The sequence below is a fragment of the Lonchura striata genome, chromosome 24, assembly GCF_050655825.1.
Source record: "Lonchura striata isolate lonStrDom1 chromosome 24, ASM5065582v1, whole genome shotgun sequence".
NCBI lineage: Eukaryota > Metazoa > Chordata > Aves > Passeriformes > Estrildidae > Lonchura > Lonchura striata.
In genome coordinates this window covers 1,694,293-1,765,645 of record NC_140726.1, presented here as the reverse complement: position 1 = coordinate 1,765,645, position 71,353 = coordinate 1,694,293, and the positions used below count along the sequence as shown (strand labels likewise).

The 71,353-nt window shown below is 48.9% G+C and overlaps 1 long non-coding RNA gene across 1 annotated transcript; it reads left to right on the top strand.

The window, feature by feature from the left end:
• The first annotated feature begins 12,498 nt into the window (after positions 1–12,498).
• On the top strand, positions 12,499–38,432 carry LOC146765452 (uncharacterized). Its single transcript, XR_014949970.1, has 4 exons — positions 12,499–20,817; positions 21,207–21,439; positions 22,164–23,218; positions 24,998–38,432. It is a non-coding gene; the product is annotated as an uncharacterized LOC146765452 (long non-coding RNA).
• Positions 38,433–71,353: the final 32,921 nt, after the last annotated feature.

Below are 71,353 nucleotides of genomic sequence, written 5' to 3'. Positions count from 1 at the left end.
CCAGCAGGGAACGGACAATTTCATTTGGAGCAGTCAGCTGGATGCTCCCCGCAATGGGAGCCAATCCCTTGAGGTGCCATAAAAACAGTGGAAGCATCACAGGGCCCCCCGATTCCCCTGGAAAATCCAGAGGGGTTTAACCCCTGTCTTGCCATCACCTTGGTGTGAGGTGAGTGGACTGCCCCACATTCCTCCTCTGCATGACCATTTTTCTAAAGCAGTCAGTTTATTCTTATTATTTTTATCCGGGACTAGAACTTTTTCCTGCTTTGACCAGTGGGAAAATATTTCCCTCTAGGTCCATGGGATTTGTCCCCCCTAAAAACGCCTGAGCAAAGCTTTCCTTGAGCTTTCCTGCAGTGCTGAGCACTCCCCCTGTGCCTGTGCCATGTGATCTTGGGATTGATCTGAGGGTAAAGTGATGCAATCCAATTCCCCTGCACGCATTCTGTTTTTTCCAGCGGTGATATCATTTTTCCCTTTTATTAAGTTGCATAAAAATGGCATCTTAGTGCTCGAACATCTCATCCTGCACTTAAGGGAATGTTTTAGAAGAGCAGTAGCATTGAAAGCTTTCCTTCTTTATTAATCTGGGACATTGCCCTGTGTTTTATGGCAAACAGGGAAGCAGAGCAGGTTGGAATGGTCATGTAGCGCTGCTCAGATCTCCTGTTTTGGGGTATCTCCTTTGTGCTGGGTCTCCTCTTTTGGGGTATCTCTTTTTTGCTGGGTGTCACCTCCCCCAGACGCCAGGGACGGGGTCACAGTGGTGATAATCTGGCACTGGGGGGACTCCTGGCTGCTGAGGTTTAAGCAGGGGATGATTTGTGCCTCCTGAGCATCGGGCGAGCAGAGCATTGCTCAAAAATCACATTGGGAGCCATCTCCTGCTTGGCCCCTTCCCCAGACTACTCTGAGGGTCTCAGGCCGAGCCTAAAATAGCTAAAAAGAGGAAGGTTTTAGAAGGCTTCCCAAGCCATCCTTTCTGTCTCATTGAAGCTGAAATTCCTTCCCCGCCGGCCGGGCCGTTCAGCGCATATTCAGCGCAATATGAAATTCCTGCTCAGAACCCCCCAGAGAGGCTCCTATCGACTGTCCTTTAAATAGAATTAAAATTGACTCGAGACAGATCTGCAAACCTATTGAATTACTCAGTCCAGCACCGAGCCCGGGCTGGCCCTGCAGGAAGAGATAAAACCGCCCGGAGCAGAAATGAGTGGACATGATGGACACGAGGACATTTCACTGGGGACCTCCCGAGATGGACTTGCAAAAATGCGTGACCTGGGCAGGAAGTAGAAGCCAGAGTCCTGAGGTGTGGCTGCAGGAATTTTGGGGGGGCAATGGGCAGGAAGAGGGGTGAGATGCCTATGGCAAAGGGGTGACTTAAGAAAAAATGCAGGATCTGCATTTTTCCCAGGATCTGCCTCCCAGGTTCTCCCTCCCAGCATCAAAGAACAGAATCAGAATGATTTGGGTTGGAAAGGAGCTGACTTTCTCCTCACCCAGGTGTTGGGTGGCTGAACAGATTCCTCACATTTGCTTCCAGTGGATGGAATTAGTGAGTGGAAATGGAAGAGGATGGAACGTGTGACCCACTGCATCTGCTTGGGGCTGCCAGGGAGGTTTCACTGCCCAAGAGTTTGGGGTAAAATGCCAATTAGCAAATCCACATTTACATTTGCAAATCACAGAATCCCAGAATGGTTTGTGTTGGAGGGACCTTAGAAATCACTCAATTTCAATGTCCTGCCATGGCAAGGACACCTTCCACTGCCCCAGGCTGCTCCAAGCCCTGTCCAGACTGGCCTTGGGCACTGCCAGGGATCCAGGGGCAGCCACAGCTGTGCCAGGGCCTGCCCACCCTCCCAGGGAACAATTCCCAGTTCCCAATCTCCCATCCAGCCCTGCCCTCTGGCACTGGGAGCCATTCCCTGTGTCCTGTCCCTCCATCCCTTGTCCCCAGTCCCTCTCCAGTTCTCCTGGAGCCCCTTCAGGCCCTGGAGGGGCTCTGAGCTCTCCCTGGAGCTTCTCCTCTCCAGGTGAGCACCCCCAGCTCTCCCAGCCTGGCTTTGTAGGAAAGCATCACACTTTGAGCTCCACACTAAAATAATCACAGAATCACAGAATTGTGGAATATCCTGAGCTGGAAGAGACCCACAAGGATCATCCAGTCCAACTCCTGGCCCTGCCCAGGACACTCCAACAATGCCACCCTGTGCCCAGGAGTGATGTCCTGGCAGCCTCGGGGCCATGCCCATTTTCTGAGGAGCCTGGGCAGTGCTCAGCACTCTCTGGGGGAAGAACCTTTCCCTGAAATCCAAAACATCCTCCCCCCAACACAACTCTGGGCCATTCCCTCGGATCCCGTCCCTGAACACCAGAGGGAACAGATCAGTGTCTGCCCCTCCTCTTCCCCAGTGTGGCACGAAGAGAAAAAGGCAGGAGCTGTTCCCAAAGCTTCCCCCTGCCTCAGCCATGTGCAGGAGCTGGGAAGGGCCCGGGATTGCTCAGGAATGCTTTTCAGCTCTGCCTGCTGTGGATGCACATGGTGGCTCTGCAGCCAGGGCCTTTCTCTGGGCCACCTAATGGGCTCCACTGGGAGCCTGGCCCACGGTCCACAAATCAGCAAACCTGGAAACTCACCAGTGCTCCAGGCACCAGTGGCATTTTAAAGACCTTTATCATGAGTGGAATTAACAGGATACATCCCTCTGAAACCTGTTAGCTACTTTATTCAGACCCCCATTGACAAAAAAACCAAAATACTGTGCATTTATTTTGTTTGGAAAAACATTCTCTTTAGGGCATTGGTGTTGTTCAAGGCTGTGGGATTCCAGGTGACAACAGGAAACATTTCATCGACTTCTCTCACTGGTGGAGGACAAGATGTGTGGGTCACTTGGTGTTGGATTAGGTTTTTTTGGACTTAGAGATGGGGTAACTGAGAGGTGTTTTAAAAACTTTTATTTTATTTTTAGTTTCATTAGAAGGATGAGATAATACAGGTGTTATAATTCACACCATTAAAATCAGAAGCCAATTATTTCCTAATTACAACACACTTTAAGTGTTTCTTGGCCGCGCCATGCTGTAAATGCCTTAAAGCCAATCATGCCTTAAAGCCACAACTTGGTAGGCTGAAAATGAATAATTCCAAGCATGGATAACCTGTTCTTCCCAGGCTACCCCAGCCCTGGGAAGCAACATCAGGTCTGTAGGAAGATCCCATTGATTTGGGGCTGGATGCTGTGGCAGGGAAGCACAAGGGGAGCACTGGGATATTTGAGAGAGTGTTTTGGTCTCCTGGCTGGGACATTTCCTGTTCTCTCTCTTTGGTGCACAGGTTTGCTCAGGATATGATCTCCTTGGTGTCCAAAGGTGAGGAAATGCTGGCAGGGCTTGGGAGCACCCCTGATTTATACCTGTGTGTGAGCCCAGCTCACCCCAGCCCAGCCACGGCTATTATTAGCTGACACATTTTAAAGAAAAGCTCTATAAATCTCTCCTTGTGCCATAAGTACATTCCTGCCTTGGGAGACCACAGAGAAGCTCATTATCCCACATCCTGAGAGAGAGGCATGTGTCATCCACAGTGACACTCTGAGCATCCTCAGGTTACCTCTCCGGCCGGGGCTGGGGAGCTTCTGCTGCAGTTAAGCAGAGTTGGATGCTTGCTCAGGGCACAGGAAGGGAGAATGTGCTCTTTTGGCAAGGCAGGAGCCCAGGAAATAAAATCCCTGGCTTTCGTTCCCTTCTGCCTGGCCACAGTAGGGAAATACAAACAATAATTAGAGGGAAAAAGGTCTGGGGGGTTGGATTTGAGGGCTGCTCTGAGCTGGTGTCAGGTGGGACTCTGGTCTGAAGGACAGTTTTCTCCCAGGGCTTTCCAACAATGAAAAAAACAAGGAAAAAAAAAGGGAGAGTTTTTTTGTCTGAAGATGGGTCTGGTGCAGTGTCTAATGATGCTCCATGGACCTGGGAACTTCATTCACCGCCGGTGCAAGTGCCTCTGGCTTTTTCTCATGGATGGGAACAGCTGGAAGAGCAGGACTCCCTCAGCTCAACAATTCCAAACCACCGCACCTGAGGTGGGTTTTTCAATTCGAACTGACCCCAGACCTCCCCAGAGTTTCCCAGTGTGGTTTTTTGGTACCAAAGCTTTCAGACCTTCTCCTCCAGGTGCCAGGCACAGCTGTGGCTCTCTGTGACGATGCGCTGTGGAGCGGCAACCGCCGGAATCCAAACCAGTTCTCCAGACTGAGAACTTGCCAAGTGCTGGATAAGCTGTAACAGTCTCTTGTAAGAGCACCCTGCTGACACAGGCTCTGATCTGAAAGGAGTAGGAGCAGAATTAAATTCCTTTGGTTGAAACATGTCCATTATTCTCAGGCATTGGATTGCAGGAGCAGAAAAAAACCCGCTCTGGAAGCAATGAAGTGCTCACTGTGGAGAGCCCTGAAGGGTGGTGTGCTGAGTGTTTGGAGAAATCACACGAGGCAGCTTCGAAACCACAGCAGCTCTGGTGCCTGGGGCTTACGAGAGGGCTTTTTCCCCAAGGAAAGACACAATCCTGGGAAAAAGTGTGGGGGCTGGAGGGCAGGGAGGGAGCACTGAATTGGATGCACGTTGCCTAAAGCTCTCCTGATGCCAGTCCCACAGTTCTTGGCTCAGGGAAGTCACTTCAGGACACGTTTTTAATATAGTTGGAAGCCTAAGGGTTCAGCCAGGTGTCTCGTGGGATTTGCAATAGCATCTAAGAGCTGCAATTCCTTGAAATCCTGCAAAGTGCGTGAAGAATGAGCTGAAGTTGAGGGAGAAGGGCAGAGTGGAAGTGGAGCAGGGTGTTGTATGGCTTTTGCAGGGGAGAACCAAAGCAGCTCTGCTCCAAAATACCCTGGAGTTTCTACCTTTCCATACCAAAAAGATTGAAAAGAGGATTTTCTGTCTGAAAAGAGGGTTTTCTTCTAGGAATCACCATCTCTAGATATGTTTAAAAAAAGACTGGACTTGGTGCTGTAGTCTGGTTGTGGTGTTAGGGCATAGGTTGGACTTTATGATCTTAGAGGTCTCTTCCAACCTCATTATTCTGTGATTCTGTGATTCTGGGATTCTGTGAAAAGCATGGAGATGCTCCAGGGCTGGAGCCCCTCTGCTCTGGAGCCGGGCTGGGAGAGCTGGGGGTGCTCACCTGGAGAGGAGAAGCTCCAGGGAGAGCTCAGAGCTCTGCCAGGGCCTGAAGGGGCTCCAGGAGAGCTGGAGAGGGACTGGGGACAAGGGATGGAGGGACAGGACACAGGGAATGGCTCCCACTGCCAGAGGGCAGGGATGGGTGGGATTTTGGGAAGGAATTTCTCCCTGTGGTGAGGGGGGAGGAATGGGATGATCTCTTGGGTTCCTTCCAACCCACACCATTCTGGGATTCCACGATTCTTTTCTGTCCTCATCCTCTCATCCTTGCCCAGCTGCCCATCAGCCCCTTGCCCATCCCTGCTGCCAAGGGAAGACTCTCCCTTCTCCAGAGCTGCTGAATCCCTTTATTAAGATGCCTCTGGAATCGATTCCTTTGCTCTCCTCCTCTGCCACTGCCCTGATCTCGGTGTCAGCTGCAGACTCTATTGGGGTGATGGGATGTTTTCTTCCAGGTCATTGATAGAAATGTCAGCTGGAGCCAGCCAGCCCTGGCACGCAGCAGGAGCACAAGGCTCTGTGATTCCCACTCCAAGAGGTGCCTTTTGGAAGTTGTCAACCAGGCAGTTTTTAATCCATCTAATTTCTGCCACGGTGATTTCCTGCCCTCCCAGTTTCTTAATCAAGATGACACCAGGACCCAACCTTGCCGGAGCTCGAGTACGTTGTGCTGACAACGTCACCTTTATCAGCCCAAATTTATAACCTCATCAAAAAAAGATATCAACTTAGCTGGGCAAGATTTATTTTCCATAAATCCTTGTTGATTGTCATCTTTTATGTTATTCCCTTTAATTCCTTATTAAACAAGTCCCGTAGCCGACATCCCATTATTTCACCCAAAATCAATGTCAGGCTGACAGGGCTGTAATTACACAGGTCATCTTGTTTATCCTTCCCACATATTGGCACAACACTCGTTTTCCTTCGGCTTTCTGGATCTCTCCCAGTGCTCAAGGGTTTATTGGAGATCAGTATCACAGGCAGACCTGTGTCTGACTGGGTGGCACAGGCAGGGATGGGATGATTCTGCAGCCCATATGGAGATCTCATGATTAATCAAAATTCTGAGGTGTTTCAACTCTATCCTGATGGTATTTAAACCTCTTTCAACTCTATCCTGATGGCATTTAAACCTCTTTTTTTATAAGTGGAGAAAAGTGTTCACAGCCAGGTTGGAGTGTTGTAGTGGAAGGTGTCCCTGCCCACAGCTGGGGGGCAGAACACAATGAGATTTAAGGTCCCTTTCAATCAAAAGAGTTCTATTATTCCATGAAAATGGGCAGAAAACAGCTAAACCAAAAACTCATGCTCAGCACAAACTCCCCAAAACGCATTGGTGCTCTGAAATCTCAAGGGTCTTATATAAATTATGCATTTATGGATGTGTGTAGGAATCACTCTCTAGATGTTTTTATTTTCTCCTCAATCCTGGTTTTCTGTCCCAGGAATATTAAGTTTGTGCCTGGATGAGCAATTGCTACTTACACTGATGGGTCTCTCACGTTTCAATCTCTATTTCTCACTTGGGCTATAGACACTTCCCAGCATTGGCTGCCTCAGAACCTATAAATTAAAACTTCCACGTTCCCTCTCCTCACTCCCAGTTCAGCAGAGGACCGAATATCCATCTGGGCATGTTTTTCCTTGCCTCCACCTCGGGTGAGAGCCGTGCTATCAGCCTGGCTCCTCGCACTGTTTGCACAGGAGCATCAAAGGCAAGGGAAGGCATTTTTCATCAAAGCTGATGGATTTCTGAGCCAATTTTAAGTGGAAGTGGCTCAGCTGGGGCATCTTGTTCCAGCCCCACTCCTTTGCCCTGGGGAATTTCAAAGGAGCCTCCAGTTCTGATGTGCACATGGAGCATCCCCTGCCCTTGGAGCAGCTCCTGCCATGCTCAGCAGCAGGACAGAGCTCGGCCCATGGGGAGTGGAGAGATGGGGTAAAGGGAGAGGTAGGAAACGCTTATAAAAAAATCCTGGGAGCAAGGATTGGATCTCAGCTGGTGCTAAACACATGGGACTGCAAAATAATTAGGAAGGAGGATTGCAATTCTGTATTTTTTGTCATTAGGATGTTTTTCCCCCAGGGCAGCATTACACCTGCCTCATGCTGGGAGGTTTCTTTTCTTTATTTTTGTGTGCTGATATTGGGATTTACCTCTCTTTTCTCCTTCTGAAATTCAGTTTTTACTGCACCATTCCTGCAGGGTACAGGAATGATTTTTCCTTGATGTGGGAGGGAAACTCAGGCAAAGAAAGTGAACCAAGATGGGTGCAGCAGGTAGGGAGAACTTTTTGGCTTTTTTGGTGTTTAACCTCCAGTGCTACCCATGGCTGAGCAACTTGGAGTTCAGGGTTACTTCTCTTCCCAAATGTGCTGCTCCTAGGCTGACGAAGTTCCCATCTCATGCATTCTTGGGGAATCTACTGATTTTGAGCCACTTTTTAGCCAAGGTCAAAGTCTTTGCAGCCAAGCCAGCTGAAATCCTGGCCTGGTTCCTCACCCATCCCTGGCATGGGGAACCACAGCTGAGGCTGGCCAGGTATAAAAAGGCTCCCTGGTGTCACCAGCCTTGCATGGTCTGGCTTTTCCCAGTCCCTCTGCCAGGTTTGAGGAGGTTCATGGCTGTGAGCTTCAAGCTGGGTGCTGCCTGCAGCTCCAGGCGTCCCCCAGGATATGACAAGCCAGAATGCATTGCAGAAGGAGTTCAAAATTATCTATTGCCAGCATCCACTTAATCCATCGTCAGGAGAAGGGAAAAGCTCTCCAGGCCTGCAGGAGCTCGGAACAAGCCGCCGTTTCTTATGCTGAGCCTGTGTTCCCACTTGTCAGTTTGATTTCTCAATGCTTTGCAATCTCTGGTACTCTCGGGCAGGAGATGGCGGCACGTCCATCACCCGTTATCGCTCGGGCCCCGTGTCTCCCTTTCTTCTTTCTCAGCCTCTTTGCAATCTTGAACCACTGAAGAAAAAAAAAAGGAAAGAAAAGAAAAAAGAAAAAAAAAAAAAAAGGAAAAGGAAAAGAGGCAGAAGCAGAAGCGGCTTTTCAGTTCCTTATCTGCTGCAGCCTGGATTACATCCAGGCCTCTTGCTATGATCTTTCAAGTTCCTGCTAAACATGCCCTGCATCTCCTGATAACATTAAATCTGCATCTCGGGTGGGTTTATTGGCACTCCTGGGCTCAGGAGGGGCGGGGCTGAGGGAAAGGAGCAGCAGTGGTACAGGTTGTGGTGTGCAAGGAAAGGGCAGAGGAGCAGGGACACTCCTGCTCTGGTTTGCTCCCAGCTGAGTCTGCTCTGGGTTGGACTAAAGCAGGACTAGCCCGGGACACCTGTGTAATGGGTTGAGTTTTCCAGAAGGTGATGAATTTGCAGGGTCAGGGAGGTCCTGAGGCAGTGCAGGCCACAGTTTCTCGGGATAAATAATTTGATTTTATATCCCATTACTTGGGATGAGTTTAAGAATCCAGTATCCCATTGTAGCACTGCAGCCACTGGGGAGTGAAAATTGTTGGTGCAAAGAAATCAACCTCCAAATTCATGCAGGAAGTTAATGAAGAGAAAGAGAGTCTTATTTTGGACTCATTACAGTCAGCAGTGATGTCCAATTAAGAGAAATCCACAGTGTATCCCCAGCAGTGATTTAAAAATAGCAGCTGTAGTCTCCGAGTCATCCCGGGCTCCAAAGGAAGGGAAGTGGGGGTTTAACTCTTTTCCTGCACTCCCTGCTTCATGAGGGCAAGGCAGGAAATCCCGTATGAGCAAGGCTGGCTTGGCAAACCCTGACTTGTTGGTCACTGCTCTGCTGGTCATTGGCATTTTTAGCTAGCAGAGCTGTTGGCCATTGGGGTTGTTGGCCCTGGGGACTGTTGGTCACTCAGGCTGTTGGCCATTGGATCTATTGGCCATTGGGTCTGTTGGCCACTGGGTCTGTTGGCCATTGGGTCTATTGGCCATTGGGTCTGTTGGCCACTGGGTCTGTTGGCCATTGGGTCTATTGGCCATTGGGTCTGTTGGCCATTGGGTCTATTGGCCATTGGGTCTATTGGCCATTGGGTCTGTTGGCCATTGGATCTATTGGCCATTGGGTCTGTTGGCCATTGGGTCTGTTGGCCATTGGGTCTATTGGCCATCAGTGCCGTTGGCCATTGGAGCTGTTGATCACTGAGTCTGTTGGCCATGGGGACTATTGGCCATTGGGTCTGTTGGCCATCAGGGCTGCTGGCCATTGGAACCACTGACCATTGGGGCTGCTGGACATTTTGGCTGCTGGCCATTACATCTATTGGCCATCAAGGCTGTTGGTCATCATGTCAACAGACCATCAGGGCCAATAGGCCATGAGGGTTGTTGGCCATTGGGTCTTTTGGCCATCAGGGCTGTTGGTCATCGGGGTTGTTGACTGTTTAGGCTGTTGGCCACTGGCTCTGTTGGCACAGACCTAACCTGGTCTCTACAGAACCAGTGGAGCTGCTGCTAAAACCCCTCAGGGTTCAGAGCCCTGTGTGAGCCTGGTTCGAAGAAAGGCTGAGTTTCCTCTTTTTTGTTTCCTGGAATCCCCAGGGAGGTGTGGGGGAATGAAGGTGCCTGGACCTGGGCACGGATGATTTCTCTGGCACATCTGAACCGAGCGTTCCCAAGACTTATGGCTTGTTTTGGTCCTAACCCCAGCGCAGCGGGTGCAGCGCTGATGTTATTGATACAGGCAGTAATTACATTTTCACACGGGCATTTTTTCTGTCTCTACACCGTGTTTATTACAGACTTTCAATTATTCATTTTTTTTCCCCTCCCTTGTTATCCCTCCCTCTTCCTCTTTGCCTATTTTTTCTGGCCTCCTTGTCTTATTTTTCATCTGCCCTTTGGCTTTTTCTTCACCTCCAATTTCTATGTTTCTAGACTGTCTCTCTTGACCTGGACAAGGACCCTGAAGACCAGACCTTATCCCCATCCCTGGACTATTTTAGGATATCTCCTCTGCATTCAATTTTCTAGCCACCCTTTGCCCCAGCTGATTTTTCCGCACCGCCGAGCTCCTTCCACAGAGCTCCCTGGTGCCTTTTCTGTTACAGAATGAGAAATAAAAATGTGGTGCCTTTGTTGCTGCTCATCTATCTGCCGTGCCCAGGTGAATAATGCAGGGAAACATGTATGTATTTATACAGCAAATGGGAAAATACATTTCTTAAGATGAATGAGGTTGTTTTCAGCCTTGATGCACCCAATAAAATAACCCGGTATCAAGAGGGAGGTTTATTTTGAAGTCTGGACGTGTCATAATATCAGCTCCCAAGCAGGACTTCAAATTATATAAATCAGAGAAAGGAGGAGAGGGGAAAGGCCGGGAGAGCAGCGAGCACAGAGGTAATGTGGCCATAAAAAGCTGGAAGCAGGCGTGGGATGCACAAATACAGGGACACGTCAGTGGGACATGCTGGATGGAGACTTGAGCTGAGCTCTGACACCAGCTTTTGTGTCTCCTCTTTCTTTTGGTTCATGGTTTTTCCTCTCCGTGCCTATCTTGGCAGGAAACCTCCCAGGAAAAATTGTGGAGGTTGGGGAAACCACGGTGTTGAGATGCCTGCTGAGGGACACCAACCGTGAGCTTGTCCCCAAGCCCAAGCACAACAACCCCTCCCTAAGGGAATTCTGCTGCCTCCTTCTAGATCTGCTTCAAATCCACCTTCAAAATCCCATGGATTTCAATGATTCCACAAAAAACACACCAAGAGCCTCATACTGCCCACAAATTGCTGCCAAATGAGTAAAAATGTAGCAGTAGGTTTATGAGCAGCCAGCAAGTTGGTTTTTTTTGTGGGAAAGGAGCGTTTTCTCTGTGGAAACCATGGATTTTTAATACTTCTCCCCCCTAATAAAAGAGGGCTGCCAAGCTTCCTTGTGTTGGTGCACAGATTTCTGCTTTCCCAGTGGAAATTTGGGGGCGTGTCTGGCATGCCACATGCTCTTCCCAGCTGAAAACTCCTTTGCTGTGCCAAAGCAAAGTGGGGGAGATGTGGAAAAAAAAAAAAAAAAACCAACCCAGCCTGTAACAAGCTGTAGGCTTTATGTCACAGCTTTGCCTGGCACAGAGGGAAAAAAAAAATTCCCATGCTGTTTTTGTGCAGCCTGGAGAGAGCTTTCCCTGCTCCAAGTGCAAGGCAGAAGTGTAAAGCATGTTGTGATCTCGATTTAGGATCACTGCTGTTATTTATCCGTGAGGTGTCATCCAGACAGGGAGCAGGAGAGGAGCCTGAGGGGAAAAAAGCTGCTGGTCTTCAGAAGTCATGAGGATGAAGAGCTCCCCTCCTGCTCCTCCGCACAGTCCTGGTGTCTGTGGGGGATTTGATGGCTTTGGGGCATGTTTAGCAACTGGGTTTTTGGTCTTTTTTGGGGGGTGGGGGAGAGGAAGCTGTAGAATGGAGTATTTATGCTAAAAGCCTTCAGCAAAAAGGGTTGGATCCATCTCCCAACCTGGGATTTGAAAACTGTTTGGATGTGGCATTTGGGGACGTGGTTTAGTGTCACAGCCTTGGCAGTGCTGGGGGAATGGTTGGACTTACCTTAAGGGTCTTTTCCCACCTAGATAATCACTGGCATATATATATTATAATATATAATATAAATAATATTACTCTATGGTCTCATGGTTGAAACCTTCTCTAGAGGAGGGAGCTGCAGCCTCAGAACACTTTCCCCACGTTTTTGCCCTTTATTTTTGAAGAGTTTCTGATGTTTTGGAAACACATCTCCCTCTGCAAAAACACCTGTTCCCTTTATTGTTTTTCTCTCAAATTTTTCTCTTTGGGGAAGGTGCTGCTAAAGCTTCTCAGGAGGAGCCTCCTGAAACCCAAACCTGGGAACAAGGCTGCAGAAATCCCTCAGGAGAAACAATTTTTCCATTCCCCTCCAGTTCTGGCTTTGTCACCAGAGCTGTGTTTGCTGCTCACAGCAGATCTGTCTTGCAGGGGATGTCTCACTTGCTGGGAAGGCTTCATTCCCAATAATTTTCAGACATTGCTGCCCTCTTGATTTATCCCCCTTCGGTTTAGATCTCATTTTTCCCAATTTTACCTTTGTCTCCAGGAAAGCTCGTCTATTTTAGTGCCATTTCCTCTCTCTCTCTCTGGCTCACATGCTCCCTGTAGCCCAAACTTGTCTTCTTTTCATATTTATTTCAGTATTTGTCTTCTCCTCCCCATGCCAGCTGCACTCTCAGGATTTATCTCCTCTCTTTCCATGATCTGTCTTGGAGTCCAGTGACTTTGTTTTTCTTTCTTCAGCCGTTTCCTCGGGCAAGGTTTAACCGTGGTTAAACCTTCGCTGAGGGCTGAGGGATGTGGGGAGGGAGAGGAGAAGAGGGTGGGGAGGGGTTGGGAATCTTGTCCCTATTTTCATACTGATCTCCAGGGATCAGCACTTGGTTGGACACAATATTTTCCAGTGTTTAATTCATATATCCATGGCTCCCCTTGGCTCCCCACAGATGTTATATCCCAAAAAAGGAGAATTTTGGATTGCTTTGAAACTGCTTGAGCATTATGTGCTTCTCACTCTGCTGGCTTTTGGTGCAGCACAGGTTTCTCAGCCTCTGCAAAGGTTGGTAGAGAAACCTTGCCTCAGTTTCCACTTCTGTAGGGAAAAATAACAGTGTTCATGCCCACATTTCACATCCAAAACCTTTTCTGGCAGAGGATTTATTTTAACAGTGTTAAAACAAAGATTTGAAAAAAAAAAAAAAACCACCACAAACTGATTTTTCATAAGGAAAACTTAATAGAAAATTATTTTCATTTTTTACAAAATATTTGGGTTTTTTTTTCACTGCAATACTGTAAAGATAAAAAAATCCAACAAGTTCTTTCAACAAGTTCTTGCTGAAAAGTGATTTTTTCCTCCTCCCTGTGTGGCTCTGGGGGATTTTCAGTGATACTTTCCAGCTTTGGGTTGGGATCCAAAGTTTCAATCACTGGCACTGAAGGAGGATGAAATCCCCAGGGGAAATTGTGTGTGGGAAAAGATCCCTGGGGATCACCTGATTCCAGCATTTTGGGTTAATTTATTAATTGGAGAATCTGGGAGCAGCATCCTCAGGACTCCTGCTGCTTCCCACCCTCTACTGCCCAACCAGCCACACCAAGTCCATCCCTTCCCCTGCTCGTTGCCTGGTCACTGGGACATGAGGAGGGGTGTAATTTCCAAAAAAAGTTCCTTTTCCCCTACCCTGGCAAGCAGTGGGAGGGCTGGGAATGAAAACAAAATCCTCCCGTGCAGCCAAGTCTTGTGCCCTGGGCAGGGCAATGCTTCATCCCCTGGTTTCCCATCAGCATCTCCAGATCTCCAGGGGGTGCAATGGGAATTAAGGAATCTTCCTTATCCTCCATGGAGGCTCTTTCCAGCCTGGAATTGCAAACCCCCACACCTGGGAAGATCCCAATGCTCCCCTTACAGTCCTCCCCAACAATTCCAGCTGCTTGTTAATGTCTCACAACCCTTGAGGGGTTTTTTTCAAGGCTTCCCTTTTGTTTTGATCCTTAAGCTTTGTGCCTTCATTCATTTAAAACTCAGCTTCTCCCTATTTCTGTAGATATTGAGATTGGGCATGACCAACCTTATTCATTTTTCCAGACTTTCATTTTCAGGGAAGAAGGAAATCTCTTCCAGAAATACCAATGTTTTTATCTGTTGGCTTGGGATACCCAGGATCTTTCCAGCCTGGCTGGAGCAGATGTTTCTCCTTCCACTGAGCTGCTGACTAAACAGAACCCCCAGCAAAGCCTTTGGTTTGGATTCACCCCAGGAACATCTTCCAGGGATGGGATGATCTAAACTTTTAAATGAAAATTAACAACTCAGAGCCTTCCATCCCTTCCCTCTGTCCTGGCAACCTCGTGGCACATCCGTTTTTGGAGGAAGAAGGGAACTGAAAGAACAAGGTGTCAGATGCTTGCTTTATCAAAAACTTGGAAGCGGCTGATGTGCAGATGTTGCACTCCCAATTTATTGCTACAACAAAGCCGTGGGAGCGATGAAATGGAAATTTGGGAAAAGAGAAGGGGATATTTATGGACATGCTGCTGCCTGTGCTGTGGGGGTGTCTCCCCTTCCTGAATATCAGAGGGAGGGGGGAAGGAGGAAGTAGGGAGAGCTCCAATTTTACAGAGAACAGGAGTAGGTCTGGAAGGGAAAATATGCAGAAAAAAGTGAATTTCTCCATATCTTAAGAATTAACTGAACATCATGAGAATACAGGAAGTGTCTTCTTCCAAAGGCTGGAGGTTGGAGATTTAATAGGGGCCTTTCTAGGCTCCAAGGACAATTTTTGCCTCATCCATGGCAGTTTTTTGCTGGATTTCGAGGGGTTTGAAGGGACAGAGCTGATGTTCTGTCCCTCAAGCACGTTTCCACAGTGGAGCAGTGGAGCCTTGGCGCCAGCTCGGTCTGCCTGAGGAGCAGCTGAGGAGTCAGGGACTATTATTGTGTCTGTCCCCTCTCTGAGCCACTTCTCTCCAAGCAGCAATGCAGTCCCAGCTCCTGAGAGCAGCTTTCATCACATCAGTCACTCATGCAACCAGCAGGACTTGCACAGAGGGCTTCTTCAACAGGGCAGAGGCAGAGACCTTGTGCCAACCTTGGGATGCTCCTCTGAACCTCTGTGCTTGTTTTGGATCATCCAGCCCAGTCTGTGATTATTGGGAATTTCTCAACAAAAGGGTTCAGCTCCTTGTGAAGCCCGAAGAACCTCCAAGCATCCTCCCTCAGCATCCTTTACCTCCCTTCCCCTGTGGCAGAGCAAGATTCCTCTCCCACACCTTCCCTCTGGCTCACAAGTGTAGGTGAGGAGAACACCTCATCCCTCTTCCCCGTGTCTTCTTGGAGCAGACCCAGCTCTGAGGTGGGATTTATTGGGCAGGGAGCATATGCCTGTGTTCCCACAGCAGATGAACCACGAGGTGTTTGTGTGGATGTAATTGTCGCCTGTGTTTGCTGTGAATCCGTAATGAGGGGCCGGAGCAGATGGCAAAGGCTGGCTGCCAGTCATGCTTCCCAGTGCTGCACTTCTCTCAGGAGACTGGGTGTGGGATTGGTACAGGGAAGGTCCCATAGGTCAGGTTTTTGGGTTGGGAAATCAATTTCTTCCTTGTGCAAAAGCCCCTCACCCATGGCATCAATCACGTTAAAAACAACCCCAAATCTGGCACTTAAAGCTGATGGTTTCCCCACCTAACTCCAACGTGGAACCTGCTTTTCAACACAAAGCCAGGGTGCAAAGCCCATATCCCATCCCACATCCAAATCACTCAAAGCTGATGCTTTTCCCACCTGATTCCAAAGTGGAACCTAATTTTTAACACAAAGCCAGCATGAAAAGCTCATATCCCATCCGACATCCAAATCACCCCACAAAAGCAGCACATGGGAGGTTCAGACTGGGGGGAAAGTGGGGAAAATCCTCTCCCAAAGGACATGGTTGCATTCTCACAGCCTCCCTGAGCTAAATTTGAATTTCCCAGCTACCTGAACCGTCTGGGAGCCTCACACTGGCACCGTGCTATGAATATAGCTGAGAAGACACTTCTATTATAAGTCACCAATTTCTGGAAGCAGAATTGGGCAAATTAGAGAAGAAAAAATGAAATAAAATAAAAGGAGAGCGGAGAAGGAGAGGCCTCAGAGGTTTGCAAAGATTTAGTTATCCGTGCTTAGCAGATCATCCCGGGCATGGCTCAGAGAAAACGCCGACCTGAGGAGGAGCCTGGAGAACAACAGCAAACCCAGCAGCAGAGCAGAAAGTGAATGGAGCCGCCACGTTTGGAAGTTAATTAGCACTGGGCAGATCATTAGCTACAGCAGCCCTTTTAATTAGAGCTGCAGGGCTCCGTTTCGCTCTGGATTGGCACCGTAAGGTTGTCCCCGCGCCGGCGCTGAGGCTTCGTCGGGCTGAGATCCCTCTTGGGCAGCTGCTGCCGTCCCGTTGTTCTGCCACTGAAAGCTTTGTTAGCAACCTCATCCCTGCTTCCCTGAGTGCTTTGGGAGGCAGAGGCCTCTCCCTTGGTCTTGGAACTAAACCCAGCTCCAGAGGCCAAACTCAGAGCATCAAACTGCTTTTGTAATTAAGCTTGAGGTGGCTTTGCTTTGCTTTGACCTCATTTAGGCTCCGTTTGGGCTCTCCCAGAAGTGAAACGGCCCCTTAATTGCTCAAACAAAGACGGGCATAATTAATAGCCATTTTATCAAACTGCTTCTTTGAAACGCTGTGAAAAAAAACAACTCTCAAACCAAGCAAGGAGCCCTCCTCCATCTCTCCAGAGTCACTGCTTCTGTTTTCAGCCCATGTGCCCTCTGCATTCCTGGCGCTCCCACACAATTCCCCTCAACTTCTCCACTGAAAAGGGCTAGAAGAAGGGTTTTGAACTAAAAGAGGAGAGATTTGGACTGGATATTGGGAAGGAATTGTTCCCTGTGAGGATTCTCTGTGTGCTCAGGGTGCCCAGAGCAGCTGTGGCTGCCCCTGGATCCCTGGCAGTGCCCAAGGCCAGGCTGGACAGGGCTGGAGCAGCCTGGGACACTGGAAGGTGGCCCTGCCCATGGAAGGAGATGAGCTTTAAACTCCCTTTCAACCCAAACCTTTCCATTATTCTGTGATTTTCTCTCCTTAAAGACTGATTTCTCTCACCCAGCAATTACTTTTCTTTGCCCTTGGGTAAAGGACCAGCTTTGCCATCCTCGAAGGGGGAAGAAATGGAAAAGGATGAGGCTGCTCTTGGCTCCTGATGGGAATACAGTGGCAAATTTATTTTATTAGGATCTGATAAGAGAAGGGTTTTTCTCCTGCTTTCTGCCTCACCTTGACGGCAGCGTCTGCCTCTCTCACGTGCGACCTTGGAAGTGTTTCTTGGGCCAGGCAAAGCCCTCCCGTTTTCCTGCAATGTCATCCATTACTCAGCTCAACACTCCTGGCAGGAGGAGATGAACACACGAGTAAAGGAAAAAAGGAGAAGCCTCAAAGAGAGCACAAATTAAAGCGACTGAGATCAGATAACGAGGAAATACAGTTAAATTGTTTCCTTCCTTTCTTCCTCCGGGCTGGCCCTGGGGAAAATCCAGCTCATTTACCATTCTGGGCCACTGGATGTGATTTTTCTGCAGGTTTGGGGGGGAGTGAGGATGGAGCTGAAGATGGTGAAACTTTTTTCCCTCCTCTTTTCTCTTTTCCCAGCTGTTCCTTGACCTCTGCAGTTATCTCCAGCCTTATCAGCAACACGAGATGGCTTTTTTCACATCAGTAAGCACCATCCAAAACACAACAGTCAGAAAGAATAAGTGAAAAACAAATCAATGCCCAAACAATGGGCCAAAAATGCATAAAGACTAGTTTTGATGAGAAAAAATTTATAAAAAAGCCCTAAACCATAAAATCTTTGAATCTTTCCAGCATTAATTGCTTAGTTTTCCCCTGGGGAGAATATACTTTGCATCCTGAGCTGAAGATGGTTTGTTTTGGCCTCTTGGGATTTTTTTTTTTTTTAATTTCTTCTGTTTTAAATGAGCTTTTGGTTTAATAAATGAGATTTTTTTTTCTTTCCTTGGGGTGCTGAGCCTGTGCTGAGGCCACCTTGGGGTGCAGGACACCCGTGGGTGCTTGGGCACCGATGCTGCCTCCAGGAGCAGCAAACCTCCCCCTGCCCATCCATCCATGGGGATGTAACAAACATTCCGCTTGGTGAGGGGATCATTGGGCCAAGACCTCACCCAGCTCTCAGTGAGGTCAGATGTGACCTGGATCAGGCCTTTTTACCCATTTTGCCTCATTTTTGAGGATGGGAAGAGACGGAGACATGAGGATGGGCCCACACATGGAGCTTGGTCTGGGATCTGCTCCTTACCCCCCGGGCAGTTTGCTGGAAGCAATAATTAAAAGTCATGTTTAAACACTTTTAAAACATCATTCCTATATTTCTTCCGGCCAGAGAGGGAAGGAGGAGGGGCGGTTTGGCTACACGCAGCTCGTGCCCATGGCTGAGGTAAAATGGCAGCAGTTTGGTGCTCTGGGAAGGAGCTCAGGTACCCCTGGGTGTGGTTTGGCACATCGAGCCGGGATCTCTGCGGCCTCTCCCAGCACAGCCCCGTCCTCCTGCTGCCTCTGCTCCGTCTCCGTTTGAAGCTGCAGCAGGTCTGGAGTTCAGCAGAGCCCCCCGCTAGATGTATTATTCATTTCTGTGCTTTAATGATGTGATAAAGTTGCTGGAAATAGGGAAAGGCTCATTAAACTTCCATTTGAATATAGAGCACAACTACGTTTGAAGGGAGAGGGAACCAGTCCTGCACCTTCTCCCCTCCCTTCCCTTCACCCAGATCCGTGCTGCTGATGAGGTTTGTGCTGCTGAGGGGTTGGCAGGAGGGAACGGGGTGCTGGGACATCCTGGAGCATCCACAGGAGCGGCAGGGCTGGGGTCTGCTGCTGGGGGCTTTCCCTCCTCCCTGCGTCAAAGTGCCGAAATCAAAGGAGGAGTGAATGCTGGAAATTGCTTCGGCTTTTCTGCCAGAGGCAACAGCATCTATAAAAGATGATCTGGGTCTTCTTGGTCCCTTTGCATTTCCAAAAAATTCCCTCGAAGGCTCGGTTGCCCAAGCCGAGGTGAGGTGGGCTGTGGGTGCTGCAGGACCAGGGGGTGGCCAGCCCGACCTGTCCCACCCAGAGCCCCGGGGCTGTCACAGCCCAGCCACACCTGGACCCAGTCACTGGAGGTGAGCCTTTGACTCCAGCGGGGCTTGTTGAGGCTTTATCCAGCCCACTAATGGAAAACTTCCCCTTGCTGCCGGCCATCCCCGGGTTCTTTATGTTTTTCCTCTCCTCCCCGTTCTCCCTCCCCGTGCAGGGATCTGGCTCAGCTCTCCTGATCAGAGGTTGGCTTTGATCTTCCCCAGAGAAGCCGGCTCGGTGGAGATGCTCAGCAGCCCTTGGAAAATAATTGCACCTCTCTGCAGCTGAGGAGAGAGAGACGTGTCTGAACAGGGATCCTGGCGTGGGCTCCACGGGGCCGGGGTGCTGGGGTGGGATCCTGAGCAGGGATCCTGAGCAGGGATCCTGAACAGGGAATCTGAGCAGGGATCTGAACAGGGAATCTGAGCAGGGATCCTGAACAGGGAATATGAAAAGGGATATGAGTGGGAATCTGAGCAGGGATCCTGAGCAGGGATCCTGAACAGGGATCTGAGTGGGAATCTGAAAAGGGATCCTGAACAGGTATCCTGAACAGGGAATATGAGAAGGTATCCTGAGCAGGGAATATGAAAAGGGATATGAGTGGGAATCTGAGCAGGGATCCTGAACTGGGAATCTGAACAGGGATCTGAGTGGGAATCTGAGCAGGGATCTGAGTGGGAATCTGAGCAGGGATCCTGAGCAGGGATCTTGAACAGGGAATATGAACAGGGAATTTGAGTGGGAATCTCAACAGGGATCCTGAACAGGCAATCTGAGCAGAGATCCTGAGCAGAGATCTGAGCGGGAATCTGAGAAGGGAATCTGAGCAGGGATCTGAGCAGGGATCTGAGCAGGGATCTGAGCAGGGATTCTGAACCGGGAATATGAGAAGGGGTCCTGAGCAGGGATCTGAGCAGGGATCCTCACCCACTGTCTCCCCACTCAGCTCACCCTGGTTAATCAGACCCTGTGGATGGGCAGGTACAATCTCGCTGTGCCCTTAGGGAAGTATTTGGGAAAAAAGCGTTTGCTGCTAAGTCTGAGGGTGCTGAAATGATCTTCTATTTAACAAGCTGATGATTCACCCCAAAATCTGGTCCTGAGTGTCCCCTGGCATGGTGGCTCTGGCACGGTGAGCACGAGATGGGAATGATCAGAGTAGGAGCAGCCTGGAGAAGTGGAGATGTCCAGAGAGGTTGTGGGCTCCTCATCCCTGGAAGTGTCCAAGGCCAGGCTGGATGGGGCTCAGAGCACCCTGGGATAGAGGAAGGTGTCCCTGCCTGTGGCAGGGGTGGAACAGGATGAGCTGTAAGGTCCCTTCCCACCCAAACCATTTCATAATTTTGTGGGGTTCATCAGCTCTGCCATTGCTTTCCCTGCAAACATCCCTGTGCCCATGGCTGAGGATTTCTTAGGGCACAGGATCATTTTGCAGGGAATAATTGGCCCATTCACCTTTTCTAACACTTCTGTCCTCTCCCTGCAGCTGGATTTAGGGATGCATCTTGCAGTGGGATTTAGGAATGCAATAATAAATCCCAGTGGCCTCAAGGCAGGAGGACAAAACCTCCCAAAGCTTCCACAGCTCCAGAGTTTTGTTTGAGTGGTAAAACTGGGTTGCTGTGGGTTGGGAAACTCCAGGCAGTGGTGGCAGAGCCACCACATCCTCAGCTCAGTTGTTGTGGTGCTTCATGGGCTGGGATTTGGAGCCCCCTGACCTGCTGCACCTCCGTGTGCTCAGACCCGACACAGCCCCGTGGGGAGAGAGCTCATTAAGAGCCCGGCTGTGCTGACCATCCCCAGCTAATTATGAGCTGCCTCCTTAAATTTCCCTTGGCTTGTTTCTATTGGAGACGGGATTTGTCTCCAGTTGAGGCTGTCATTGCATTTCAATTCTCCTCTCTGCACACCGGGCTTTGGGTAGCAGTTTACATTTATTTTTTATTTTTGTTCTCTCTTTTTTCCTTTTCTGTTTTTCTTTTTTTTTTTCCTTTTTTTTTTTTTTTGTTAAGTGCTTTGAGAGAAAAGTGTGATGGAAATATGGTGTCATTGTTATGATGATGAGGGGACTATTTGTGATGTGCCAGCACCCTTCTCGCTGGGATCGAACCATTTGAGACATCCCCCAGGTGGCATTTTGCTTCCACAAAGCCAAGCACTTATGCAAATCCACACACATGGAAAGTGCCTGTGAGCGTGTGTGTGAGTGTGTGGGGATACATAGATCATGTGGGCGTGATTGGAAAGCAAATGCTATAAATAAATCCCATTATCTTATTACACTGTAATTTTCTATCATTATCTTGCAGTGTGGATCAGATGCATCTGTGGGTTGCGAGGAGAGCGAGGGGCTGGGAAGTGGCAAACTTTTCTGTCTAGCACAGAGATCCAAGGGTGGAGGAGATGGGAAGGGCTTGGGGATATCTGCAGCTCTTCCCTGCCTTGCAGAGAATTTGAGACCCCAAATCCACCGGGATAAACCCCAATATTTTCCTGTGCTGCTCTCCACTGAGCCATGTCTGAGCAGGATGCTGTTTCACAGGTGAGTTGTTTTAATGTTGAACCCATCTTGCTGATGGGGAAAAAAAATTAAAACAAAATAAAAATCCACTGTCTGATTTTTAGTTTGAATGGATTTGGCTTGTGCTTCCAGCTTTTACTTCGCGTCCTGCCTTTGGCTGATGGATTAAAAAGGTGTTTTCTCCCCAAGAAGGTGCTCGTGTGCAGTAATCAAATCACTCTCATTCTTCTTCCTGATAAGATAAAGAGGTGAAGCTCTTTGAGCCTCCCGCTGTAATGCATTTTTCCTGGCCCTTGGGTTATTTCTGGGCCTTTCTCTGCACTCTGGTCAATTTTCCAGCATCCTTTCTTTTTGCCAGGTGCATCCCTTGGGACTGACAGGAGCAGCTCAGTGGTGTCCCCAAACCCTGCTGTGCTCAAACTGCCTCTCCAGCCCCTGGGATGCTTTTCCTGGGTGTTGTGATTGAAAACCATGGAATTTTCTGACCCCAAACCCCCACTTTTTCCAAACAATCTGGCTCTGAGCTGCCTAAAACCCCCAAAGAGCTTTGGGACTCTGACTTGGAGTCACCATTCAGCAGAAAGATCAAAAAAAAAGCTTCACCAGAAAGCCTCAGCCTCATTTGAAAACCAGCACCAAGCTTTGGGATTTTGATTTTAAACATTTTTGTCTAATCCTATTAGCCAAGAGAGGAGACAAGGCTTCTGAAATGACAGTTTTATGTTTTTTTCCCTGTTAACTCCAGGCCTGCAGTCAATTAAACAGTAGATGGAGTGGATCATCCTCGTGCTGCCTTTTGTCATAGGGTGATTTGGCCACTCTCACCCTGGATCTGGGATAAATGTGAATAATTTCCTATGGATTCTGCACTGGGCCGATGCTTTGACCAGGTACAAATAACCTGTGAGAAGAGAAATGTTTTTTTCTATAACCAGAGAAATGCTGGAATAGTGGGTCCTGGGATGCAGATCCTGGGATCCTCAACATTGGATCATTATTTCACCAACTTAATCATATTTGGAGCTGTAGCCATAGGGAATCTTTGCAATTGAAATTTTATTTGGCTGCATTTTGGTCTTCAATGAGTGAAAACCTGTTGGACACCCTGCAAAAATGAACTTTTGGGAGGAAACAGCTCAGTGGCATCAGGATATTTGGTATTCAGAAGATCAAAGTTCTGTTCCACAACCCCTGGAAATGAACATTTGAACAGCAGCAAATGCTGTGCCTGGAATGGCTGAGGTTCACTCCCAGGTCAATGGCTGCATTTTCTCTCCATGAAGTGATCATTAATTTCAAGTTTACAGTTTATTGCCATAAAGGACTTTAAAAAAAAGGAGAACTGTGCCATCCATTGGGTTGGGCACGTGCTGCTGCCTCGTCTGGGTAAGCAGCGCTTTCCTGGCAGGCTCTGAGCCTCACCAGCCACTTTGGGAGGTCTGGAAATGCTGTTCCAGGGCAGCCTAAGGGATTTTTTATGACTCCGTGTGTTTATTGCATTCAGAGTCCGATGCTGGAAGTACCTGGTTTAACAGGAAAGGGGACACAAAGAAACAGCTGCTATAAAACTGTTTAAAGCTCTCTGAAATGTGCTTCAGACACTGCCCTGCTGCTGCACACGGGGGTTTAGCTCCCAGCAAAGAGGCTGCTCCTACTGCAAAGCTGCTGGGGGCTGAGCTGGAGCGGGTGGAGCGCCCAGGAGAATGGGAGGTGTGAAAATCCACCTGACTCCCACCTTCCTGCCCTCCCGGATTCCTGCAGCTGCCGGCCAGCCTCGCCCAGGCCACCTCGGGAATGCAGGTGAAACCATCATTTCCAAGTTCTTTTGAGCAGATCAAGACAGAGCCAAAGAGGCTCTTGAAGTGTTGTCCCAGCCCCAGTTGCATCTTCCCAAAAAGCTGGAGCTGTGGATGGGCTGGGAGTGAACCCTGGAGCTGTTGCAGGGTTCGTTGAACCACTTTGATTTGGTGGTGGCAGCCCAAAGGCCCAAATTTGACACTAAAACCTTTCCCTTTCCCACTGCTGAGTTCTGTGTTTCTCTGATTCTATCATTCCATGATTTTCCCACGCCCCTCTCAGGGTCTGCAGAGCCCCAGGGAAGTGCCAACATCAGGGGGCAGCAAGGTCGATGTCTTTGGGGTGAAAACTCTCGAAAAAGAGAAGGAACACAATGATTTATCCATGGGGACCTGATGGATGGCCACAAACCCAGTGGCTCCTGTCCCCTTTGGGATGATGAGTGGCAATGATGCTCCTCAGCATCCATCACCTGCCCTGTCCCTTCCCAGTGCCAAACACTTTGTACCTCACCTGGTGAAAAGATTTCGGAATTTGGCAGAACCCTCAGCTGCTATTGGAAAGCTGCTCATAAATTAAATCCTCATTGTTTTCCCTCTCTGGAAAGAAACCCTGGATAGTAAGGGTCTATTGCAAACCATCGGTCCCCCCAACATCTCCAGCCAGAAGGAGCTGAGGAGGGGTGGTGTCTTATGGAGTGCAATGGCCCAAACTCCTCCTGATTCCCCCCAGTCCCTGGCAGTCACTCATCACTCAGGAATCTCCTCTGGAGAAGCTAAAAAGGGGAAAAAGCCATAAAACCAACGCACGGGCTGGAAAATTTATTCTTTTCGTGAGAACGCAGTGTTGGATGATCCTACAGGCTGTGAGTTGTTACTTGGATATATTGATTTAAAGTATCTGTCGGGCTTGATTTTTAAAAGTGTGCTTGATTGCTGGCAGGTTTATAGGATTATGGGTTTAATTGGATGCCTGGATTTTACTGGCTATAAGTGGAATTTATGGCTGTAGTCTCTGCTGTGACAAAAGCATCCCTCTGTCACCCTCCCTTCTGCCAGCCAGTGGGTGGCAGAGAGGGCTCGGGGCAGGAACAGAAAGTGAAAATCCATCCCAAAAAGGCTGCCAGGGAATTGAAAATGCCATTATTAAGGTTGCAGAGCCAATCCAGAACGAAGAGTCTCAGGAACTGAGCCTACCTGTGAGCTAAAGACAAGGCACTTGTTAATTGCCTGATTGCACATTATTTTCGGAAGGGCTGATCTGCATATGCCAAATTTGCATAATGCAAATGTTCTGTGGGAATTGTAGCAGGACCTGAGCCGGGTGAGATGTCGGGGCTGGATGTGGTCGGGCTGTGCCCTTCCAGGGGAGCCTCTGAGTGTCTTCCCTGCAGTGCAGCTGGGTGGGAGCAGAGCCAATTAATCCCAGGAATTGATTAATCCAGAGAAAACCAGAATAGAATAGGAGAGTGATGGAAAGGGCTGGTAACAAATCTCACTGTCCTTGCAGGGCATGTCCTTGTCTTCAAATTCAGCCTCACTCCATCAGCTTTGCTCTGCTTTCCTGGCTGCTAACAAATTCTGCAAGGTCTCCTCTGGGATCCTGGCAGAGCTCTGCCTCTCCATGTCTGCTGGGCCTTTGCAGTGCTGTCTGCCATGGCACAGCTTCCCTTGCCCCAAACCCTTCCAGCTCCACCTTTTGTGGGCCCCCTCAGGCGGGACTGATCAAAAAGAGGTGGTGGGACCCCAGCCTTGAGCTAAAATGAGTTTATTTCCCTTGCAGCCTCCCAAGGTGGTTACTCCCAGGGCAGAGGCAGACCCACTGAGCTGACAGCAACATTTCCCAAGCTGGAAGCGACCAAAAAATCTTCAATGAGCCTCTGAGCCAGACATCTCTCCCAATTCTGAGCCCGGCCTCGCCTCTGGCACCGCTCCCACATCCTCTCCTTTCATCCTGCATGAGAACATTTCTCTTCCCGAAATGCTCCAGGGGACCTCTTTCCTTCCATCTCCCCCCTACCTGTTTCATGTCCTTTTAGAACTCTTAAGTTCTTTTTGCCTTCCTCGAGGCCTTGCCCAAGTCTCCTGCCCTGCTGAGTCCTTCCCAAAAGGACTCTGTTGGCTTCTGAGGAGAGTTTGCTGCTCTCCTTGCAGACTTCTTGTTTTTTCCCAGGTGCAATTTTTCTTGCTCACTTTTTGATGGAAAGTCTTTTCCTGATGGATAGAGCTAAGTCAATCCTTCCCCAGTTCCTGCTGTCTTCAGCAGGGGAGAGGAGGGGAAAAAAAAACTTTTCCTTTTGGTCTTCCATCACCTGCGTTTCCGATCACTCATGTCAGGATTTCTCCTCTCACCAGGATCTTTAATGAGCGCAGCCAATAAAGACAAACTCGTTTCTCCCAAGAACATCCAAACTGCAAATGCTTTTCATTCCTTGCCTTTTTTAATTGGAATCCCAGAATGGTTTCAGTTGGAAGGGAATTTAAAGTTCATCTAATTCCAGCTCTGTGCCATGGGCAGGGACACCTTCCTCTATCCCAGGGTGCTCCAAGCCCTGACCTTGGACATTTCCAGGGATCCAGGGGCAGCCACAGCTGCTCTGGGCACAGAGAATTCCTTCCTCACATAGAGGAATTCCTTCCCAATATCCCATCTAACCCTGCCCTCCTTCATCTTCAGTCCTTTCCCCCTCATCCCATCACTCCAGGTCCTTATGAAAAGTCCCTCTCCAAAGCTGTCTGCAGTGTGAGGAGTCAGCAGAACACAACACGAGCTTTTCCTCCGTGGCATCACCTCTGTAAATCCCTCTTCATCCCCACCCTCCTGCTTTTCACCCTCTGCCCCTCCCCACCCCTGCTGTTGTCATGGAGGCTCCATCTCTACTCCAAAAGGTGCAGTCTGGAGGTTGTAAAACCCAAAATGGATCTTAGGAGGGTGGTGAGAAATTTGCTGGAGCAGTCAAAGCATCATCTCTTGCCTTGGGCAACTTTATCCCAAATGTTTGCAGCACTCATTACGTGCACCCAAGGCAGAGAGGAGCTTTCCATCACTTTCCACTGGACTCAGGGATGAAACGAGGAGTAAAGGATGGAGAAAACATCTGTGCAAGGGGGAAAACAACATCTAAGGCTCTAATTAAACTCAGCCTTTCTCAGAGATTCCTTACTAGGGGGAGCTTCTTACAAGGCCCCTCAGCAGATGGATCCTGGGCCCTTTGCCCCCTTTGGAAGCTGTAATTTTTGACAGGAAGCCTGTTTATTTGTATTTTAAACACTTTTCCCTTTCCTCCAGGGGTTTAATTGTCTTCTAAAGAAAAAATTTACTAAGTACCTATCAAAAAATCACAAATCAAATCAGTCTCCTTTGTCTGAAACAGGCAACTTTTGGGAGGGTTTTGTTGGTAATAATAATCAATCATAGAATCCATCGGACATAAGGTATTATTAATCCAACAGAGACCCAACTTCCAGTTGGCAGGAGCTGGCAAAGCTCTGCAGGGAGCAAAGCCTCAGTCACACCAGGTCTGGTTTGCTGCTGGTGTTGGGAAGGAAATACAGCAGGGATGGAGCTGGGACACAGCCCGAGGCAAGCTGGGGGTCTCCTCTGGCTGAGTGGGCACTTGTGAGCCCAAAGTGACCTGAAATTCAGTAGATTCCATCCAACAGCTGCTGGCTGGGTTTGAATTTTGCTGTTGGAGCTGCTGGATTTATTGACAAATCTATGCAGAAGTTCCTTTGGACCCTGGGAGAGTTAATGCAACCTAAAATGTGCTTCCATCCAAACAGGATCCAGCTGCTGCAGCTCCTGGCCCATCCTGGGCCCAATGGCCTGCAGATGATGCAGGAGGGTGGGCATGAAGAGGGATTTACAGAGGTGACCCCATGCAGGAAAATCTCTTGCTGTGTTCTGGTCACATCTTACACTGTGGACGGGTTTGGAAAGGGACTTTTCACAAGGGCCTGATGTGAGAGGGTGACTGGGAATGGCCCATCCTGGATGGAATCCAGCCCATCCCAGACCAAATCCAGCCCATCCCAGACTGAATCCAGCCAATCCCAGACTGAATCCAGCCTATCCTGGATGGAATCCAGCCCATCCCAGACTGAATCCAGCCTATCCTGGATGGAATCCAGCCCATCCCAGACCAAATCCAGCCCATCCCAGACTGAATCCAGCCAATCCCAGACTGAATCCAGCCTATCCTGGATGGAATCCAGCCCATCCCAGACCGAATCCAGCCCATCCCAGACCAAATCCAGCCCATCCCAGTCTGAATCCAGCCCATCCCAGACCAAATCCAGCCCATCCCAGACTGAATCCAGCCCATCCCAGACTGAATCCAGCCCATTTTAGACCAAATCCAGCCAATCCCAGATGGAATCCAGCCCAGCAGGACACTTTGAAGGCCGTGTTGGTGCTGGATTCAGGGCAATTGAAAAACGATTGCAGGGAGAGGTGTGTGAATACTCTCACACACTCATAAACAGAGACCAAAGTCCCAAAGAGAGGAGCAGGAGTTCCCTGATTACTGCATTTCCAGCCAGGAAGGGCTGGGATTTGCAGCCAGTGGGATCCATAAAGCTGCAGTTTCTCGGGGCTCTGTGAGCATCCTGGTCAATATTTTGGTCACCTTTGGCTTTTCCAGGCTCCATTGGCAAACTGGGCTCCTGCTCCTCTGCTATTTATCTGCTCTGGACACAGTGGGAATGGGAGGGTGGATCCCACTGCCAGTGGGGCTGGATGTGCTGGGGGAGACCCTGAGCTGCAGTTCCTGCCCTTCTCCTGCCACCAACCCTGCCTTGCTCCTTGCGATGCTTTCACATCCTCACCTGTTTGCTCCAAGGAAATGAGGAGGAAATGAGGAGGAAATGAGGAGGAAATGAGGAGGAAATGAGGAGGAAATGAGGAGGAAATGAGGAGGAAATGAGGAGGAAATGAGGAGGAAATGAGGAGGAAATGAGGAGGAAATGAGGAATGGGGAGGAGGGGCTGCTTTCCTCTTGGGAAATCAGAGCCACCCTCAGCCAGGAGAAAAGGGTCTCCAGGGATTGAGGGAGGAGGAGAGCAAGGAAGGGGTGAGGTGGGATGGGATGGGATGGATTGGGAAAAGATGAAATGAGATGTAGACAGGTTGTGACTTTGATGGGATATATGGGATGGATAACTGCCCTGAGGAATGCTGGAAGGAGTCAAGAGGGATTTTCTCACCCTCAGTGCTGCAATCCCCTTTGAAGGAGCTCTCAGGGAGGCTGTGCAGAAGCAGCACCATTGTTCTCCATTACTTTCTCTCACCTTCACAAGGATTTTCCAGCTCCTCAGCACCAAGTCCCCTTCAGTGCATCCCAGTGCAGTCTCTGGCACCCTGAAGGACGGAAACTCGGGCCAAACCTGCTGCTGGCTCCAACATCACCAAGGCTGGAGGATGAACAATGTGAAGCTGCAGTTTCTCCTTCTGTAAAGGTCAGGTGGCAGCAGGTGACACCCACAGGGGATCTCCACACCTGGCAGGAGGGTGTCCTGCACTTTTTAAATAGATATTTATGCACTAAGCCCAATGTGCAGCAGGAATTGGGATCAGGAGGAGGCTGACAGGGAGTTTAAAGCAGGGAGGGACCCAGAGCCACGTGCAGGTTCTCATCTGTATTTATGTGTGGCCATTCCCTCTGATCTCCCTGAGATAGAACAAATTGATCCCTGTGGTTTAGGGAATGCTTTACCCAAATTGCAGACACAAATTTAAATCTTTTCAATCTCCCATCCCCGTCCCTCAGCTCAGGGAGGTGCAGGGAGTCTCGCTGACTCCATAAAGTTCCAGGAGCTGATGTGCCCAGTTCTGAGCAGCCTCATCTGTCTCGATGGCAGCAATGAGCCTGCAGGACCTTGGATTTATTCCCATTTTTTGGCAGCCATTGAAACTTTGTACATCAAACAGGAGGCAGTCCTGCCTCAGCAAAATGGGGAGCATGGTGCTCTGGTGTCCTGGGACAGGCTGTTCCAAAGATGAACAGGGAAAGAGTCAATCCTTCACAAATTTACCCAGCTGGGCATTAGCCTTGCATTAAAACCTCCCATCCCTGGCTTAATGCAGTTTAATGACTTGTTTCCCCTCCTAATTGCTGCTTGGCTACCAGCAGCTCCTTCCATCAGGTTATTCCGCAGGATGCCTGGGTGTTTTCCTGCCAGGCTACAATTAATTCACAAACCACTGGAGTGCAGGAACAGTTTAAGTGGTCTCCCCACATTGCATTACCTTGCACTTCTCTTTGCTGAATAACAGCTCCCAGCCCATCTCCCAGGGATCCTGCATTCCCAGGCTGGTTCCTCTCCAGCCCCTTTCCACTTCAGTAATGTAAATATTTAGATCAGGGAAGAAAATGCTGTTGTCACAAAGCTTCTTTTCTTGCTTGCGTGGAAGGTGTTGAGCAGCCACCATTTCCCTGCTTCTTCCAGGTTATTGTGAGGAATGCAAGTATTCCTGGGTGGGTCCCAAAGGCTGATGACCTCTCGGGGATCTGGCGGATGAGATGACCCCGAGATTGTAAAAAGTCTTTTTCTCCCAGTCCCGCAGCCAAAGAAGTCGGAGTGTGCAGGGTCGGCTTCTCAAGGTTGTTTATTTTCTCTTATCTACAAGATGCTTTCTCAAGGAGCTGTGCTCTGTCCCACAGGTCAGTCTGCAACAGACTCTCACTCCCTTGGGCTGGTGTTACCGTTTTATACCGAAAACTACGTGTACCATGTTTACAATATTGTGCCAATATCTATCATCTATGTTGGACGGTGTCTCTACCTTGAACCAATAGAAAAGTGTCACCATCACAGCAAGACATGGAGGACAAGAAGGAGGAGGAGGTCAGGACACACCCAAATCCCTCCATCTTGTCCCCTTGAACCTCTTATTTTAAAACCCTAAAATTCTACTTTTTCACCCTATGTTAATTCAGCTACCACACTACTCAAACCCCTGTGGCTTGTAGTTCCTCATACAGAGTTGGCAGCTTTTTCCACAGGCTAAAATCGAAGCCACGGGTGTTTTTGACTTTGTGCCAAGGTCTCCGAGCCCCCTGCCAGGGTCTGGGACAGCCAGGGCAGCCAGAGGGATGTGCTGGGCTCCCACAGTGACCATACAGGAGTCTGCAGGTTGTGATCCCAAAGGGAATTGAGCTTTGTAAGGGAAGTTTGAGGCCTGAAATGGGGAGTTTGGGGCACTGCTTTGCACAGAGCAACTGAGGCCCAGGCCCCTCCTGTCACATCCAACGAGTGAGGACTGGACCAGCTGGGAGTCGTGTGGCAAAATAAAAAGGGACGGGAACGACTCAAGAGCTATAAATGAAACACTTTAATATAAGGAGAAAGGGGTGCACAAGGGCACAGCATAAAACACAAACAGAAACCTGCTCACAGCTGCCCCTAAGAAATAAAGTCCTTGCTTCCTAGAAGTCTGATGTTGTCAGATGTGTGTAGCTCCTTTAGAAGACCCCAAAATGGTGTTGAACACTCACTTATATGACAATGATGGAATGTTCTAGAAATCACAGGAATCTAGGAATCTTCTAGTCAATCACAGCCTGATGTGTAGTCTCTATTTGCATGGTCACTCCCAGTCATCCCCATGAACATTTTCTTCTCCTTTCCTTCTCGCCATAGCCTGACTGGATGTTCTCCCTGTTGGCTTCTCAGTGTCCAGGGTCCAGTGTTGTTACCTGCTGTGTTTACAGCCTGCTGTCTCCAGGACTGTTTGTCACCCTTCCTAGAATTATTCAATCATGAAAGGTTTGGATGGGAAGGAACCTTGAAGATCACGAAGTCCCAAAGCATGGGCAGGGACACTTTCCATAGACCAGGGCTCCATCCAGCCTGGCCTTGGGCACTGCCAGGGATCCAGGGGCAGCCACAGCTGCTCTGGGCACCTGTGCCAGGGCCTGCTCACCCTCACAGTGGCATCTCCTGGGTAACGGTGGCAACCAAGACATGGGGCTGGAAAGTCAAATAAACCCAAGGTCTGGAGCTTCAGTGGAGTCTTCAGATTGTGGCCAACGTGGGTGAAGTTGGCAGCACCACTGCTGTTCCAAAGCCACTTCAGCCCTGCAGAAGCAGAAAGGAGCAAAGCACCAGAAAAGAGCTGCAGCCTGCCTGGATCCTCATCCTGCTGAGCTCTCTCCATCCCAATGCTAAAGGCATCCAGTGATCAGTGCTGGTTTAGGCCCTTCCCTGTGCTCCTGAAAGCTTTCAGTGCTGATTTGTGGTGGAGCAGGAATGGGACCTGACTCACTCCCAGTCCCTGGGAGCACCGGGCCGGGCACAAAGCAGCAGCCCCGGGAGCGGCTGCCAGAGTGTCTGCAAGCTCTGACTAATCAAAGCCACATTGATTACACGAGTTTTGCAAAGCTTTCTTTGCAGGGATGGTGCAGGGAGGTTTTCAAAGGGGCCAGCTGTCAGGCACTGGATGGGGGATATGATATTGAGGCCAGAGATCCTGCAATATTTTCCTAGATTAGAGATTAACGCGCTTCTAATTAATTTTGATGCTATGTAATACGATAAAGTTGTGTCTTTCTTGTGATGCTGTGCTAGCTCATAATCCAATCTTTAATTATTATCTCTTGCTTTTAAAATAAAGAAAAAAGCTAATACGTTATAATGCCGGCCAGGCAGAGGCCGTCGGGAAGCTGAGGGCTTTATACATTGATGGAGGCTGTAAATGTAAAGTCTTTCTTTCCATTTAATGAGCTGGATTGTCTGAAGGATCTGACTGGCAAGAGGTTTGAAACTATAAAACCTCCCAGAGGCTGAGCACAGCCTCCCGACCTGGATATCTGGGGAGTAGGATGGGGATGGGCAGAGGTGGTGGCTGTGCCCTCGTTGAGCTCTGCCAGTAAAGGCAGGGCTGAGAAGGAGCCACAGACAATAATTCAAGGGCTGGCAAAAAAAAAAAAAAAAAAAAAGCTTTAAAGTGCTCCATCTGCTTAATTTATTAAAAAGGAGACAGAGAGGTGACTTGATTACCATGTCTAAGTAGCTTCACAGGGAGAAAATACCAGATACTAAAGGGCTCTTTAAGCCCTCAGAGAAAGGAAGAATGGGAACAAATAGTTTAAAGGCAGCCACAGAGCAAAGTTAAGTGAGAAACTGCAATTTTTTCCAAAATATTGAGGCTGTGAAAATATCAGGAGAGGAGGGTTCTTCAAGGCTCTTGACATCTGTGGAACAAGAAGGGATGTCTCTCAAGGGGACACGTGCCAGCATCCAGAGAGCTGCAGGGTTCATCCATTCCCGAGAGCTGCAGGGTGTAGATCCCCCTGGGTGCACGAGCTCATCTTTGAAAAGTCAGCCTGAGGACCTGAAAGCTTTGCTCAGCCTCTTCCCAAAATGATGCAAGCAGAGCTTTTTCCATGCCGGCAATCTCCACAATCGAGAGATATTTGTCTTCATTTACCACCAAAGGCATCAGCAATCCTTCCACTTTGTTTTCTCCCTGTGAACAAACAAACAAAACAACCAACAAAAAGCCTTTACTCCTCAGGAAACTTTTTAACAGTCATGAGGTGTCCAAGGGCTGCCTCAGATGCTGCCTGAGCAGTCTCCTGCTTTCTTTCAACGCTTGGTCTTCTGGGTATGCATTTGTTTGCTTTTGTTTTGCTCTCAAATAAAGTTGTAGCTTTGTTCTTGCCTTTCTGAATGCCCTTAGTATTCCCGGGGAAAAGCCTGGAAATAAAGCTACCAGCTCCCGCGAGCCTGACGGGAGCGGACACTGATCAGACATGCGATTCCTCAGTAGTTTTATTTACCAACACCAGGCCCTTATCTCCAGCTCTGCCCAGCTCTGGAGAAGCTCCCCTTGGCCCTGCTGTTCCCCCTCCCAGTCAGAGCTGTGATTTGTGTAACCGGCTCTGCCCTAATCTCTCGCCTTGATCAGAGCTTCATCCCACTTAGCTCCCACCCGGCTGAATTTTTGACTTGATAAATTGGATGGGGATTTCAGCAGGATCTCAGGGCCTTCCAGGCTGCTCGTTGCTTGGCTGAACTTTGTCAAACACAAACCGACGCGTGACTGTCAAGGGAGATTTGGATCCAACGAGTCAGAGGGAGCTGGAAAGGCACTACATGACTCCAGTCCCAGGTTTCGTGCCAGGATATGGAATGGGGAGGCACGAGACCTCCTTGAACAGGAAAAAAAGACTTCTTTGACCTTCAGTTCTGCACTCCTATCTCTGCTGGAGCTGTTTTGGCCGCCAGGTTTGATGGAGCGCGGGGCTGAGCCGATAGCGCTGCTGGGGCGTGCCGGCGGCGCTGAGTTATGGATGCGCCACTAATGGCACAGCCTCGGCTCCCGGGAAAAGGGCTCCAGCTAAATCCCACTCTTTATCTCACCCACGTAACCTGCACACACTTATGTGCATCTGCTATATCTAAATATTTATTTGTGGCGCACCAGCAGAGGTCCTTTACCTCTCTATTTACTCTGCTTTGAAGTATTGATCTATAATTACCCGTGAGTACCTTGCCTGTAAACATTTCCCTGCAGATGTACTTATAAATACCACTTACCTAAACACCCCTCTGCATTTTCACCTGTAAATATCCCTTGCCAGGAAAGGGCCATGACAAACTTCTTAAATCAGAGGGAGAAGGAGACTCTCCAGAACATTTTGTGCAGGTGGAGCAGAGCCTGGCAAGACACAGGGGGCTGGGGAAGGTCTGAGACCATTTTGTGGTTTCCATCTGTCCCCTCAAGTGGAAAAAGCTGGTGTTTTTTGGGTCTGTTTTTTTTATTTTTTCCTCTGGCTGACCTTAAACTTCACTCCTGCCATTTGGGAGGCCATCAGGAGTAATTAGGATGTCCAGCCATACTCCAGACTTATTGATAATGGTATTAATATAGGGCAGCTTTGAGCCTCCAAAACATCAGGGGCTTTGGGGACCAGACGTTTGTGAGTGTCTATTAAAGTCATGTACTCCAAACTGAGCATAAGCATCAGGAAGCTGAGCATGCTCGAGAGCTCCAGATGTTCCAGATGTTGGAACAGCTGTTGGAAGGATTTCTCCTATGGTATCACAAAGGTCACAGTCTCTAGCAGTGAATATCCTCCTCAGATATGGGGATAATTTAATGATAATGCCTCAAAACCAGCTTCCTGATGGGACAGGAAGTGTTGTGGGTAGAAATTTTTGCCTGAGAGAACCAGATAAAGCCCCAAAGGATGCCAGGCACTGGATCATCCTTAATGATGGAGACCTGGAGTATACTCAGAAGATGTAACTCCAGGTCTCAGAGTTACTACTAAAAATGGGCAGTTACTACTAAAAATGTTCTTTTCCATCACCAGATGGAAATCTGGGAGTCTTTTCCCAAGTGCCAAATGCTTGGAGGGAGATGTGAGACACTGGATGAGCTGGGTGACCTTGAGGAAGGGCACTCGAGGGTGCTGAGTGAGACCAGCCACAGCTCATCTGTCACCTCCTTGCTCCAGCATCTGATGTACTTTGGAAGCAAAATTTGGATTTTGCCCTTTGGAAAGATAGCTGGCTCTGGAAACGAAAAGTATTTGGAAAGGGGGAATATTTCTTCATCCCTGTTGGCTTCATTCCTGATGCTTTGAGCTCTCCACAAGTCCAGGGGAGATTTGCTTTAAGAGCAGCTCTAAGGACACAAAGGAACCTTCACCAGGGTCCTGATGCCCACCCTCAGGAGAGAATCTGGCCTCTCCTGAGGGAATTTGAGGAAAATCCCTGAATGGAGTCAGTCTGAAGGCCCAGAGGTATAATCCAGGCTTACCCCATGCTGACATGGGACTGCCCAGCTATGATTCCTGTTCTCTGTGACCCCACATCCAATTTATTATGGAAACAACAAATTTTACTTTAACCAAACCTTCTGCTTGGAAACAGCTTGTAGATGTATCTGATGGGAAGAGCTCTTCTCCAGAAGGATGCGGTGCATCCCTCCTGCAATGCTGGGACTGAACCAGACACTTTCACACTTTCCCCTCAGCCCCTGGATTGCTCCATGCCTTGATACTCTGTTTTCTGAACTAAAAAAAAAAAAAAAGAGAAAAAACCCAGAAGGGTGAGTTTCCATGGAGACAAGGGTTCTGTTCTAAAATCTGAAGGCAGGCAAGCTCTGGTTTTCTGGTTTTGGTGTTTTGATGCAGATGCTTGGGTTTAACTTTAGCGGAAGAGGTTGGCTCAGACTGGAGCTGTTTGGAGGGGCTGTTTTTTGGTGTGGGTGGTGTTTTGTAGAGTTTGGGGGGATTCCATTGAAAAGGGGGAAGAAAACCTCTTCAGTCCTTTACAAAGGAAAAGGACTCAAAACCAGTGGGAATGATGGAGTCATTGGGGCACATCCAGCCCCTCAAGGTGTTCATACTGGAAGGTCCAACCTCCACGTGGTGCCAGCAGGGAGAAGATGTGTCCTCTCCTGGTCCTGAAGCACTGGAGAAAGCACAGATGGCTGGACACAGGTGGGAGCTCTGGGATGGAGGCTCCATCCCACCTGGGGAAGGAAAAGGACCTTGGCCTGCTTTGCTTCCCACACATCTGTTCTCCAGGCAGGAATTTCACAGGCTCCGTAATGATGTGTTGGGTTCTTCACTCCTGCTCATGAGCTCTTGATACTTTGAGCCTTAATTGATTGGCTTTTCATGGGCTTGATTGCAGCAGCTCTGGGGGAATCAGAGCAGCAGAAGGTGACAGGAAGCATTAGCACTTTGTTTGGAGAGCCCGGCTAATGATTTGTGTGCAGCAAAAAATGGGAATTAATTCTCAGGGAAGAAATCCCGCTTTGAGGGAAGTGAGACACCAAACGTGCTAACGACCTGTCAAAGCAGGTGCTGAGGAGCTGCTGCCCCAGGCTTGACCCCTCGCAGGATTCTGAGGAGAGTAGTTTGGAGACACGGTGCCAAACCGTGGACTGGGATGCCACCCCTGGAAACTCCTTCCAAATCACATCCATGGGGCTTTCTGTGGCTTCCCGAGGTTCAGGAAGAGCGGGCAGTGAGAAAATCAGTGAGGGAGTGAAATGCAGCAAAGCTATGGATATCTTCATGAATTTATCTTTTTTTAAAAGATAATCTTATACTGAATAGGGAGACAGTAAAAGAGTAAAGGTGGAGGATATTTGCAGCAGAACTTGGTGGAGAAAGTTCTCCTGGTTCATGAGTCACAAAACAGAATAATGGAATTATTTAGGTTGAAAAAGCCCACAAAAATCATCAAGTCCTTTGATTCCCCAGCACTGCCAAGGCCACCACTAACTCATGTCCCCAAGTGCCATGTCCACACGGCTTTTAAATCCCTCCAGGGATGGTCACTCCACCACTGTCCTGGGCAGTTTCAATCATTTCCATAAAGAATTTTTCCTTAATATCCAAGCTAAAGCTCCCCTGGTGGAACTTGAGGTTCTTTCCTCTTGTCCCATCCTTTGTTCCCTGAGAGCAGAGCCCAACCCACCCCAGCTGCCCCCTCCTGTCACAGATTTGTGGAGAGCCAGAAGAAGAGATGGACATCAGAGCACGGATGAGGGCAGGAAGAGGGATGAACGCTGTGCCTCTTACATCTTCTGTACATCCCCAATGTGCAAAAGCCCCCTAGAAGAATCTGGTATATAAATGTGCAGCCTCTGAGGTTGTGAGTCCCTGGGAGTGCCCAAGGCCAGGCCGGAGGAGATTTAGGGCCACCTGGGATAGTGGAAAGTGTCCCTGCCATGGTAAGGGATGGGACAGGATTAGTTTTAAGGGCCCTTCCAACCCAAACCAGTCTGAGATTCCAAGATTCTCTGGGACTGTCCTTTTTTCCGTGGTGTATTTGTAGCTTCTTGCTGGAAATCCAGGAGTCCTCAAAGCCATCTTTGATTGTGTTAGGTTGGAAATGCAAGATGTGGCTGGGCTGTGTATTCTATTGCCATCTGTCAGAGCTGGGGCAGTTCTCTGCTGTTCATGGGGCAGTTTTTTCTTTATCTCTTCCACAGCCAATCCTTCCTCCAGGACATCTCTGCTGTTCATGGCCACTGAGTGTCCCTGAATGGCTGAGAAAATTCCATCATCCATGGGGAGAGGCTCTGCCCAGGGGAGGAGCCAAGCATTCCTACCTGGATCCAATCTGACCTGGGAACAGCACAGCAGCCTTTGCCCCCTGCATTCCCAGGGGAGCAGCTTCCTTCCCCCTGCATTCCCAGAGGAGCAGCTTCCTTCCCCCTGCATTCCCAGAGGAGCAGCTTCCTTCCCCCTGCATTCCCAGAGGAGCAGCTTCCTTCCCCCTGAATTCCCAGAGGAGCAGCTTCCTTCCCCCTGCATTCCCAGAGGAGCAGCTTCCTTCCCCCTGCATTCCCAGAGGAGCAGCTTTCTTCCCTCTGCATTCCCAGAGGAGCAGCTTTCTTCCCCCTGCATTCCCAGGGGAGCAGCTTCCTTCCCCCTGCATTCCCAGAGGAGCAGCTTTCTTCCCCTGCATTCCCAGAGGAGCCCAGGCCCATCTCCCCCAGCCCTGGAGCTCCAGAGGAAAACTCCCCCCTTGTGCAGATCCTGCTCCAGCAGAAGCACAGCTGGCACTGCAGGAGGGCTGAGCCCCCCTGGGATGGGGCTGAGCCACCTCCCTGACCCACAGGGGACAGGGCTGCTCTGACTCTGGCAGTGGTTTGTATCACTGCATTTTCAAAAAATTTGTATTTTCTTCTCTCATAAGGAACTGTTATTCCTATTCCCATATTTTTGCCGAGAGCCCCTTAATTTCAAAGTTATAATACTTCAGAGGGAGGGGGTTTACATTCTCTATTTCAAGAGAGGCTCCTGCCTTCCTTAGCAGACACCTGGCTTTTCAAACCAAGACACTGATGCAGAACTGGCTCCTGCAAAAGGCAGCTTTGAACCCTTGCTTGTATTCAGGGATCATACCCCTCCATGGAGAAAAGTTCTCCCAGGAGAATTTACTCTTGGATTTACTCCTGGCGCCAGTCCTGAGAGCAGACTGGAGAAAGGCAGCTCTCCTGAACTCTCCCTACAGTGGGAATATGAATGTTTTGTTTCAATAACATTTAACAGGGATTGCCTGGGTGACCTCTGCCCTGCTGTGATTAAATATTAATATTCTTCTAGTCCAGGCTCCTGCTCTGCTTTTCCCCCCTCTGGTTTCTAAATGAAGCTGCCCAGCCTTGGCCTTTCTTTGGAGCACGGGGATGGAGTACGGATGAGGCAGTGCTGGATCCAACCACCCCAACCAAAGCTCCGAGCTTCGCTCTGAGCTTTACAGGGAAAAAAATAAGAGCTGGGCTATGAAGTTGCTGAACTCAGGGGAATTTAATAACACTCAGCCACCAGCAAAGCGATTAAATGCTGGCTCCTAATTCCGTGAGCGCCTCGCTGATGGTTTCCCCGGCGCTAATCGCGATGGCCCGGCAGGAGCCGGGCAGCGGCTGGAATGAGCTGCCGGCCTCTCTGCAGCCCTGTGGAGGGCAGGAGGGACGAGGGCGGCAGGTTCGTGGCTGGTTTGCTCGGGGGTTGGAGGGCCTGATTGCCTTTGGCGTGACTGATGCAAGGAGAGGGACGTGGGGCTGGATGTAGGATGCTCCCAGGGGAGGAGGAGGAGGAGGAAGGCAGAGGGAGCGGTGAGTCTCGCTGGAGCAGAGCTGTGCTCCTGCCCCTTTTCTGCTGGGTGGTTTCAGGTTTCAGGTTTCAGGTTTTGTCTCAAAATAAGCTCCTTTTTGCCTTAAATTCACCTTTAAAATGTACAGATAAGAGATTCCACTTCAATCATCCTTTTTTGGTCCAGATAGTGCCACGTTCCTGTTGCATCACCCTCTTCTCTATTATTCTTTTTTTATTATTATTTTAAATTATTTTTGAAAAAACTCTGTATATGTTTGATTTGGGAACGCCTCAGGGGTTTGCTTGCTCCTTTCAATCCTCAGAGAGCACCAGGAGCCCGAAGCAGAGCCGAGGATGCTCCACAGCCGGCGGAGCATCCCTCGTTCCTCAGTGCCGGCGCCGCTTCCCCGCTGCTCCCTCGCCGTGCCTCCACAGCAGATGATTTGCCCGACCTTTGGATGGGAGATGTTAGGAAGCCAGCCAGGCTGATCGGGAATTTAATGCTGATTGAGGCGGTAATGTGGCTGTTCCGACGCGCCCCGGCGGGCTGGGGACACTGCCACGCTCCCAAATGGACTCCAGTGCCACGTCCCTGTTCCGTCCGAGGGGATCATTTATTTCCGTTTTGAGGATCGAAGTGTGTGAACGCCCATGTCTCACTGCTGCAGAGGCTGAAAACCTAAGCTGCTCAGCAGCTCTGCTTCGGCTGAGGGGCTCCAGCCCAGAGAAGGCTGAATCCAAGGGGTGGGAAAAAGCATCTCTGGGCTGCTCTGGGTACCATATTCCATATTTGGGTACCAAATCCCATGTTTGGGTACCATATTCCATTTTCTTCCAGCATCCCTGCATCTCTGCTTTATAGGGGCTAGCCACATCTAATGGTGGGGTGAGAGCAAGATGTGCAATTCCATGGGGGAAAACAGGGGGTGTGAGGAAATTTCCTCATGGAAAGTCATGGTTGGGTCACTAGGAGGCAGTTAACCCTTTAAAACACGCTTGGGGCACTTTGGAAAAGAAGTCCTGTGCTGAAAACATTTGAGTATTTGGTATAAAAGGGTTTTGGTTTGGGTTCAAGAGCTTTGGTATAAAAGTCTCACTCATCCCAGCCCTGCCTTGCAGAAGGACGTGGCCATTCCCTGGAGATTTGCTCCTTTTCCAACTCTTTGGCAACAGCCACATCTTTCTAGCTCCAAAAAATAACAAAGTTGGGGAAGCAAAAGGACAACAAAATATATCCCATTGTAAACAAACATGTCAATTAGTGTAATCAGCTCTAATGAGAAAAGGGAAGCCAAATTCCACACTTTGAGTGGCTGTTTGGGCTGGCTTATGCAGACAAGCCCTGCTCCTTCACCCCACATGTGCTGGGGGCAGTGGGGGTGTGATGGCCACGCCATCCCCGCTGGATTTGGGATCAGTGCCCTGCCACTTTTCCTCCAGCCCCCATTTTTTGGGAAGTGGAAGGAGGGTGCATCCCTGACTCGCAGCGCTCAGTCACAAACAAAAGGCGATGATTTATAATTTGCTGTTATTGTGCTGCTCCTCCATCATCCCGAGCCAGCCCTGCCAGTTGGGCTTTGGGACCGGCAGAAGGAATTGCTTTGCCTCTTTCCATTTGCCCAATAAATAATAATAATAATAATTGACATAATGGCAATAATAAAACCCATCCATCTCCCCAGCCTGGCGAGGGGAGCCCAACTTTTGGTATCGTTTATTTAGCGGGTGCATTGGGCTTGGTTGACTTTAACACGAGCTGTCACCAAACAAATCTCCCTGCGGCACAGCGGGTATTAAAACCATCTTTCACAAATTCAAATCTTCCAAGAGGGGCCATCAGAGAAATGAGGACCAGGACTAGAGGCTCACTGTTATTTTTTTTCCCCCTCCTGTGAGATATTAAGGACTAAACATCCTTATTTGGTCCCCAAACCCCTTCCAGGGATGTCAGGGCTGTGCCAAGTCTAGGATCAGAGGGGTTGGATGCTTCCAGCAAAAAATTCCATTAAAATTAACAGCTGTCCTTTGCACTTCCCCAGATTGAATGATTTTCCCTGTATTAGTGGTGCTGGGTCAGTTATTATGGGCTGGGCATTTGGGATAAGGGGAGAAGGGGGAAAGAGGGATATCCTGGCAAAATGGTGTGAAACACAGTAAAACCTTCCAGCAGGGCTTGTAGGGGTCCTGGCTGTGTGGGCCCCATTGGGAGGAAGGAAAAGTGGGATAAATGAGGAGGACAAGGTACTGTCCCAAAGGCTGGAGTATGCTGGTTGTTTCTCATCCATACCCTGGTCCTGGGTGCATCCCTGCACCCTTTGGAGCCCTCAAATCACATGGATGGAGGTCTGTGCGTGGCAGGAACTGCTCTGTGTAACACAGCTGGGGGCTGAGGCAGCTGCACAATGGAAATGGTGCATCCCAAGTCTCCTCCCAGCCAAGAGTCCCTTCCAGTGGTTGTTGTGGTAGGATTTACATTACCCACCAGAGGTGCTGCCATCCCAGCGAGCATCCCGAGGCCTGCCAGAGTCCAGGCCCTGGAAATCAGATTCCTGTGAGCACTGAGCTTGAAAACAAAACAAAAGGAATGTCCCTGCTCATTGCAGAGGGGGTGGAGTGGATGACCTTTGGAGCTCCCTTCCAACCCAGCCCAACTCAATCCAACATATTCCATTCCATTCCATTCCATTCCATTCCATTCCATTCCATTCCATTCCATTCCATTCCATTCCATTCCATTCCATTCCATTCCATTCCATTCATCTCCTCTCTTAAAATAATCACACTAGAAATCTGGTGCTCCTGACTCCTCCACTGCAAATTTGATTTTCCTTTTTTATTTTTTTAATTTTGAATTTTTTTATTTCCCTCCCTTTTCCTTTCCCCTGGAGAAATGGTTTGAGGGACAGCTGCTGGCTCTGCTGCTGCTCCCGCAAACAGCCAGAGAGTTCCCACGCAGCTCCTTTGATGGCCCAGCAACGCAGAGAGAGAATAAATCCAACATGGAGCAGCCTTCACAGATCGCTGTGTGCTCCCCAGCAGAGCCTGGGTGATGTTTCTCCACAGATCCAGCTGCCTGGGGAAGCAAGGGCCAGAGGCACCAGTGGAGCTTTTGGATTATAGAAGGTGAATTTATGGAATACACACCAGGGCCCTGCATGATCCCCATGGGGACATGAGGGTGATGGGTGTTTGGAGGAGGGTGCCACGCTCTGGAGCAGGGATGAGATCCCGTGCAGCCTGTGAGGGACACACCTGACGTGTCATTTGGGATCCTGGGGGGACTTTGCTGTGAGCAGGGCTTAATCAGAGCCTGGCAAACCATTTTCCTGAGGGTTGGTGGGACAAGCAGCAGCAAAAAGGGCCAGAACGGACTCATTTCAAAGAGAGTGGGCAAAACGTAATCATATCCAGGGAGGACTAATCCCGGATTATCATCAGGGGTTGGAAGGGATAAAGCATATCTAAGCACACAGCTTTCATCCCACGGGGCTGTCAGAGCAATCGCAGCCGCTCTGGGGTGCAGGGACCGCAGTGAGAGAGGGAGGGGGGACCTCTGCCAAGGGCGTGGGGGGAGCGGGGTGGCAGCTGGAGACCCTCAGTGGGGCACAGCTCGGCGTGGGTCCGGGCTGGGCCATCCCCGTGTCCTTTGTGCCTCCTGGTGTCCCTGTGGCAGGCGGATCCATCCCGCTCTCGTGGCCGGCACCGTGACCGCTGCCCGGAGGATGTGGCTGCTCTCCTCCTTATCTTTTTGGCTTCTCTCCTCAAGTACAAATTGACCTCTCAGAATTTTCTCCTTTAATGCCCTTGTTCTCAAATGTTAATAACTGGTCAGTGACAGGCTGATTAAGCCTTCCTTCCTCCCTTATTTAGATTGGTGTCACTGCAGCAGCTCAAACGGGGCTGTAAAGAACATTAACACCCGCTCGGCACTGACAGGGCAAACTATTCCCTGGGAATTGATAAGGGCTTTTTCTGGAAATGAATTTGGCGCTGGCAAAACAAACGAATGCCTTGAGCTCCATCCATCTCCCTTCCTTTAATAACTTTCATTTGTTCGGCGCTATCTCCAGCACCAATTAATGTAACGAATGCCTTTTGTCCCAGCAGGGGCTTTTGCAGGAGCTTCCAGTGGGACAGATCCCTTTCCCTCCTCTTCCCTCCACTTCATTTCTTGGCTTGGGGTGAGGCTTTTTCCCCATGAGCAGGGGGTGAGTGGCCCAAAATAGCATTCTTTTCCCATGGCATCATGCCTGGATCCATATCTATATCCATACCTATATCTATATATCTATACCTTGCTCTAGTATCTTTATCTGTGTCTTGTTTTATCTCTATCTATACTTGTATCTGTATCAGCTATATTTGTATCTTCATCTGCATGTGTAGCTATTTTCATGCCATTCATAACCACATTCACATAATTTGTATCCATATGCATATAATTTACATCCATATCCATGCAGCCTGTATCTATATCCATAAAATCTGCACCTGTAGCTACACCTATATCTGTCTATATATCCATATCCATATCCATATCCATGAAATCTATGTCTATATCCATCTCCTTAGCATGTCCATGTCTGTAACCATTAAAATTTTATCAATATCAATATCTATTTGCTTATCATCTATATCTATATTTACTTTATTTGTATCTGTATCTGCATCTGTTGCTGCACCCATGTCACTCCCATCCATATCCATGTAACTGATAACAATATCCATATAATCTATATCCAACTAATCCACATCTCTAGCTATACCTCTACGTGTATCTGTCTATATATCCATATCCATAACATCCATATCCCTAAAATCTATATCTATGTCCTTAGCACATATTATCCATGTTCATATCTGTGTCTGTTGGATTAAGTTTTTTTTGATTAAGAGATGGGGTAACTGAGAGATGTTTTAAAAACTATTATTCCATTTTTAGATTTATGTGAAGGGTGAGACAATACAGATGTTATAATTTATGCTATCTCTATTAGAAGCTAGCTAATTTTCTAATGAACTTTCTACAAATTTATTTCCCATGTGTTTCCTTATCCATATCCATATCCATATCCATATCCATATCCATATCCATATCCATATCCATATCCATGTCCATGTCCATGTCCATGTCCATGTCCATGTCCATATCCATATCCATATCCATATCCATATCCATACCCATACCCATGTCCATGTCCATGTCCATGTCCATGTCCATGTCCATGTCCATGTCCATATCCATATCCATATCCAATCCATATCCATATCCATATCCATATCCATATCCATATCCATATCCATATCCATATCCATATCCATATCTATCTCTATCCATATCATGTCCTTATCAGTTTCCATATCCATGTTCATATCCATGTCCATGTCCATATCCATGTTCATATCCATATCCATATCCATATCCATATCCATATCCATATCCATACCCATACCCATGTCCATGTCCATGTCCATGTCCATGTCCATATCCATATCCATATCCATATCCAATCCATATCCATATCCATATCCATATCCATATCCATATCCATATCTATCTCTATCCATATCATGTCCTTATCAGTTTCCATATCCATGTTCATATCCATGTCCATGTCCATATCCATGTTCATATCCATATCCATATCCATATCCATATCCATATCCATATCCATATCCATATCCATACCCATACCCATACCCATGTCCATGTCCATGTCCATGTCCATGTCCATGTCCCTATCCATATCATCTCTGTGTGTATCTGTCCTCCCTCAAACTGAGATGGAGCTGGAGCGGGAGGAGGGAAGGGATTCCCATGGAAGGATGAAGCCACCACCCATGGAATGCCCTGGGTCCCTCCCAGGGATGGGGCAGCCACAGCTTTCCTGGGCACCCTGTGCCAGGGCCTCTCCACCCTTGCAGGGAAGGGTTCTTCCCCAGTATCCTATCCAAGCCTGCCATCTTTCCATTAGAAGCCATTCCCCTCATCCTGTTACTCCAGCCCTTCAGAATAGAAACCTGGAGCTCCAACTGGACAGCACTGGGACCCCAGTTCCTGTCCTGTACCTCAGATTTGTCACATGAAGGGCATTCAAACCCTTCATGTGTGCGAGCGTTGCAAAGGGAAGCGGCTGGAGGGGGAATGAAGCTCCAGGATCAGCACACAGAGCAACCCTCTGATGTGTGAGCATCCCAAAATCCCTCAGCACCCCAGCCTCTCACAGGACACAGCCTGAGCCTTCCCAAGCCCAGGATTTGGAACATGAAACTGGTGATGTAATTACTAGCAGAGAGAAGAAAAGAGAGGATTTTTTACAGCTGGATAAGTGCTGCATGGGGCAAGTCAAGAGTTTGTCTTTTTATAGACCTGATCCCACTATTGGGATATAATCTCCTCCCTGTGTCCCTGTAAATACTCTCCTACAAATTCAGAGTGGCTGTGTCCTGACCCTGGGGCTGTCAAATCCTCCTCCTGCCAGCCTCGAGTGAGATCCAGGCGATACCTGGGGGGTTATTCCTGTTCAAGGGGCTGCAACACCACTGCAGTGTTTAAAACACGCCTGGCCTCGCCAAGAGAGGCAGAAAAATGCGAAGAGTGAACAGGAGAGGATCAAGGCACTGCCACAGCTGGGAAAAAGGAGATATATAAATGTGAACATGGTTTTTCAAGAGTGAGAAAGAACCAGCCCGAGGGTTGGTCAGCTGTCAGCAGGCTGTGATAAGGATGGAGGAGTTGAAATCCCATTTAGCCACAATCCTTGGGAAGTGCTACAGTGGAGAAGGCAGTGGGAGGCAGCAGGTGGAAATATCTCCTCCAGAGCAGGGATCAAACCTCTCCATGAGTGACTCTGGTTCTCCAGCAAGAAGAAATTGGGCGCTTGACCTCCCTCCACCACTTCTGAGCCACTTTTTCTTTGTGGTGAAAGGACTTCTCTAAGCCTTTGCTGAGGCTTTGGCACTCAGTCAGGCAGAGAAACAAATGTGAAATCAGGGGCCAGCGCATCCAGCTCCTTCCCTGGCGCTTGATTAAATGGGTAGAAAATAAATTCCAGGCTCCCATTTGCTTTCTCTGGAGCTGAGCTGCTTTTTTGGAGCACCGAGAAGGTGGAGGCTGCAAGCCCAGGCAGCTCTGTCCACTCTGCCAAGCTAATCTCTGGGGGAATGGGACAAACACAGCAGAAAAAGCCCATCTTGCAAACAAAGCCTTGAAGCTGCACTTGAAAATGAAGAAAAATTCATTTTCTGGTGCAACTGAATAATTAAAGGGAGGTATCAAGGGTGCAGCACATTTTGGCTTGGAAGGGACCACTGTTCTCTCTCCATTCTCAGCCTTTGGAACAACATCTGATTTCTCCAGGCTGGGATATTTTGAGCCAAAAAATCTTAGAAGGAAGTGCAAGTGCAGTTTGGAGCCCCCGTCTTTGTCTGTCTCTAAGAGGAGTCCAATTACAGAGGCAGAGGCTCGGTACAGATCCAGCTGCAGCTGCTGTGATCCTTTGGGGTCCTTCATCCACAACATTCAGGCTGTGCTGGGTAGAGGGGACAGGGCTTTTATCATAATACGTGAGCAATAATATCTGAATCTCAAAAAAAAACCCCAAAAATCACTGACAATATGTCAGTGAGGGCAGATTTTGGCTCCTTGATGTCCCAAGCAAGGCACCAAATGGGGCATCCAGGCCACACCCAGTCAGGGAGTTGTAGGAATTTATTCAGGACAAATTTTGCAAGTCATTAAAACATTGTGGGGTTTGCACAATATAGCTTTCTTGCAGGATTAGGGGTAGCCTAAAGAGGTGCCATCCCATTCCATCCCTGCTGGCCCTGCTCCCTGTGCTCTGCATCTATTTTGTGTTGGTCACCACTGGAGTTCCTTGATCCAAGGTCTGGCTGGTGCAGGTCATGAGTGTAAGGTCTGCTGAGACCCAGAGCTCAAATACCTAGAAATAAAGAGTAAATAACAAATATGAGAGGGTCCAGATCTTTCCAGCTCAGCTCTAAGTGGAAGAAACCTTTCCTACACATCCCTTTTTTTAATTCCTGCAGAGATTGTTGATTTTTTTTTTTTCCAACTCCTTGCGGTCCCAATAACTCAGAGCAGGTAGCAGGGGCTGGGATCAGGATTTGATTACTGATCTGATTTAGGCTGTCAAGCCGGGTGTCTCTCTATAGAGATTGCAAGTGTTTCATGGACAATTTGCAATGAAAGAGAGAAGCTTAAGGAATGATTTATTCTGTAACAATAGCAATGATAATAATGGAAGGGCAGGATGTGGGCAGCATCCAGCACGCAGGGAGTCACTTCCACAGGCTCTGTAAGCTGCTGTTACACAAGTGATAGTGACAGATACCATTCAAATGGGAGAATCTGAATTTCAGATTCCCCCGGTACATTCTCCTTGGTGTAGAGGGAGGATAAGGACACTGGATCTCTCCTGTGATGATTGAAGTTGGTTGTTAGGGTGATTTCTATTGGGAAATCAAAGTGAGAACCATGGCAACTCCTGCCAAGTCCCTTAACTTATCCCTGCAAGGTCCCTGTGGTGGGGAGGACCCCATCTCACCCTGCAGGGGTCCTGCAGGAGGCTGGAAGCTGCAGTGATGTGGGAATGGTGAGGAGACAGTAAACAGGCTGTGTATCAAAGCACCAGAATTCCCTGTCCGTGCAGCCCTCCTGGGAAGAGACTGCAATCAGATGCTGAGAGATGTGGTGCCAAGAGGAATCTTGTCCTTTCCACACCTGTGCATTAACTGGAATTTTATTCTGGGGAGGATGCGCCTCTCCTGAGAAGTCCTTCAGATGCCACAGCCAAGCTCTTCTCTGATGAAGTGCCACAAAAAGCTCCTGAGAGGAGGAGCCCTCCTGAGAGGGTTCTTTGACGTTGCAGGAGAGGCAATGAATCAGCAAATGCAATTCATGCCATGCCATGCCATGCCATGCCATGCCATGCCATGCCATGCCATGCCATGCCATGCCATGCCATGCCATCCCATCCCATCCCATCCCATCCCATCCCATCCCATCCCATCCCATCCCATCCCATCCCATCCCATCCCACCATCCCATCCCTGTCCCATGTCTCTGAGCATGGGAGTGGGGATGGAGGATCCAGACTGCCTTGGCAGTGGGGGTGGTGGGTACATGTTGTCTTGGTATCCAGCTCCAGGTCAGGGGGCTGGAGTCACCCAGGGGCTGTGGCAGTGCTGGGACGTGGGGCAGGGACATCGCTGGCACTCTCTGTGGAAGGGGGTGTCCTCAATAGCATCATCAGTAGGGTTGGAGTGACCTTAGCAAGGGTTTCTGAAGATCCGGGATAGCCTTGACAGCCGCATCTCCAAAACCCTCATTCCCAGGCATTGATACGTCCTCATCTGAACACATTCCAGCCCCAGATATTAACTTGGTCCAGCCTCATTACCCACTCCCTGGCAGATGAACATCTTTTTGTGTATCCCAGCCAAATCGCCTCCCTCCCCCTCCTTTTGCACTAATTAACACCATCCCCAGGTATTTCCTCTGTGGATGGATCCATCCTCCTTTCCACTGCAGAACCTTTCCTTCCCTGACAGCAGGAGCCCCAGCCACGTGCCCAGATTGATGTCACCACGCTCCAAACGTGTGTGCAGGAGCAGTGGAGCACAAAATGCAGGAGAGCAGTGCAGCAGAACGCGCTGCGCCCGGCACGCCTGGGCAAAGTCACTCCGCTGGCAGTGAAGGCCACAAGAGTTCCTTGTCCTTGACCATTGCCCACTCCTCTGCTCCTCCTCAGAGACCTCTGCTCCCAGGGAAAGTGGGAAAACCCTTCTGCTAACGCTGGTGTGATGGGGAGAGCATCTTCTCTCTTGCACAGATGCCAAGCCTGGATTTGCAAACTCTTCTTGCCTACAAAAGCAGCTTAAACATTTTGGCTCTCAAGTGAAGGGCAGCCATCACCCAGCACAGCACTGAAGAGGTTTAAGTCAACCCCAAACCATCCTGACCCACTTCACTCCCTGTAGTCAAGGAGATTTTTCCTCTTTGGAAGAAAAGAAATGGCACTGGAGGGCCTGATTCTCATTTACACTTGAGCTGCTCTGAACATTAAAGGGTCTGGGAGCTGTATTTGCAGCCTGGAGAGGGGAGAGGAAATGAGGATACAGCCCTCGAGCTAACGAGCTGCTCAGCACCTTCCAGAACGAGCCTGGGGTCAGAGCCTCCCTTCTCCACAACCCTCCAGGTGCCAGCAGCTGGGGCAGGGGATCCTAAAGACCCCAGGCAAGTTCCATTATGCTTTTTAAGGAAGAACTCACATCCCAAAAGCCCGGCCCTGTGAGCTGCCTATCCCGCTGGAAATCCCCACAGCTCTAGGCAGGGACGAGCATCATCACCCTGTGCCAATTCCAGCTCCAGTGGCAACCAGTTTGCATCAGTCCTTTGGAGCTGCCCTCACTGGGAGGGCTTTTCCACAGAACTATAGAATTGATTAGTCAGGAAAAGATCTCCAGATTCATCAGGTGCAACATTTAACCCCCCACTGCCAAGGCCACCTCTACGCCAAGTCTCCAAGTGCCACATCTACATGTCATTTAAATCCCTCCACAATCAGTGTCTCCACCATTTGGGGATGTCTGTTACACACATTTCTGATGAAATCCGTGGAATTACGCTGACAACAAAATGGTTTTGACCAACTGGAGAGGAAAGAAATCCCCAAGACCCTTGCTGCCTGAAGCATTTTGTTGAAGTCCTGGATTTTGGGATGTGCATGCCCCAAACCACATTCCCACACACCCAAAATGAAGATTTATGGAGATCTCCCAGTTTCTATACCCAGGCTCATCTTCCCACAGGTGGATCCAGGTGCCAAGGGATGGAATGTGTTGTTTGAGGGAGAGCACTCAGCTGTGTCCACAGACATTTGACTGGGCCATGGAGGCACCGGGGGGATGCAGAGTTAATGGGAACAAACAGAAGGCAATGAGGATGCTCCCAAACGGAGATGGATCTTATCTGTACATATTTATATCTGTGACAGAAGCAACCACACGGTGTCTTTATGTTGCATGACTCCAGCAGAACTTCCTCTGAATTTCCCCCAATAAGCCAAGCCCCTCAGCCATAGTTCTGTCATAGCTCAGTGGCTGAGGGCGTGTCCCCACCTCAGTCCCATCCTCCCCACAGCTGGAAGCTGCTTGGAGCTGCTGCAAGCCCTCCTGGGCATGTGGGGAGCCCCAGGTGGGTTTGTCATGGAGCTGCAGTTCTCAGCACCAGGTCACAGATGGATTTTCTGATGGGAGAATTGGGAATGAGGTGTGAATCTGGAAAAACCACGGCCTCGGGGTCAATCCACTCGGAAGGGTTTTTGTGATCAATTCGTGCATCTGCTGGAAATGATGTTTGAGGAGGACCAAAGCAGTGTGAATTCAGGATTATGTTAATGAGATGAATAATTTCAGGTTAAAAAAGAATTAAAGAGCAGCAAACCTTTGAAAAACGCTGAGCTGCTCATGCTGGTACCTCTGAAGTGAAAGGCTTTGTTTCACAAATGCCAAAACATTTTGCTGAGCTATTTTTGAAAGCTCTGAAAAGCTTTTTCCCCTCGTTTCCTTCTCTCCAAAAGGTGAACCAGACGTTGAATTAATTGACAAAGTCAAGCCCAAAGGCTCCGTTTCCCTGGCTGCAGGAGGAAATTGCCACACTGGTGAGCCACGATGGCTTTGTATCCCTGCTTACCCCAATGATATTCCCTCACAGCATCCCCAGCTCCAAACCTGCCAGGCACAGCTCCTGCTGCTCCAGCCACAGCCTCAGCTGCAAGTCCTTCAGCTGGTCCTTGTCTTCATATGAATAATATATTTTTCCTCACTACATGGGGGAAAAAATAAGCAGTGGGAGATTTATTTTCCAAAAAGATGCACAGCCTTTTTTGTCTCTGTCTGAATAGCGAGTGTTGCATTAATGAAAGATTATGGAATAACCACAATCTTATTTTTCCATTTAGTTGTCCCACCTGTGTTTAAAGCTGTTGTTGGGATAAGGCATTGAGGGATTGGCACAGGGGATAAATCTGCCCTGAGGAAGGGGAAAGAGGGGCTGAAGGGGTGGTTTTACCTCTCTCTTGCCTCGTTCCAAGCCAATTCAAAGTAAAACAGTGTTTCCAAATGATTTCCTGGCTAATTCCACTCCAGGAGAATAAATCTGAGCCAGGGACAAACTGCATGGCTGGGGGAGGTAATTTTTGTGACATGCCACCTTAACTCCACTGTGACACCCAGCTGAAGGAGGAGAGGGCCCTTTCACCCTTTGCCTGACACAAACTGACTTTGGGAACTCTCTTGGAGACCCCAGTGTCTTTTCCCTGCTCCAGCTTCAGTCTGAGCTTGTTACATCCTTCCACCTCTCTTTTGGACTTCTGCAGGGAGAACTTGTATTATTTCGATGTTTCATGCAGTTTATTGCATTACAGCTTTAGCATTTTCCTAAGCTTTGCCCCTTCCCACAGCTGAAATACCCCCCAAAATCCAGCTGAGCTCCCCCAGCTCCCAGCAGGAAAACCATGCCTTGTTTTCCCTAATGCAAGATGAAAAAAATAAAAATCCCCAAACCTAATAAAAGAATAAAAAACCCCAACCACATTTCCTCCGAAGGAAATAAAACCACTTGCTGTATCTTTATATATCATAAAGGTGCTGGGAAGGGCACAAACACCATTTTTATTTTTTAGGTTTGCAATTCACATTTAACCTGGAGCCATCTGTTCTGTGAGCAGCTTGGCAGTTCCAGGGATGAGATGTTCCTCTGCACGCACGGCTCTTGCTCCAGCTCACTCCATATTCCAGCTGCTGTAGGCAGGTGGCTCCTGGCTGCTGCCTGGAGAGCCCATGGACCTCCTGGATGGAAATGTCTCCCCCCCTGCCAATGCCCCCAGCCCCAAAATTCCTCTGGGAGCAGCCAGCCATGAGCTGCTGTCACTGCTTATCATGGAGTCTGCAGATTTTGGGATTTATGGTTGTTTGAGCCCCTCCAGGAGCTCCTTCTAGAGGGGAGATTCTCATGTCTAGTGAAGGTTGGGCTTGTCGTGCTGCCGTCCTCTCCATGCAGCTCCTAGAGCACCTTCTCCACTCCTTTCCTCAGGAAAGATATTTTTGGGACTGGTCTGTGTCTCTGGAAATCAGGTTGGAATTGGGCCCCAGGAATTAAGCCCTGAATGAAGAGGTCTGTCCCACATCTCCTTTCTCAGCCAGAGGCGTTGAGATGTCCAGGGATTTTATTCCAGGCAGCTCCTTAGAGGGCAAAATGCCCTGCAAGGAGACATCCCATCCCTTCCCTCATCGCCATCCCCTCATGGGGTCACTTGTCCTTCCCTGAGGAAGCCACCACCAGGACTTTGTCCTGTTCCAGTAGAAGGCTGGAATTTCATGGGCATGGAGAAGGATGACCCAAATTTCCCAAGGGCTCTGGCCACCTCCATGGCAGCTTTACAGTGGCTTGGTGTTGGGGAAGATGAAACAGGAAAGCCTTATAAATATGATTGCCTGGCAGAAGATTTTTGAGAATACAGAAACTGTAAGTGAGATTGAAATGAAAGCAAGCTTTGAGAGACCAAGCCTTGGTTACTGAACAACTGGAAAACAATGGCATGGCCAGTAATCCCCTTTTGATGAAACAACACCCTCTGCTCGCAGACAGCTCCAAGGGTCAGAGCAGACCCCACTAGCTTGGCAGAAGGGATCTAAAGAGTAGTTTTTAGGGTTTAAAATGTAGCACAGTATGGTAATGTAATGATTCTTACAGGCTGTGTGTAAATGCTATAGGATTTGTATCTTGTACTAGATTGGTTAGTGAAAATTAGAATATTCAGCACAAAAGAAGATTGGTTGTGACACTGTTGAAGCAGGATGGTGTGAAATGACTCCACGTCAGAAGGTGAGAGAGTTGAATTCTGATTTATTTCAAATAAGTCACTCTCATAGCAGCTTCATCTGGACCAATTCTATTGGACCTAGAGTGAAAACATAGCACACCATTGGTGTGCAGTGAATGACACTCAGTGGCAGAACTTATCAATAAACAATGTGAACAACAAGAGAGATAAGGAATTATTTACATTCTTTCTCAACCATTTCCCAGGCTTCTGCCTGATTAGAAACCTTCGTTTTCTCTCTGACTGAACTGAGAATACCCACATTTGTTGTATTGTAATGGGAACTTTGCTCTCTTGCTCTTCTCTCTCTTGCTCTTCTGGGCTTGCTCCAAGCTGTGGCTGGCAGCTCTAAGCAGGGCCCCTGCACCCACGTCCTTTGTAATAAACTGCGTGTTCCAAGCCCTGGCTGCAGAGATCTCTCGTCTCCATCCATCCCGGCCATCCTACCAACCAATGCTCTGACAGCTTGGGCTGCAGAATCATGGGATCACGTAGTCATGGGATTGTAGAATCATAGAACCATATAATTATAGACTCATGGAATCATCGTCATGGAATCATGGAGCCATAAAGAATCATGGAGTCATAAAAAACCATAGAATCATAGGATTACAGGATCATGGAATGGCCTGGGTTGGAAGGGACCCTAAAGCCCACTCAGTTTCACCCCCTGCCCTGGGCAGGGACCCCTTCCTCTAGCCCAGGCTGCTCACAGCTCCATCCAGCTTGGCCTTGGACACTTCCAGGGATGGAGCATCCACAGCTTCAATGATGCAACACTTGAAGGTGAGATATCCCCAGAAGCAGGACCAGGAGTGTCCCTGTCCCACCGAGAACTGTGGACTGCCTCCTGACACTAAGGAATGCAAGAAGACACAGCCCCTGCCATTAACGGGCCTCGCTCGTTATTAACCAATAACCAATGGATCTGTCAATATCTGGGATTGGCTGAGCACAAAGGGAAGGGCAGGGAAGTGCCCCAGTGGTGCCTCTGCCTCTCCCAGCTCTGTCTGCAGGGCAGAGCCTGATATTTTATTTATCCAAAGGCTGGCAGGGCCAGAAGGACATGGAGCTGAAGGGGGATCCTGGGTGGGTTATTTTCATTTTTATGTTCATTAATGTCCATTAATGCAGCATTACTTTTAACTACTCAATCCTTCTCCTCACTGCAAAAATCCCTGCCCATTTTTCCTGCTGCAGACACAAACCCAGGCTCAGGATCAGCACCAAGCAGTGAAAGTCTTTAACTATCCTTAATTAAAGGGCATTTGGGGAGCAAGGGCTGATGAGAGATGGCAGCAGGAGCGTGTCCCACTGTGCCAGGCTGTGACCTGGGGTGCTGCTGGGGCAGGGCAGGTTGGGTACCCTTTAATTGTGGTGATGTGCACACGGGCACAGAGCAGATTTGTGGGGTTTTGTCTTTGGTTAGCAGGGAAAAACAGGCTCTGTTTCCATCTCTGAGCAATTCCTGGGCACATGTCCAACCCCAAATGCCAGTACTTGCATCTTGGACCTGAAGTTTTTGGACATGAAGGATCACTTTTGGTGTGATGATTGTGTTTTTATTTGAATGCAACATTAGTTTTGACAAATATTCCACAAGAACCCTGAATGCTGAGGGTTTCCTTTGTGCCCACGGATACTTCCATTACATGAAGTCTTTTCTCTCCAGACTTCAGGTATTTTGTCCTCAAGATGTGACATTCCACCTTGACCTTTGATGACAGAGGAAGGGTTTCTTTTTCTCCCCATTTTGTTGGTGTTTTTTTTTTTTTTTTGTTTTTTTGTTTTTTTGTTTTTTTTTTTTTTGTTTTGTTCCTAATTCCTCAGTTTTCTCTCCTGTTCTCTCCTGCAGCACTCTGAGAAAAACCCTTATGGAGACAAATCTGTGCTGCCCACATATGGCTCCTAGAGCTCTCAGAAATGCTCTTTCCCTGTGGCTGCAGCAATAAATGTTATTATAGAGAAAAGTTGTGTCATTCCTTTGTTAGAGCTGTGAGGGGAAGGCAAAGGAGCTGCACTGCAGGTGGGGAGACTCTGAGTGTGGGGTTTGGGGAGACCCTGAGTGTGGGGTTTGGGGAGACATTGAGTTTGGGATTTAGGGGGACACTGAGTGTGGGATTTAGGGAGACACTGAGTGTGGGATTTGGGCAGACATTGAGTTCGGGGTTTAGGGTGGCTTGAGCCACCCTCTCGTTGGGATTCAGAGCTCCTGGGGAGCAAACATTCAGCATTCCCAGCCTCCCTCTGTGGGGTTAATCCATCTCATGGCAGGCAGAGTTTTCATTTTAGTTCAGCAAAGCCCTCCATGTGCTGGGTGTTCACCCAAAAGTCATTCCTTGATGCAGGGTGACTTTGCACCTCTTGCCTCCTGTTCTCTTCCTTCATCCTGCTGTGCTGGAATGGATCCTGCCTGTTCCCAGCCCTGCAGTGCCTGGCACATCCAAGCCTCTTCCAGCTCTTCAGTGCTGGTCCTTGATGGGACCCAAGTAGGGGCAGGTGGACAAAACCGAAAGGATCCCATGTTCAAACCCTTTCCTGTAGGGAGAATACAAACTCCTGGACTGTCCACCTGGTGCGCGGCAGGGTCTGGGCTGGGATGGAGATGGAATGGTAAAGTGTAGGGTGGGATGCAAATGCAAGCGGGGAGATGGAAGAACCAGGAATGGAGAGATGGAAACAGGAATGGGGAGATGGAAACGGGAATGGGGAGATGGAAACGGGAATGGGGAGATGGAAACGGAAATGGGGAGATGCAAACAGGAATGGGGAGATGGAAATGAGAATGGGGAGATGGAAATGGGAATGGAGGGATGCAAACAGGAATGGGGAGATGGAAACAGGAATGGGGAGATGGAAATGGGAATGGGGAGATGGAAATGGGAATGGAGGGATGCAAACAGGAATGGAGGGATGCAAACGGGAAGGGGGAGATGCAAACAGGAATGGGGAGATGGAAATGGGAATGGAGGGATGCAAACAGGAATGGGGAGATGGAAACAGGAATGGGGAGATGGAAATGGGAATGGGGAGATGGAAATGGGAATGGAGGGATGCAAACAGGAATGGAGGGATGCAAACGGGAAGGGGGAGATGCAAACAGGAATGGGGAGATGGAAATGGGAATGGAGGGATGCAAACAGGAATGGGGAGATGGAAACAGGAATGGGGAGATGGAAATGGGAATGGAGGGATGCAAACAGGAATGGGGAAGTGCAAACAGAAATGGGGAGGTGCAAATGGTATTGGTGAAATGGAAACAGAAATGCTGAGGTCCAAGCTCCAGGGATGAGATGGAAGCACAAAGACAGATGCAAAGAGCAGAGGTGACATGAGAGAACCAGCAGGGAGAAGATGGAAGTTCCAGGAGGAACATGCCAGCACCTGGCAGGAGATGTAAAGCTGGAAGTCCCAGGGGTGAGATGGAAGTGTCAGGGGTGAGATGGGAGCACCAGGAGCTCTTCACCTCTTCCTTGGATCCGGGTCACAGCTCAAGCCTGCTGCCCTTTGGAAGGTTGTCCAGAAATCTGTGCTGGAGCTTGTTCCCATCTCCAGAGGGGTGAGTGATGCTTTCCCCACCCCAGTGCCCCTCCCTGGGCTCGCAGAGAGGCTTTGGGGCACAGCCGGATCACGCGGCTGCGACGGAGGGAAGGCTGAGCTCCGGGTGATCCTGGGAGGAGGCACGGAGATAAAAGCATCTCCTGCTTCCCTTCACAATTCACTGAAATCTGTGCACATTGAGTGCTTTGATATGGGAACAGCAATATCAAACACATCCTGGATCAGCTGGAATATGGCCAGGGGAAAAAAAAAAGGAAAAAAAAAAAAAGAAAATAGATGTGAAAATGCCTGTGAAGGCAAAGCGAACAGCAGCTGAGATTAATAAATTAAAAATACACAAGTCACCTTTGTCCTTCAGCGTCCTGGCTTGGACTGAGGGATGGGGAAAATTCTCTGTGTTTATGCTCAGTGGGGTTAAAAGCTGCTGATTTACAGAGCCAAAGCGCAGCTCTGCATCCCTGTAAGGGCTCCCAAGGATCCAGCCGGGATGCAGAGCACTGCCGGCTCTCTGGAGACCTTCCCAAAGGTGAAACAGCCGCACTTCCAGGGCAGGCGGCTCAGAGGGAAGTGCCAGATGAATTCCACCTCAGCCCTGGCTTTGGGCTGCTCATAAAGGGAAGGAAGGCAACGGCATCGGATCAAGGGCGGCGTGCACAGCCCGACCTGACGATGCTAAAGAGATTATTGAGGCCTCAGGAATTCGGTTAGGGCTGGAATTGCCTAAATCAATCATTGCAAACCAGTTCTTCAATGATCTCTGCCCTCTTTGATTTGGTTTAGGAATCGCTCACGATGGCACCGGGATTTTTACAAACTCTTATGCAAAACCCCGGTGTTAAATGCAGGATTCTTCTCTCGTAATGAGGCATTTAAAGTTCCCTTTCCAACCCAAACAAGACATTTTGGGTTTCTTTTTTACACAGGGGGACCTTTCTTGGTTCTTTAACAAAGGAATAAACTGATATATTTTTATTGATTTTCTTGTTCTTGAAAAACAGATTTTCAATAAAAAACTCTTTTACTTGTAAGCCATAAAAAAAAAAGGAAAGAGAAAGCGGCCAAAACACTGCAGGGGAAAATGTTATGAAATATCAAGGAAAACAACTTTCTATCATGTTTCTGATACTTTCCAAAATACTTCCTCTCCTGCTAAGAAGCAGGAAAGGCAATCTGGGATCAAACCCATCCTATCTCTTTTTTATTCAGAGTTTTATTTGGATTTTGGAGTTGAACTCTGTCTTATCCCTCCTGCTCCACCCTCAGAGTGTTGAACCCTTTGTTTCCAGCTGGAATGGGCTCTATCCCAACATGGGGTTTTCTCCCTAGGACATCGTGGAAACACATCCCACCACGAGCATCCCAAGGCTGGTAGGAACAACATGGCACCTACAGCTACTGACCCTGGAGAAAAAGCATTAATTGCACATTTTTTTGCTATGATTTTGTAAAAGGCTTGACTTTGCCTTCTTTCAGGCAGGATGAAGATGAAACATTCCCAAAGCTTCTGCTTTTTCCTATCCAGGTTGTGTTGGGTGTCTGCAAAGCTCTCTGTGCTCCCACCCTTTCACCTTTTCCCCTTTGAAAATTTCAATTTGCTCCCAACTCCCTGTCTCCATCTCTGCTTTGGGAAAATATTTCTGCATTTTCGTTAAGGCTGGCTTGGGAGCTGAGCTGAAACACTCAAACGGCCAACAGGAAAAGCAGGATGTATTTCCCACCCCTCGGGTGAAAATAAGCACATGGAGGCAGATGTAAAAAATGAAAATGAAATGCAGGTATGATCCTAAACACAGGGAAAATACACCTTGGGTCCTGCAGAGTGAAGCTTTGGGGTTTGTTTCCCCCAGGCCAAGCCGGGCTCGGGGAAGGTGTCGTTCAGACAAGCGGCCCCGCAGAGCTGCTCCTCGGGCTCGGAATAATCCCGAGCCAGCAAAGGAAGCCTTCGGCAGGCGGTCACCCTCCAGCGAGCCCGGGATGGGGTCGCTGGGGCTGCACGGAGCTCTCTGAATTGAAGCAGTGGAGTGTGAAATAGGAATTACTGACAGCTCTTAAGTATATCAAGAGAACAGCCCTATTCCTTAATACAGAGCTGCTAATAGACATCTAAAGACCTATAAAGCAGACAATTCCTCTATATCATCCTAGTTAAATCAATGTACTTATATTACTCTCATCATTTTCCCTTTAACGTTTATTACATTTTGCCACTGTAATTTATTTTTTCATATCCATCAGCCGATTAAAGACTTTATTCTGAAGATACACACACAGCCTTGTGACCTACTTGAGGCTGACCAAGGCTGTTAAATAAAAGCAATTTGGTGGAGGAGGTTGGAGGGGTTTTGCCCTCCCTCTGTCCCTGTTGTCTTTGCCCTTGCACCGGGAGCACGGGAGATGGGAATGTGGCACTGTCCCGATGCCAGCACGCGTGTCCTTGGGAAGCCTTGAGCAGGTTTTGCTCTCATTGAAACAGTCCTTGTCATGCCTGGGAACCTGGAACACCCCGAGCTCGTGGCTTTGCCTTCCCAAGCCAGGTGAGAAGGGCTGGGCGGCCATCGGAGCTCCCAGAGTCCTTCCCCAGTTGATCCATCCCAGAGTCCTTCCCCAGTTGATCCATCACCTCTCCACCATCCCACAGCAGGAAGGAGCAGTTCTTGAGTGCCATCTATTGATTCAGGAGAGCCCCCCGAGCTGGGCAGGACCCCCAGGGGTTCAGCCCAGCCCAGATTGCCTCTGCCTGGGCATGCCGGACCTGCCTCCTCCTGAGCTGGTCCCCGCTTTGGCCAACCTCTTGCTTTTTAATCATTCCTCTGCTTGAATTATTCAAACATCCCCACTTAGGCTTTTATGTGTCCGGAGCCACTCCTCTTCCTCTATGTCCAAATAACTTCTCCCAGGGGAAAGAAAGGAATAAATTATTCTTTCCCTGTTTGAGCCTGTGTGCACCCAGCACTCTCATACTCTCATTTTATCAGTTTTATTGCCCTTTCTTCATCTTTTTAAACTTTTTTTTTTTTTTTTTTTTTTTTTTTTTTTTTTTTTTTTGCAGAGGGATCATTATTATGATACCAGCATGAGGACAAGTTTTTCTCAATTTTCACATGATGCCAACAAGGAGAAGGAAAGCAGTGGGGGATGTGGAGAGCTTCAGGTCCTGCTGGTACCTGGGGCATGTTACTGACCACGAGGAAATAGAAGGAAAAAGTTTGCTGAGTAAAATGATTGAAAATAAGATGGAATGCCTGAAAACAGAAGGAATGCCTGAAAATAGGAAGAACTTTCCATAATCTTGCAAGGAAATAAGGACCAGATAGGCAATGATGAGGAAACCTAAAGCTTTTATGCCTGGGGCTGTTGGATGTGGCTTTCCATGAGGAAACGGTGGAGTTGGGATGCAGCAAGATCAGCTGTTCTGGGCTTTTTAGCTGTATTTATTATTTAGTGTGCACATTTATGGCTTTTTATTTATTGCTCTAAATAAAGGGGAGTTGATTTGACCTCTTCCCTCCACTTCCTTATTGTAAATGCGGGAGAACCTGGTGGGAAGAAATGAGGATGCCTGACTCCAGTTCAGAAGGCTGAATGATTTCTTTATTATAACTATACTATAATACATTAATATACTATTTAAAGGAGATACTAAAACCACAGACTACTTTTTCTAACTATAATATCTAACTCCTCAGAACTTGTGCCCCTCTCTGAGAGTCCAGCCCCAGGTGGGTTGGATTTGCCACCAGGCTCAAACAATCCTCACCAGAACCCAACCAAGCATCACCCCAGGGAAACAATTCTCCACACACATTCCACATGGGAAAAACAAGGAGCAGAAATAGCAATTGTTTTCTCTTTCTTCCCTCTGTGCTCCTCTATGAAAAATCCTGAAAGAAAGAAAAATGTCCCTATGGCACTTCCCCCTCCAAAAACAGCCAAGAGCACCAGCACACCTGGACCTTGCAGGATGAGGAGCATTCCTGGGCAAGACAAGGTGGATCTTGTCTGAACAGCCACATCAGGATGGATAAAAAGCCCAAACTTCTGGCACAAAATCACCCAGAGATGGGAGGGAGGGGATTCAACTCCCCCATTTCCATCCCAGCTGTTCAGGGCACCTTATCCTCGTCAAAGCCACCTCCCAGGACTGCAGCTTCCAGAGGGGAATATTTGCCAGTTTCAGCCTCCCAGATCTTCCCTCCTGCCCCAGCGAGGCTCCCCAGCAGCTCACAGTCGTTATCTCAATGAGACCCTGAGTTCCAATCCTCAGCATTTAGCAGGGAGGCAATGGCAGCTTGGAGGGTGCTTTGCTCCAGGAAATTATCTTTTCTCCCTAATTATTTCCATTTTGTTTGGCTCAGTGATGCCAGGATGCTCTTTGTGCCTCATCCAGAGGCCATCCAGGGAAATGACTCTTTGAGCTCCACAAAAACGATGCTCTGGATGCCAACGGATCCAGCTCCACTTTATTTTTGAAGATATGATTATTTCCACACTCCCATGGTCATTGGAGAGCCCACGAGGATAAGGGACCTTCATGGAGGTTAAAAATAGGAATGCTGCCCTGCTTTGCACCAAAACGCTCCTTTTTGACTGCAAAATGGGCAAACTAAGCAAAGTTTTCCCTGCGGAGCATAACTGGGAGTTAGTTACCTTGGGAACGAGATTTATCTCTTCCCTTGTTCATGCTTAATCCAGGGAGGGCACTTTTAATAACCAATTGATGGGAATTGCTGGGGATAAATTATGCATCCCGGGCCCGGCAGTGAGTTATGGACTGCTCCCTCCTGCTCCAGCACACGAGGACCTGGCTCCGAGCTGCTCCTGTGCCCTTTGGAAGTGGAAAATCCATTGGAGGTGGAATTTTTCCAGGCAGAAAGGGTCCTTTTGACTTTCCCACCCCAAATCCCTCAGCTTCATGTGAAATAGCCATGTCAGTGTTGGCTCCAAAATGCAAACAAACACAGGAAAATGTAGAGAAGATGAGGAGGGGATGGAATATGATATTTATATTTAACATCTATAAAATATACATCACACTCTTGCAATGAATACAGGGAGGGGTCCTCCTCTCATTCCCTAATCTCAGCAAAAAACTTCCAATGTGGCTTGGAAATGACATTTTTTAAAATTCATCCCATTTAAAATATTAATCTCGCATGTTATTAATAACGTGGGGCAGAAATGTATATTTTAAGTGAAGGTTTTTATCATCAGGCTCTCTCTTTAATGTGCAGTTTGTCCTTTTCCTGCAGACATCCATCCTCTGGACATCGCTGGGAGATGAAAACTTAAATCGGAGTCGCTCTTGAATTTTTCATCTGAGCCCGATTCTCTCTTTAATATCCTATTTTTATAAAATAATCATCGTCCAGCTCGCAGGGCTGGTAAAAACAAGGCTGATGGAGATGTGAAATGCAGTTCTGTCTATTCCCATCTTAATTTGCAGCTTGTTCCAGGTATCCATGGGCCACGAAGCCAGGGAAGTTATCCTGGATGTTCATCACCACCCAGTGACTTGGGGGCGTGCTCAGTCTTTGTCAGTTGTGCCAGATTTGCATTAATGGGACAACATTGCTCTGGATCTGAGGGTTTCCACGATTTATTTGGGGGTTTTCATGCATTTATTTGGGAGTTCCCATGAGTTTTTAGGTGTTTCTAGAGTTATTCTCTGCTTCCAGGTCCCTTTTGCCAGCCTGTTTTTCCAGGACTTCCTCTCTTTCCATGGTAGGCACACTTGGAATCCCAACCAGCTGTGATTTTTGGGATACTGCAGGGTAGAGGAATACACGAGCTTGATAATTTTTCAGGGAGCTGCTTCCTGCCAGCATCCCTTGGATATATCCAGGGCAGGACTGTGCAGCTGGGACGGCCCCAAGCTTCCCCTGCTTTCCTGGGATGCTCAGCACCGATGGGACACTTCCCCTCTGGAAATACAGCCAGAGCATCTGGAGAGGGAAAGGTTAAACCAAGTAAATAAAAAATAATACAGTGGCTTTTCCCTTGACTTCTCTGCCTTGGCACCAGCCCGGTCCTGCTGCTCAGGAAGCGTGTCCCATCTCCCAGAACCCTGAGGATGCTGCCAGCCTGGGCTGGCATCACTTCTCCTCTCCCTGATGTGCTCCCCCTGTGTCCCACCCTCCCTGAGCCGCCGTTCCGGAGATCCCACAGCCCACTGAACCTGCTCCCCTGGATCCATCTGGAAGCAGAGGCTGGGACCCTGCCATGCCAAGGAAAGAATCATTTTTAATTAAATCCCAGCATCGGGGTTTTATCACCGGCATCAGGCAGGCAGAGCCTGGCACTGGTGGGCAGACACCAGCTTTGCCAGGGAAATCTTTCTGGGATGTGGGATGCTCACCCACCCAGGGATGATGGTGGGAAAAAGCTTTCCCTGGATATCCACACCCCTCCTTCCCTCTGTCCCCTGCCCTCCGACCGTGCCCGAGGAAAGGGGAGATCTGCAGCCCAGGCAGTGACAGCAGGAGCTGGCGCTGCCCCAGTGTGAGGAGCACCGGCTTTAATTAACTCCCAGCTAAATTGGCAGGGCCTTATCTGGAGCCTCCACCAGCACATGGCAGCCCCTGTCCCGGCCCAGCAGGAAAAGTGGAAAGGGAAGGGCAGAGGGAGCTGGAGATGCTGCTGGGGACACAACTCGTGGCAGCACCGCCCGCCCAGCTGGGCTCACACCTCTCAGTGCTCCACGCTCCCAAGAAGGAAGGCTCAGCCTTTATTTCCCTCTCCTTTAAATGATATAATAAAAGAAATCGCATCCAAGGCTGTTTCTTTTTTCTTTTTTCCCTTTTTTTTTTTTTTCCAGCTGCCCCAATTATCCCATTTGTTCAAAGCAAAATCTTGCAATTCGAGGCAGTTTATTTATTCTGCCCAAGCCGTGTTTACAGCGGCTCATCGGAGCACTGGGGGTGAGTTAAGTGGTGCTGGGGGTTGGGGAGGGAAAAAAGGGGGGGAAAGCATCTTTTTGGGCAAAAAAAAAAAATAAAAGAAGGAAATTAGAAAGAGCCATTTTAAAGAGGCAGACATCAAAGGCATCATTTATATTTCAAATTGTGGGGAAATAACTTTCTAATGAGGAATCATAATGGGGAAAGTGAAGATTCTGGCATTATTGCATTGCCAGCTTCAAAACCCTCCCATTGTTCTACTTGAGAGAGGAAAAATAAATCCTGAACCAGTCAGTTAGAGGGGAAAAAGTGGAATAAACTATTAATTTTTAAAGGAGCAGCTTCATGGTGGGAAGGCCCTCCCTAAAAATTCGGGGTCTTGTGCTCAAAGCCTCCTGTTCCCCTCTCTTTTCCAGTCTGGGGGTTGTGTTAATTTATTTTATTTTAAATATATCCAATCCATGCTAGTCCCGTGGGGTGCTCCAAGCATCTCCCACCACCTCCAAACCCAGACCATCACTTTTTTTGGGTCAGAAGGACAAGAGTGATCCCAAGGATGTTGCCCTGTTCATGATAACTGGGGTGTTAAAAACAACTCCTGCTGTTCCAGGATTAATGAGTCGCTGTCTGGGAAGGACGATAGAGCTGCCAACCAGTGCCACTATTGTCCCATTCAGAGGAGTCAGCTCTGCTTATGATTAATTATTATTATTATTACAACCACTTGGGGAGCAGCAGGGAAAAAAGATACAAAAAAACGAGGGGTTTGTTTGGAAATTAAATGCCCAGTTTCCCCTGTGGAGTCTTTAGGAAGAAAGGGATCGTGGTATTTGCAACGCCTGAGGAAGCAGCTCTGGGAAGATAAGGGCTGCTTGGAAGAAGGGCTGTGGAGATGCCCAGGGTGGTTTTAGAGAGCTGCTCTTGGCAGGAGCAGCAGGTGACTCTGCTGGCTGCACGTGCTGAGACAGCGAGCACCCCTGGAGCTGGAATGTTCCAAAATCCATGGGAACACTGGGAATCATGGCCCATCCTGCTGGGCTGTGGTGTTGCTGAGCTCTGCCTGTTCCACTGAGACAATGAACAGACCTGGAGCTGGGAATGTCCCTCAAATCCATGGGAATGTTGGGAATCATGGCCCATCCTGCTGGTGCTGCTGAGCTCTGCCTGTTCCACTGAGACAATGAACAGACCTGGAGCTGGGAATGTCCCTCAAATCCATGGGAACACTGGGAATCATGGCCCATCCTGCTGCTGAGCTCTGCCTGTTCCACTGAGACCATGAACACCCCTGGAACTGGGAACATCCCCCAAATCCATGGGAATGTTGGGAATCATGGCCCATCCTGCTGGTGCTGCTGAGCTCTGCCTGTTCCACTGAGACAATGAACAGACCTGGAGCTGGGAATGTCCCTCAAATCCATGGGAACACTGGGAATCATGGCCCATCCTGCTGGTCTGTGGTGTTGCTGAGCTCTGCCTGTTCCACTGAGACCATGAACACCCCTGGAGCTGGGAATGTCCCCCAAATCCATGGAAACTTTGGGAATCATGACCCGTCCTGCTGTTCTGTGGTGCTGCTGAGCTCTGCCTGTTCCACTGAGACAATGAACAGACCTGGAGCTGGGAATGTCCCTCAAATCCATGGGAATGTTGGGAATCATGGCCCATCCTGCTGCTGAGCTCTGCCTCTTCCACTGAGACAATGTATGCCCCTGGAGCTAGAAATGTCCCCTAAATCCATGGGAACAGTTGGAATCATGGCCCATCCTGCTGGTCTGTGGCACTGCTGAGCTCTGCCTGCTTCACTGAGACAATGAACACCCCTGGAGCTGGGAACATGCCCCAAATCCATGGAAACTTTGGGAATCATGACCCGTCCTGCTGTTCTGTGGTGCTGCTGAGCTCTGCCCTTTCCGCTGAGACAGTGAACACACCTGGAGCTGGGAATGTCCCAAAATCCATGGGAATGTTGGGAATCATGGCCCATCCTGCTGCTCTGTGATGCTGCTGAGCTCTGCTCCTTCCACTGAGACAATGAGCATCCCTGGAGCTGAGGACATCCCCCAAATCCATGGGAATATTTGGAATCATGGCCTGTCCTGCTGGTCTGTGGTGCTGCTGAGCTCTGCCCCTCCTGCTGGCCCTTGGCTCAGCACCATGATGGCCACGATGGAACTGCCACGGGCCCAGTCCAGCACTGGGATGGAGCAGAGAATGGATAAAGCTCATTCCATCCCCATCTCCTGCCAAGGCTTAAGGGATTTGGGAACTCAGCCTCAATTTTGTCTAATTCCTCTTGTTCTTTTTAATTGGACTCATGCATCTAAACCCCCTCGGCAAATCTCTGCTTTAATCTCCCCACGCCCTGGTTCATCATCTGTTCAATTATTAACATCTCTAATTACTATTAACCACAGCTCTCCTCCCAACTTGCCAGCTGGCTGCTCGATCCCAGGATGGCAGAGGGGGATTTCAAAGAGCCCAGTGGTTTTTTGTGGGGCTCCCAGGGATTTCTGTATCCTTTGGGAGCTGCCAGACACCAGGGTGTATCTCAGGGTGGCTTCATCCCATCCAGGGATAAAGTGCTTTAAAGAGGGGGATGAGAAGACTTTAAAGAGCTGAAAGGGATGATGAGGCCAGATGGACAATTACCAGGTGGGCAAAAGGGGAGGGATTACAGCTCCTGCAATCACCTCCTGGATGCTCATCCTGATGCCTCAGGTTCAGCTTTTCTATTTTTCAGATTCTGTGATGCTTTAGTGTGTAGTTCTGAGCTTCATATTATGGGATGGTGAGCTCTCTGCACAGAGCAGGGACACAAAACAATTCCTGCTCCAGCTGGGACCAAGGACAAATGATCCAAATCTCAGCCCAGGAGCACAAACACCGTGGGCTGGAGAGAGAAAAACAAGCAGGATGGGACTGCCTGGGCTGAAGCTGGAATGGGACAATGAACTCCAAGGTGCCAATGGAGCAGAACTGATCCCAGGGAGAGACCCTGTGAGTGGTTGTACATTTTGGGACCATTTTGGGTCATCTTGGGTTCATTTTGGGACCATTTTGGTTCATCTTGGGTGCAGCCCTGGCTGGGCTCTGGTGCTGCCCAAGGTGCATCCTTTGAATAAATCCCTGCTTTATTCTTTTGCTCCATCCAGTCTCTGTTCTAGGGCAGCCTTCCCAAGGCATCAATGCACATCCAAAGTCACCCTGAGTTTGCTGTGGGCCATTCCCTTCCTGAGCCTCAGTTTTCCCTGCAAAAGGTGGAGCAAACCCAGCCCTGAAATAAAACTCCTGAATTGGAACAAATGGAAGAAAATATTTCCTGTGAATCTTCTTCATTTCAGATTTCCCTTCAATTTTGATTCCCCTTCATTTCAGGAGAGGGGGATTTCAGAGTTCAGGGTCTTTTTGTAAAGCATCCAGGGATTACTGTGTCCTTTGGGAGCTGCAGCTTCAGGGCTGGGGCTCAGGGCAGCTCCAGCCCATCCAAAGGCAGTGCTGCCATAGGAAGTGATTTAAAGAGCTGAGAGGGATGATAAAACCCCCAAACTGGGGCGGGATGAGCTCTGTGCAGCACCTCCTGGAGGCTTATCCACATCCAGGGGAGACTTAGGCTGGGTTTAAGGAAAGGTTCTTCCCCCAGAGGTGCTGGCACTGCCCAGGCTCCCCAGGGAATGGGCACGGCCCTGAGGCTGCCAGAGTTCCAAGAGAGTTTGGACAGCACTGCCAGGGATGCCCAGGCTGGAATTTAGGGGTGTCTGCACAGGACAAGGGGTTGGAGTGGATGATCCTGGTGGGTTCAGCTCAGGATATTTCCTTCCCATGCCTCAGTTTCCCCCACCAAAATTTGGATGTAGTGATACTGAACCTGCAAGCCCCAGCTGGGCAATAAAGCTCCGTAAGAAAAACAAATTGAAAACAAACTTTCCTATGGATCTTCCCTCCATTTCAGGTTCCTCGTGGTCCTGGTGCCACACCAGCCTTTGGACCTGAGCACTTTGGTTTCTCCATCAGCACCACAAACTCAGGTGGAAATCCTGCTCCTCAGCCTCTCTCAGAGAGTCTGTCAGGAAGGAGCAGGGAGAGGTGTTTCCCCCTGTATCCCACAGCCCAGGAATGTTTGTTATGCAGAATTGCTCGTGCTGCTCTCCTGGGAACAACTTTGGGTCTGGAGATAAATCCTTCCCTCGGCTGCTCCAAGCCGGAGGGGAGCGTTGGGATTCTGTCCCAGCACTGGCTGATTTATTTCACCAAGCAGCACAGCAGGAGCTGCAATTTCTACAGTCAAATACACAATTGAAGCTGCATTTTTGGGTGCATATTTGAGCAAATATGGAAATTGCCTGCTGGAGTCACCCAAGAGTTGGGAGAGTTGGTGCTCTCGCCGCTGGAACTGGGGAATATTTAAAGTCAATGTGCACCAACATGAGGCTGCAAAGAGGGAAGCTCCTTTCCCTGAGTTTTTCACCCCAAATTCTCTGTCTGCACCTACTTCCCTGCCTTAGTTTCTTCCTTGCATGCCCAGTGTCCATTTTTAGAGATGTGCTGGGACAGGAGCCCCTCAACACCACAGAGCTGCCGGCATCTCTGCGGGCTCAGGCTTTTCCCTCAATGGATCAACACTTCCCAGGAGCTGCAGCAATGAGTTCTTCATAGGAGCAAGGAAATTTGAGCCCCTTTTGGATGTTTTATTAAACACACCACAGGGATCCTTCAGGGGAGACACGATGGGCAGTGATTGGCGTGGCAGATAACACGCCTCTACAGATGTTCATTCCTAATTTGCTGCAGAGATTCACCCCAGAGACATCGTGCTTGGAAAAGAGGAAATTTGTTCTGGTTCAAAAGCTCAGGAGAGACCCACCCTGCTGGAAAGGGGAGAAGAGTTGGGATAACTCAATTGAGCATTGTGTGTTTGGAGCCAAAGGTGTGGGGAGGTGAAAGGAAAAGGGATCAGTGAACCCACCCATATCCCAGTTCTCTTCCCAAAGGGACGTGCAGCAACTTGGGCTCAAGCACAGGCTGCCGTTCCATGGAATTGTTGGTAATTTTTCTCATTTCCCATTGCAGAAACTCCATTTTAATTGAAGGGGAGGATTACAGAGGCAGCAGATGAGAAAGAGCAATCTTGGCCACTAATTGAAATCAAACTTCCCTGGAAAACCTCGGCCTCTACATGAATTCAAATGGTTGCGCTGTGATGAGTGCTAATATTCCCAAATATTCCCATAGCTATGCAGGGAGAGGGGCTGCCATGGCCAAAAAAGGGGTTTTATCCAAAATGAGACATAATCATGTTCACAACATCCAGAAACTGCCAAAAAATCCTCCTCTCCAGAAGAAAATGTGAGGCTGACACCTGCTGAGAGCCACAGCACTTATGGGAAGGAGGAGGAAATCTTAAATTGGTGTTATGGGTATTTTTTGGAGAGAGCTGGAGTTGCAAATGTTGCTGTATAAGCATTAAGAGCATCACTGCAAGATGACCCCAAATCCGTTTCCCTGAAAAGGTGATGATGGTCAAGGAGGCAGGAGCAGTGGAATAGCATCCCATGGAAGTGAGAGGATTGAAGGGGACACCCCAAACCCTGCAGCAATGCCAGGGATTTGTGGAGATAAAGCTAAAGTGGTGCTTTTCCAGCTGGGAACATCTCACAGTCCATATATTCCTGTCTGGATGCAGGAACAGGCTCCCGGGTGACTCCCTGTGCACAGCTTCACTCAGCAGCACTTTCTGGGACTCCAGGATGTGCACAATAACAATCCATGGCCGCTTTCCCTCTTGCTCCTGTGAAAAGCTCAGCCCAGCCTGTCTCAGGGCTCATTTCCAGCTCTCCAGTTTTCCCTGTAATCACCTTCAGATGGGAAAAGCCCCAGCTGAGGCACTGCTGGTGCTCAGGGTCAAAGAAATGTGAAAACTGGTGGGGTTTGCCCTAAATCCCCTGATCCAGGAGTCACTCAGGAGTCCTGGCTTTTATTGAAAAGCAGAGTTGGTGGCTTTGGCAGGAACGAGCTTGGAAAGAGGAGCTGCAAAGGAGGAGGTGGGGAATGAAAACCACCCACCAAAGGAGCTGGAGATATGTATGGGCTTCTTAAAACCATGGATCACTCCTGACCTCCCAGACAACCGAGCCACTGTTTGTGCCACCAAAAATAGAAATGTGTAGGGAAGAGCCAGACTGCTCCTGGAATAACTCTGACATGCCCCATTTGTAGCGAGTTCTTAAGTTTAGTGGGTTTTTTTCTCCTTCTGGCAGAATTTAGAAGACTTGCAGACCTCCTGGAATATAAATATCCATAGGGAATTGCTTCCTTTCCCAGGCTGCTCCAGGGCTGCCCGCTCCTTACAGAGATTTTGCCTCCCTCAGACGTGCAACATCCATGGGCTGCCTCTCTCCATCCTCATCCCAGAGATGTCAGCTCCACTGACAGCTGTCAGTCTTGGCCAGCTCCAAAGGAACGCTCCCGGAGCATTGACTCCCCGCTATTTATGGGATTTATGGAATTTATGGAATTCCTGACCAGGACCAGGATCACCATTGCCCATTGCCATCATCCATCCTGGGTGTCACACACAGTTTGTTTCCCATTATGGATCTGCTGGAGTCTGAAGGAATCAACAGGGACTGTGTTCCATGGTGCTGACGAGGCACACTGCGGAATAATGGGAATATTTTGGGATGTAGTTCTGGTAAATGCTGCCAATGGCATTCCCCATTCCACATCCCCTACAGATTTCTCCACTGGATGTCCCATGCTCAGATCCTGACTAATAGAAATTATTTTATTTTATTTTATTATATTTTATTTTATTTATTCATTTTTTAAAATTTTATTTTATTTTAGATTTTAATTTAAATTTACTTTGCTTTATTTTATTATTTCATTTATTTTTATTTTTATTTTTATTTTTATCCCACATGGATTTTTTTTTTATTATCCCTGGGTATGTCCTGATCTCCCTGGGTTCATTGGCTGCTTGTGAGGGATCCTGTGGGATCTGGATGCTGCAGAAGCAAAGCCCCACCATCCTCCTCAGCATCTTCTCCTTGTGCTGTCTGAGCCACAGCAGCTCCTGGGTGTCACCAAACCTGGGGAAGAAATTCCCTTTCCATCTCCCCACATACAGGGATACACTTGTCCTCCCAAAGCGGCTGTAAGATGCCCTTTGGTGGTGGGGAAACACCGCCTTCATCAGCAGATTTGGGGTCCCAAATTGTCAGCAACCCCCCTGAAAAGATATAAAGAATAAATGTAAGTATAGAGGAAATAAAGATAGAAATATATATAGAAATAAATACATATTTTATTCTTGGAGGCATGGAAAGCTTTGGGGAAAAAAAATTACGTTGGTGGAGAAAGTGCTGGAAATTCAATTATTGGGTGGGGAATGATCTGTCCAGGGGGACTTGTCTGTGCCTCCTGCAGGAGATGGGCACACTACAAGGCAGTTAAGAATGAGCATTAAATTAAGGTGAACAACATCCATACCCAGCCCTGATTGAAAGGCTGATCCCCTGTCCTCATATCCTGATGGAAGGGACCATCCCTCGTCCATCCTCTCACCATGACTGCCACCATCCCTTGTCCACCCTGTCTCCAGAGCTGCCACCATCCCTCGTCCATCCTCTCTCCAGAGCTGCCACCATCCCTCGTCCATCCTCTCACCATGACTGCCACCATCCCTCATCCATCCTCTCTCCAGAGCTGCCACCATCCTTTGTCCATCCTCTCACCATGACTGCCACCATCCCTCATCCATCCTGTCTCCAGAGCTGCCACCATCCCTCCTCCACCCTCTCTCCAGAGCTGCCACCATCCCTTGTCCACCCTCTCTCCAGAGCTGCCACCATCCCTCGTCCATCCTCTCACCATGACTGCCACCATCCCTCATCCATCCTCTCTCCAGAGCTGCCACCATCCTTTGTCCATCCTCTCACCATGACTGCCACCATCCCTTGTCCATCCTCTCACCATGACTGCCACCATCCCTTGTCCACCCTCTCTCCAGAGCTGCCACCATCCCTCCTCCACCCTCTCTCCAGAGCTGCCACCATCCCTTGTCCACCCTCTCTCCAGAGCTGCCACCATCCCTCCTCCACCCTCTCTCCAGGACTGCCACCAGCTCCTGGGTATCTCCCACTATGACACTGGTGGTGTGCAGCTTTTACCTCCCCAGGGAGATTAAAAAAAAAAAAAAAAAGCT